This window comes from Opisthorchis viverrini (genome assembly GCF_000715545.1).
Source record: "Opisthorchis viverrini unplaced genomic scaffold opera_v5_93, whole genome shotgun sequence".
NCBI classification, from domain to species: Eukaryota; Metazoa; Platyhelminthes; class Trematoda; order Opisthorchiida; family Opisthorchiidae; genus Opisthorchis; species Opisthorchis viverrini.
In genome coordinates this window covers 1274788-1346876 of record NW_008751750.1, presented here as the reverse complement: position 1 = coordinate 1346876, position 72089 = coordinate 1274788, and the positions used below count along the sequence as shown (strand labels likewise).

At 42.7% G+C, this 72089-nt stretch overlaps 3 protein-coding genes across 3 annotated transcripts in view; 2 read left to right on the top strand and 1 right to left on the bottom strand.

Moving 5' to 3' along the window:
• Positions 1-17464, top strand: part of T265_05179 (hypothetical protein) — a gene marked incomplete at both ends in the record, with an annotated part of 21079 nt that extends 3615 nt beyond the window's left edge. Inside the window, 5 exons of the mRNA XM_009170111.1 lie at positions 185-281; positions 6941-7099; positions 9631-9866; positions 13401-13569; positions 17114-17464. Of these exons, the coding sequence (XP_009168375.1) occupies positions 185-281; positions 6941-7099; positions 9631-9866; positions 13401-13569; positions 17114-17323 (871 nt within the window). The remainder of the gene's footprint in view (positions 1-184; positions 282-6940; positions 7100-9630; positions 9867-13400; positions 13570-17113) is intronic.
• A 13694-nt stretch (positions 17465-31158) lies between these two features.
• T265_05178 (hypothetical protein) lies at positions 31159-59233 on the bottom strand (the record flags this gene model as incomplete). The annotated part of the gene is made up of 6 exons (XM_009170110.1): positions 31159-31245; positions 37343-37521; positions 42364-42556; positions 45976-46063; positions 50903-50977; positions 59067-59233. The coding sequence occupies 6 exons, from the start codon at positions 59231-59233 to the stop codon at positions 31159-31161; spliced, it is 789 nt and encodes a 262-aa protein (XP_009168374.1).
• Positions 59234-65448: 6215 nt separating this feature from the next.
• Positions 65449-72089, top strand: part of T265_05176 (hypothetical protein) — a gene marked incomplete at both ends in the record, with an annotated part of 17401 nt that continues 10760 nt past the window's right edge. Inside the window, one exon of the mRNA XM_009170108.1 lies at positions 65449-65463. The remainder of the gene's footprint in view (positions 65464-72089) is intronic.

Below are 72089 nucleotides of genomic sequence, written 5' to 3'. Positions count from 1 at the left end.
CTACCTACACATGCGTACCCGCGCATAGGGGTTTGATCATTGAGGTATCCTAAAAGAACGTTTTTAATCTGACAATTGTAGTTTGTGTACCTGATTGCTCTTACAATTGAAGACTCAGAACAAAGTGACAGTAACTGCATTTTATGGCCGTTACACATGTCTCACAATCTGGGTTCTGTTTCAGAACTTTCATTCTTGGAAAACCTGGACGTCGACGCCTCGGTGTAATCTTCATCGTTGTTGCGATACTATGCTTTATATATCCATTTTATTGGGTCCAAGTAAGAATCATTGGCGTTTTGTTGATAGTTCTATATAAAAACTCTAAAACTGATGCAAATTAACACTTACTTTGGTCAAGGATGATTGATGATAATTGAATTCACATCATTTCTGCCTAAGGCCTACGCACTATGTCACCCATCGAGGTTCTACCGTTGAGTAGGAGCGAGAGGAAGACAATGCTTGCTACTCACTCATCAGACGTGCAAGACAAATCGCACTTGGTGGAGTCCATAGTAGGCGTCTGTAAAATAAATGGTAAGAATACTAATAATAGTAATAATCGTCGTCATTTGTATTCTCTGTGGAGAACTCAAACCAGTTTGGTTTTTAATTTTTTCACCACTTGCAGCAAGTTTTCGCTTACCAAACAAGCTTCCTTCCTGGGAGAAGTGATGTTCAATGGGATATGAAGCTTTCAATGAAAGCCATCAGATGACTGAGATATGGTCATGGAAAAAACATTACATCGGAGTAAAAGGGGAACCTCCGTGATGTTTCATAGCACATGGTTTTTATTGCTGAGCAGATTTCCATATCTAGGCGTATATCTATGCATTCTGATGGTGTACGGATTCACATAAATAGAAGATATCCACAGTGGGTGTGCGTTTATAAGCGTTCTCCATCGGTAGCACATGGCCTGTAGAAATTGGCTTGTGAGTCATGCAGAAAACAGGAATTTTTCTTTTAATAAGACGTATTTGCCAATAGTGGTAGACTACGAAGAAATGAGGCGATTCAACTCATACCTTTTGCCTGCTATTTACACCCAGAAAACAAAAATACATTAACAATTCCTTCGTTTTACATGGTACAGAAAATGAAACTTAGGGTTAAAAAATAACCTGAGTAATAGGATAGTTAACTTATCAGAAAAATATCAGAGGCGAATGGAGAAATTCCAGAGAATATTTTTTTCTGCGCGCGCATAATTCATCAATCACTTAATATTAATGGACGGAAGGCGGGAAATGGCAATATAAAAAGAGAATCACAATTTGCTGAAGTATTTTAAAATATTCCATCATCAGAAATGCGAAGTTAAAGTCTGGCCATGATCCGCTACATGAATAAAGAATCTAAATTTGTTTATTCTGTTTGATACATACCGTGCTGGTATGATTTTAATATGAATCAAATTTATACTGTCGTTACCTTTTTCATTGATGAAACGCGGATTTTTCATTGACTTATTTCTTGAGCACAAGAATTATAAAATACATTCTGGAAATCATAAAGGATTAACTTATACACATTGAACTAAAAATATGATTCCGGTTGATCAACAATCGCCCTGTTTTCAGAACATATACATGGGAATAATTATGTTTAAGCATTTTTTATATCTTATCTCAAAGACGAACTAAATAAGCTAAAAACTCTTGTAATATCACAGGTAGTCTGTTCATGGTCTTGAAGATGAAGGGACGATAAAAGCCAAAGGTGCAAATCGCAGAGACAACGCGGATAGGAATGATGAATTTACCTTGGTTACTATTGAGCTCGAGGACTTGAGGAAATTGATCTAGGGTTATACTGTATGGACCGAGCAAATGAAAAATCACGGTTAAAATTGTGGTCGATTAAGTGTTTAAACGAGACAAGAAGTACGTATGAATGGATTCTCTTGTTATGTGAAAAGCCTGCAAGTCATAAAGTGTAAAACTAGTATCGCCATGAAAAGTCAGTTGATTTAGCTGATAAGCATGATTTACCGGTGGGTTTTCCCTTTGCTTAAACTTTCCTGGGATACTGTCGGCCCAAAGTCTACAGTTATACTTTGGTGCTAACAGTTGCTCCGGTCAGAGGGCGCTGATACTGGAATAGACATCAAACGAGTTTTGGCAGACATCATGTATTAACTTTCTCCCTGCCGGGTTGGTAGGACCAAGTTCCATAATGCCGAACTGACAATACCCTAAGAGTTCGTTAATGCCGTTATGACGGTTGCAACTGAATGCATTATTCGCTGAAACGGTCACTGAACGCTGTTGTACACACTCAAGCTAGTAGCACTTAGGGTGATTCGAAACAAAATTCAGTAAGATGTTCTGCTAAGGTCCGTCGCCAGCTGCAAACCCCCGAAGCCAACAGACCTGTATGTTTAAATTAGGATTTCTTATGCAATCGAAACTATATCCTTTCTGTGCTCTAAGTGATCTTTCCAAGCAGGGTCAATGTAGGCTTCCTTGTTATTCCATCTAAATGCACTCTGCGTTACCGATTGAGTAAACTTGACCGGGTGGCGCGATCGAATGAAACGATCAGAATGGGAAGGGGGCGCGTTCGTAGATGGCTGCGCATTGTAGACGGCAGCTGATCTAATTAATGTCTAAATGCAGGGGTGTCAGTGGATTTTTAATTGCGGAGATTGAGGAGGGGGAGTTATGCAATATCTTGGATGCACGAGCAACTGGGCCATACCTGACAATATCTCCAACCATTGATGTGTCCCGTCTCGGGGTCCCAGTCCATGAATACGGCAAAGACGAGCGTAACTGGGTTTGCTGGTAAAACGTCCCTCGTACTTTGCTTCCAAGTCATTGTTTGACCTCCCTTGGCTGGTTTCCACCCTTCGTGTGGGTGCGCAAAAATAAAGTAGAGGGTAGCGCTTTGCATGCATTTGCATACCATATTGGTTTTGACGGGACACTCACTCCAGTTTAGGACGTTCAGTTCTCTGGACTCATTTGTTCTGTTGAATGAGGACGCTGTGATATGATGCGACGCCCACGGCTTGGTTGGTACTGCGCTGTCGTGCAGCTGGGTCTAGGACCCGTGAAGATAACACTCAAACTTAGAGCATTTCGGATATCATCGGTTTGGGCTACTAAGGTGCATAATTTAACCTTGGAAAATGAACGACAGTGTCAGCTGAACTTAAGGTGATAGTCTGCTAGTGTTTTGGGTTGATGGGACAGTTTAGTCTCATTGTATTGTTTTCTCATTAACTGAATGTAAATTGTAAAATCAACTAGAAAACATATCCTCTCCGTTTCTTTGGATTTTAATCTTGTTGGGAGGGGGTGATCGCAGAAAGAAAAACTCCGCGTTTCGAAACTGTTGCCTGTATTCGTTTGGAGGGTTTCCACGGAAGAGGGCCACTGAGAAAACGAACCTCAAATTCTGAAGAAATAGCTCATTCAACAAACGCATTTCTACAAGGACAACAAAAAGTAACAGGAACTTTCGTGACTTTCCTTCTTATTTAGTTCTGACCTTGCCAGAATCCTGTGAGAACATGCCTAACCGTCAAACTTTGGTGGTAGTCTCCAGAAATACACCCAACTACGACCGACTGTGGTCAACTGGGCCGATATTTCGACAAAAAACCACTCTGTGAACGTTGTCGTTATTTGCAGACTTCAATTAACATTGGAACACCAGAGAGCAAAATAACTCTCCAATGTTCGGTTCCGTTTTCCTTAAATTGTAATATAAACTCCCACTGTGAAGGAGTGGCGAACTAGGGTAAAATCCACTCGAACCCACTGCAAAATAACATAGTAGGTGCGACTTCTTGTTTCCCAGTCGACAGCATCTCCAAAGACTATGACATTACCCCATGACCGATAAACCTCATCTCATGCACTGCCAGAACATCTTGCCTGTGCCAATTCAGTGTAGAGAAATTGCCGAAAAGCTGAGCGTCTTTTTGTCCACTATGCGTTAGTTCATGAGGCTTCACTCATCTACATGTAGCTTATCGTGATATTGCTGGTAGGGTGTGTTGTTTCCGTGTGATCACGGAGGAACGGTAAACAAAAACAGCACAGTATAAACGTAATATACTATTCACAAGGTTGCTGAAAACTCTTGGACAGCTCCCAATCGGTTTCGCCCTTCTTGGAACTTATCAGAAAGGCGCAGTGTTCGAGTTTACCAGATTGCCAACCAATTTAATTTTGCGGGAGATTTACCTGGAACTCAGTTGAGTCTCCCGTTTATGATGGGCTTGAAACTAGCTTGCGATTAAAGTGTAATCACCTTGGTGGTTACAAATATTTCGAACACTGGTGAAATTAAAATCCGTTTTTTCATTCGCAGAATTCTGTAATGGTATTCCTATTTTTGTTCGTATGTCGAGATTAGCAACGTGGGAAAACATAAACGGGATTATATTTGACTTTGAAGAATCGAGGCAGTTCATTCACCCAATAAGACATACGTAATAACTATAATTTTTGGAGCATATTTCCAACTAAGTCAACTGTACAATAGTGTTAACCTCCATATTACTGCTTCTGTATACTTTCCATTTGTGAATTTCTTCAAGTTAAACAATTTGGTGATCAACCTAGGTTGCACAGTGAGCGAGCAGTAGTCGACATCGGCACGAATGACTCTACCATGACCAATAATATCTGCTGTACTCTATTCGTCTTAAAAGCCACTTTCCGTGTATCATTCGGACTGTCATCCTGGTTTGGAAAATCAAACTCTTTGCAACAGCGTAAAGCAGTCGGAGCCACCAGCGCTAACCAACAATACGTAACCCTATACCAGACAACGTGTGAGATTTTCACATTTCCCACCATAAGTCCGAGGTACTTTGTTACACTTTCGCAGTGCAATGAGACAGGCTTATTACATAGAAGCCTGAAAATGGTCTATTTCAGTTGTTGGCACAGAATACTTCACTTGTTCCAGTCGGCCTTCGGTATATATGTAGAGTTCTTGTGGAAAAGCTGAAGATACAAGACCAAGGGCAGTCGAGAAGAATTACAGTTTTGGAGAACCGAAGTTGGACGAGCAATTTGAAGAACTGGACCACATAAGGGGCGTTCGTAAGTTTTGACAGCTAACATACGTATATTCCAGGGGATTTCGCGTTTGCCAAGCAGTCGGCACTTTTCGCCACAGACTGGAACGGTTTTACCATTTCAGTGAGTCTGGAGCGACATTGTATCACCAACATCTTTTGGGAAACTGACGGTAGTGGTTCTCATTGAAAACTAGCAGTGGCTTCACAGGTTGACGTTTATGTGCCAGTTAATGTGATTTCGTGAATTCCGACTGGACTGTCTAATAACACATCTAATATACCTACTAACATATCTACATATCTACTACTACCGACATATCTGGCAATGCAAACAATAAGAACCAGGCAGCAGAGGACCGGACCGAAAAAGCGTGAAAACGGGTTAGTTCGGATTAAGGTGAAGGAAGTCTTAAGTTTTTGGATCACCTAGTTGACCTTGTGTCGCAAAACGTAAAAGCGGGAAGATGTTTTGAATTATGTAGACTATCTGAGAGTGAGATTGGAATGACTTTGGTTTAAATTTTCATGCGTTTGTTTTTGCAACGGTCTGTCTGAGCGGAAAATCCGGGTACTGAGTCTCTGATAGCAACAAACTCCGTCCTCCGAAGAATTTCTCGACCAAAATGCCAGAATGAGTTTAGTTTCCCAGTACATAAATAAAATCAAAAAGTCCATTATGCTAATCAAGACCACAAAATCCACAAACAGCCTTAGACAATTAGAATATAAAACCTCAACGAAGCAACTTCCTGTTGAATCACCTTCTGTTGTGTTTCTTTACAATCGCGCTCCCTCATAAAAGCAGTCAATAGTGGACTTTGATTTACTTGGTGACTACGGTACACTACTTATTTTTCTGGCGGACGGTCCAAAGTATGCTACTACGTGCCGGTCCAGAGGACCCAAAAACGTAACTGAAAGACGGTCAGTGCAGTTCATTCGTACTGTGTCGGATATCGGCGTCCTTCTCCTGGAACTAGTTTCTATCGCCTCTTTGCCCTAAGCATTCTGCTGGTACCTGAATTTCAGTCACCGGCGGTCATTTTTGTAGCCCGAGAACCCATCGCTGCTCTTCACACAGGTTGAAGTCTACCCTATGCTAATCTTTCTTGAGTGTCAGTTTGCATGCTAATCTGACTCAGAGTGAGCTTACATAAAACGGTGGATTATGTTCTGGACTGTGCGCTTTTCTGTGTATTCGTGGGGGGGGGGAAGAGGGAAACGTTATCACCACGATGGCTCGACTGGTCACACCACGGACCTCAGACCTTGTGAGGGAACTTCACCTAGGAACAATTCCATCATCATCAGCTTTACCCACGAGGTATGCGAAGGACGAACGTCACTTGCGTGAAGTGTAGACCGGTTGAGCGATATCTGTCTCCCATAGCGACAAACGATAAAACTCCGGTCAAAGTTGTCCGCAACTGGTCTTGGTTGAATACATTATTGGAAAACCGGTAGGGGTCTTGCCGACAGAATTAATGATAACCTAATAAAGAGGGAAGGCAGCTTCGAAATTTGTTAGGGACACATTCAGTGGTCTTCCGGTTAAATTGAATTATCCGGAAAATGGACGATAAATGACTATTTTGTTCGATTTGATGTGTCATGACTCACAGATTGATCTTTAACGCAAAAGCACGAAAGCGAAAAAGCTGCACCCTCAGAACTTTTGCTACGAATGGAGGTAATGTCTAACCAGAAATTACAATGAATGGCTGACTGATGTAAGGAATCCTAGTCCTTTGTTTTGTTAACTACTCCACCAGATTAGGGAACTACCCCCGGAAACGCATCGGTAATTACACTGTTGATTCATTCTGTGCATCAGATTAATGCAAGCGCGCAGTGTCTGCTCCTTCAATTTCATTCTTTTGATGCCTTCAGATATGGAATGACATGGAGTCATGGGAGGAGGGACAAACTTTGAAGTTGCTCTGGATATTTTTACACATACCATCCTGGTTCTGCTATTTCAAAGCAAGCTACAATGATCCAGGTTTCATTCCGACTGAAACGAACGATTATCAGACGGTGCTCAGAATGGTGAGTGCGTCTTTTTGGAAAATCTCTCACATCCCCATGTTTTTGTGCGATTTGGAAAGTCGCTTCTACCACCGGCTGATTGAGTGATCAACTCAGTGGTTGAATACACAATTGAATGAGTAAGTGAATAAACGAATGAGTGAGTGGCTTCGGTACCAATGGGCTATTCGTTGGACTGAGCTGTTTCCTAAGTAACTGACCCTCTGGATGACTGGCCCACTCACAGAGGGCGGTTTTTCAAGTTCCGACAAGAAAACGAGCAAACTTTCACGTTCTAGCACATTCTAGCAGACACTGGATGAATCTGGGATTGGAAGAGCTGGCCGTATGTGTAAAGACCCTATAATTCAGCGGCGAAGTTTACATACATGCATCTCAAAGATCAGGTATTTTTCAGAGAATTATGAGTTTTTCTCACGGATTCCTTTCAGTCAATTGTTTTTTAGAGTTCTTGTTAGAGTTTGTTTGAGGTCATGGTTTTTAGTTTACTCTACCGTAATTCCGTTTTCAACGATTTACTACAAAAACTATCCTGGCTCCATTCCTGCAGCTCTTCAATGCTATGCATAAGCGAAGTTAAAACAACGGACAGGGTATACGCTTTCTAGATTTTGGCGGATAGAATGACAAGTGATAACGCAGTAGGCAGCAGGCATACTTAAAAATTCCAACTTAAGCTGTCAGATGACCTCTCTACATTTCAGAGCTTCACATGCTTGCCGTGCTTCTCTGAACATTGCCCCTTATTGAGACCAGAAACTCTCCCGACAGATGATATTGATATCAGTGAAGAACTTCGAGATGTAGCTATGGCGATTGCAGCAAGGTGTGTATCAAGAAATGGGAATGACAGCCTACTTAGTGTTCGGGCAACGTAGTTAAGACCAACTTTATCGTTATGGGGAGATACTGAGAAGGCAGCTGTTCTCTTCGTGGTTGTTTTTTCGTCGTGCTGCGTTACAACAAAGACATATGGTTGTTGGTCTGTTCGCCGAGCTTGGCAGTTAGATTGCCAACGTTTTATCACCAAGTAAGATGATATCGTCAGTGCAGGGTTGACGAAGTCACCTCGATAGGTGATGAAACGTTTGCAATCCAACTGCCAAGCTGGCGAACAGAGTTCGCCGAGCTTGGCAGTTAGATTGCCAACGTTTTATCACCAAGTAAGATGATATCGTCAGTGCAGGGTTGACGAAGTCACCTCGATAGGTGATGAAACGTTTGCAATCCAACTGCCAAGCTCGGCGAACAGACCAACAACCAAGCAGGGCATCCGTGCTACCTACATTCCACAACATTGCCACGAAGTACCAGCTTTATAATGGTAACTAATGTGCAGACATCTTTGAAGTCACTCGAAGGACTTTATTCTCGATTTCAAGTCACCAGTATGTACATTGGGCGTTTGATGCTCTATAGCTACGCGACTTCCTACGCAGTGTTCCTGTTTGATAAGTTTGCCATAGAAACTGCTAATATCGACCATCGTCATCATCGACCTCTTGTCAATAGGAATGTCTGTCTGAAATGCTAAAAAGTTCCAGATCAAAGAAGCGTGAAACTGGTCGAATCCTGTTGCACACAAATTCTTGATGTGCTTGGTTTTATCGATTTGTCAATCCATTCGACGTTGAGTAAAAACCACTGCGAATTTCGAGTTAGTTACAGTGCATTACAAAACCGACTCTCAATTGCCGCTCCATATGAATGGGAAGATGCACGGTAACACCTGTTCCGTAATTTTGGTTCAGTTTCACAACCGCCACTGCTTGTGCTATATCAGCATTTCGGCTACCTCGTCCAACCATCGAGTACATCGGACGTTCCCGATGCCAACCATTGTATTTTCGAGTTGTTGACTTATTCTGAGTTACACGATCGCAGACTCACACTCAACCGTATGCCAGAGTAGAGTATTCGACCATGATGGCAGATAACCCTGGTCGTGTATGAACTACCGGTGTTTCCCAGGAAAACCAAGTTAGCTGGAAATTGAATCTTGGGTTCACAGTATAGTGGAAAAAAGAAACTCAAAGGATTCAAACAACTTGAGGCTTTTTGGAGAGAGTTGAAGCGGTTTTTCACAGTGATTTAGTTCTTTTGGACGCTATCTAAAATCTACAGTTTTTTTGGAAAATCGTTCAGCTGTAACACACTTCTGGTGTCTAGCTGCCTTGCCACCTGAAGGAGATGCGAGGGCTGGGATACTGCCAGGTTATCCAAGCCTGGAGACAGAAGAAATGGAAATGCAGGAGTCGAGTTAGAACCGCGGACCTTCCAGTCAGTAAATTCTCGCTCTAACCGCTGAACCATTTATCCTTCCTACAATCTATACTAGGCTTACAAAAATAATCCTAAGTTAAGAAAGAACTTATTTGTAGAGAAAAATTTTTGCAGAACTACATGAGCTGATCGGATGTGAATAGGGCCCCTAAATGGGGGAGAATATAGCTGGTTTGTTAACTGACTGAATGTTCCGTCAGTGAAACTAATCAGAAAAATTTTAGCCGCCATAATTTTCGATGTTTTAGTCATGCTATACTCGACTCCGGGTCAGTCCACATTTAGCAGCAGGGCGAGGAGATAAAGACCGACTGCTGGACACGGAAGAACTGGCGAGGATTAAACGTTCCCTGGCTTCGCTGTGCCACACTTGTCAGTGTGTCAAGCCACTTCGATCGAAACATTGTGCGGTTTGTGACCGTTGCGTGAAGCTGTTTGATCATCATTGTCCTTTAACTGACCATTGTGTGGGTGCAAAAAACCAGTGAGTTTTCCAATTGGTCTCTCATTCCTTTGAACTGGATATCCATTCCACATAATCGTAACCACCACTTTCAGGAAAAGTAAGCTGGTGATCATTGAAAGCGAGATTTTATGTCTTATGTGTACTAATGGATGTTGTAACTTTACGGCCGCACAAATTCATCAGTCATTGAAAATACAGGAAGGATTTTACCCCGCTTCTACTTCCACGGTTTCAACTTCAAAGGATTTCCTTCAGCCTCGCACAGTACTTGAATTAGGGGAGTTGACGCAGTTACGCCTACACAAACGGCTTAATAGGGAGTTGTTATGGCTTTGTTATTTGCCACTGCTGAGGAGCAGGTGATCGAATCTACTGTATCTGTAGGAGGAAAACTCTCTGAGAGCTCCAACTGCCATAGTAATAGAGTGTAGGAGAGCTTATCGCAATGCATTGTAAACAATGTCTGGTATTATGAACTTGTTGTACTCTTCGTGGAGAGATCAAAATGGATTGGCTACACCTCAGCTGGAATCCTTTGGAGTATATTTAATGGCTTCTCAAGCCTGGTAAGGTTATCAGCTCTCACACCATCCATCCAACAGTCGCATCAAGTTTGCCACTTCCAAGTTCTCAGTAAGATAAGTTTCTATGAGGCTAAAGGCAAGCGACCCAAATTCATTGCCAGTTCATCTGCTGAGAGCGAATGAAAGCTGCTAGATGACATGCGTTACCGCCCCAGTGTATCAGTTGTAATTCAGCCATTTACACCGTCAACACGACTGCCAAAGGAGATTTTCATGCTGATGTTGTGACCACGTGATCAATCAACCGAATTACCTCGGCTCATTCGGACTACATGCGACTTTCAGCAGACGTCCAATACCTGGATACGCATTGCATAGTTGAAAGTAATTTACACTGATGCCATCCGAAAGGATTATTAGGAAAGTAAACTACGCAAAAGGGAGTGGTCAAACCAAATTATTGTTAAAAGCAAGGAAAATGTGGTGATGCACCCGATTTCACAGTTTTTTGCTGGATAGTTACACTTGAGTAGGCTACCACGACAAGATGAATGGGCTGGTAGAACATCACCCCGTCCCAACATTCTGCCGTTAGTTTTGCATTTAATATGACCCAGTTGTTCATCAGTAGTCATTCTCGATCAAAATATTTTAAAATTGACGTGATAGTGCCAATACAAAGAAAGTTTTTAAGCATCAAGTCGATGGAGGGTTCGTAAATGATGTTCTCATTGCTGGATGGGAATTTCGGGTCATGAAAGCATGAAGCAGTACTAAAGATTACCGGTACATCCTGGGGTCCTAGTGGTCGAAAATGGTAGCCGCAGTGCATGGAACCGCTGTAATCTTTGGACTTCACATTCGCGCTGACCAAAAGCAGCAAAAACGAAGTTGTTTCTAACGTTGACCTCAGCTGTATGCTATTATACAATATCTGTCCACTTACGCGAACCAGTACTCCATGGTTGACTTTACCACTAATTTATGCTCTGATAAATGATGCATTGTGTGGCAAATTTAACAGTCTATGGATAGTCGACTTGTTACAATCAGTTGCATTTGGCTGCATTACCTTTGCCGCACCGGAAGAACACCTGATAGAACGCCGACCAGGCTCGATCATATCATATTTATCAGTACATAATACCCAATTGGGAATGTTCACTTGTATACTGTGTGGCTGTGATATGCATTCGGAAGGATGAGGCAACAGTTTTCTATTCACAGTCTCTATTCTATTTCGCTGCTCAAGTTCCAGAGAGTGCTCTCACACACTAGGAGACTTGCAAGTTTTAGACGATAGTGCTCAAGGTATCATCATCATCGACCGCACAAAAGCAGCGTTCAACACAATCGAGGTTCGAAGCCGTTCAACCGTAATGTATTTAAGAGCACAACACAATGGAAGTTTCGGTGGTGGACAGATTGTTAGACTGAAGTCCCTGTTGCATAAGCGAACACTCGTTTCTTGGTTGTCTCGTTTTGAATTCATTAGTATGGGACTGCACAACCTATGGTTCTGAGGCAACGGTTGTCAAAGGCCTGAAGACGTCTCATTTCGAAGGGGCAACATTTATAGGTACAAGGCTTCTCTTTTGCACTCCGTTAACGCCTTCGCTATGAGACGTCATGCGGGGGGAAAGTCTGGAATTTCCCCTATGAGTAAAAAAACAGTTTTGTCATCTTTCCTACTCTGTAACCAAGCTTTCGACTCCAGCTCGGTTAACGATGGGGCATATTATTTTAAGCAATGCTTCAAAATATTTGCATCATATCCTACTCAGGTGTTACGTATAGGAACTGGACTGTTACTCCTTATTGAATACTGTGTCCAGCATCAGAAGCTGCGTTGGTCGGGACATGTGTTGCATATGTCAAACCATCGTTTGACGAAGAGAGTGCTGCTTCCCATGCCCAATTCAGAGTGGCGTAAACAGATAGGTGGCCAACCCTTGGCTTGGCAAAGGAGTATGAAGGAGATCACGAAACGCTTGGGTGCTGTCTGTGCTACTCGCCTTCCAGGATGGGGACCGCGTGACCCTCAGTGTGCCTGGTTGGAGGTACTACAACTTAAGGCTGTCAACCGATGTCAGGGGCGTTCTTGTTGTCAGTTTCTATCCAGATTGCCTGAGTGGATGTCTGGAGGTATAGGCACCTCGGAATGATTGCTGAAAGCTAGTACTGAGTCCCTTCTCCGTTCACCTTTACTCTTTTCTTTACAGTAAGGCTTCCAAATAAATTATGATTGTACGGCAGTGAAGCATCGGTGTTGAAGATGTCATGCCGTCGATGATGACGATGATGATTCTCCAGTTCTTCGCTGATTCGTGCGCTAGCTGGCATTCAGCGGTATTGTATTGTCTAAGTTGCCGATAAAAGTCACTACACAACGAACTTGTATGAGCTAAAATTAAACCTAATAGAGATCCAAAGGTTTTCTCTAGAAATCACATTGGGAAAATGTCTGGGTTAGAAGTATAACCAACCGGGCGAATGTCACACTACTCTTCTTATGGGGTAGGCTCGACTGCAGCGTCAGTGTTTCTGTCATGTGGACTCATTTGTTGACTGATTTTGTGAATGTAAGTTTTAGATATGGATTCTCCCTATAACTGAATTTAGCTTATTTGGAGAGCTGATTCTTCATGCTAGGCCGGTATCAGAGCAGACCTTGTTTCATCCTGCTGACCGCGTAATTCCTTCAGGCTAATTGAGCATCGGTTCCAACAGAGGTTGAATTTGCTTGCCGTAAAGTAGTGCCTTAGTAAGCTGCGGGATAATAGCCACTACCACGCAGATGATCTGACTTTGCCTAGCCACCAAGTACAAGGAATTGGATTGCCTTGATGGTAAATCCTTCCTTACATGAAGAGGTTAGGTGCTCGCATGCACTGTTTTCAGCTGTATTCTTCTAGAGTATCAAAGATGTTATATGCTTTCGGATTTATGGGAACCCCAAATGGCCAAATTTTTGCATACACCAACCAGACCTTTCAGTGCTTAACCAAAATCCATTAAAACATTACAGCATCTGGTTCTTCGGTTTGTGCGCATTCACGTCATCGCTCTCCACCATATTCGTCTACTTGCTTTGGACACAAAGCACATCCCCCGAAATTTCCTGGGGATGGTCTGCAGTCTGCAAAATTGTTTTGTTTGCAGTCTGGCTGTGTTCCACTGGAACCTTCATCAATGTGGTGAGTAAACTTGATTGTGATGTCTTACTGTACCTGGCTTTTGTTTAATCAGGTAATTCAGATGCTTCGTGCTTTTTGTCCGAAAAGATCCTCTTCATCTGTGGGTTTTAGTGTCCAAAATATGTCTTCTTCAGATACCAAATTAGATTTTATAATTAGCTTTTATTATTACACATTGATAAATCTCAAGCAAACTGCCTTGCTAACAGCCAACATTTCATAACATCATTTGCTCGGCACTGGTAAGCGAACATAGAAAGGTTCGCAGGCATCACTCTTTAACTGTTCACATGATGGAATCTTTTGACATCGGTAGCGTCATTGGATATGTTTGAAACACCACGGTTTGGTGTGTTTTGTCGGTTCTTTTGATCAATCTAACATCAGAGAATTGGGGATCAGCAAAACCACAGCACGGATCCCAGTACTTTCTAAAGTAGGATTCATGTTTGTGAAGCACGATATCTGAACATTCAAAAGTTACTACTTCCAAGTCACCAGTAGCACGGGATGTGGTTGATTCCCAGATGGCTTAATAAAAAGATTATCTTCAACCCATATTGTGGCTAAGCATGTGGACAAGAATGGATTGGTCATGTGATCATTTGATGTCGGCCTTCTTTGCGAGCCTGGTAATCATCAAATTTTGCACCTAAAATTAGACTCCATGAAATTCAAGAATGGTCGGAGGACCACGAGTGGTATTTCTTCACAGTTTTTAATCCTAGTAATCGATCTGGATGATGTACCTGTTAATCAGATTTGAATATGTCAGTTCAAAAGGGAACGTTAGCAGTTTTGGTTGTATAGATGGTTGTTGTGCTGTTTGCTGAGCTGAGCAAGTTACAAACGTTTCTCCACCAAAGGAATTAACGTCAGTGCGTAGTGGGATAGTGGTGTGTCTAAGTGCATCGGGGTGTAGGTGCCAAACAGAGCTATGCTTGCGTTTACAGGAGCTTTGTTGATTCTGAGGAGTTGGCGTACGAGTATGGCTGGTCGTTTGGATTCTCAGCCCATTTGTTTGAAACCGACTGACTGAACCAATGGACTAATCAAGTGACAGCAATAACAAGCGTGTAACCACTACCTCGAAAGTCACCAGGACTGACTCAAACTCAAAGGTCATCCGGACACTGACCAATCAGGGCGCAAGTCAGCCATAGTTCAGTACTCTTTAGGGACACTGCAAGTATCAGGTGACCTACTCTATTCGGATCCTCTAAATACAACACATCTCACCTCGACAAATTATGGTCCTGCAATCCGATAGCCTTCGAATCTTTTGTCAGGATCACTAGTTTTTTTACGGTGACAAAATGACTACTCATGGACAATAAAGTTGCAGGCTACTCTGTCGAATTTAGTTTCAAGATTTTCAAGGTTTCAGGTTTCAAGATTTTCTAATTACTTTAAAGTGTGATTTGCTTTATTCTTTATCGTAATTGTTACTCAGTGATGTGCTTGTATTATGTTAGTCTGTCACATCTTGTCTTCAACGGGTTCCAGGCAGACTTGGTGCGCTGGGGCGTCACTTACTCGGTAAATAGAAGGAAGGCATGGCCATCCTAAAGCTCATGAACAAAGAAGTCATTCTGTTACATTCAAACCAGGATTATAATGCACAACAATGAGTAACAGTGGCACCATATCGGGGCAACTCTACAACACCCTCGACCTGACTTAGACTAGCTACAGTGCAATTAAAGCAAACCACGAGACAGTACTCAGGTGGTCAGTGTTGATCGAGTTGACATGTGCCACTGACAGACAACTGCTTTGTGATACATACTAAATTAATACCATATTACCATGTTGGATGACTTAGTCCACACGTTCTAAATTGAAATATTTCTGTTGTGAGACGTTTGGAAGTATTTTTGTTGATCTAACTCCTCCTATTTCCTCCTGTTCCAACAAAATCGATAGAATCTGCATCTGAAGCATATATCCGACTGGGATCTACAACACCGGGCTTTGAAATAGGTTATCTGATATCAGAGGACATTTTTTGGTAAAACAACCGACATGAAGTTCGGAAGTGCTTTGAAGGAAATTTATTTGAATAACCATCATTTGCTTTCTCCAAGCGAACTGTGTGAAAGGCAAGTTAACATGGTCCAGAACCATGAATACTGCCCAAAAGGCGAAACAGTATCAAGTCTTTTGGACGGAATCAAATATATTTTAATGAAAAGGAAACATAGTCCTCTTAGGGGGGATGAAATTTATATCGTAATGAAGTTTACCGCAGAGAGACACTGAAAAGGTCACTTGGTAGTGTGAAGAGATTTGGGATTTGCCATAAAGATTTCATCTCGAAAGTGAAGGAAATTTTGCTAAAAACGGAGAATCACAGTACAGTGTTTCATCCTCACTAAGAATCGTCAGCAGTGCGTATCTCACGAAACTTCAGAGGCGTCGATTTTGCTAAAAACGGAGAATCACAGTACAGTGTTTCATCCTCACTAAGAATCGTCAGCAGTGCGTATCTCACGAAACTTCAGGAGGTGTCGAACCTATGACCTTCCGGCTAGAAGTTTGAACAGCTCAGCGTTCGACCAGGTATGGTTAAAATGCTAACATCCCTTATCAAGACGAACTTAGCGTCTAGCGCTTCATGACATACCCGGGCACCCTACTGTGTCCAACCTACTTTTCCTAAAAGTGAACCGTCGAGCGTCTGTCTCGGTGTGACAATATTTGCCCTCTCTCCTCGCCTTGTGGACTGGGCTCAGGTTGTTTTCTAAAAAACCTGACACGCTTTTCTATGATGAGCCATCTATTGGTATGTACACTTTTCTTTATGGCACTGTTTTTCCATTCTAAGCGCGCATTATAAAAGCACTTTAAACTTCACAAGGCAAATCACGGTAAGCAATAGTGTTCATTATATCTTGCTCGAAGGAAGAAATCTTTGGAAGCCCACATATATTTTTCCAAAGTCTACAAAACCCAAACTTATCAAAAGTTGACGAAAGTCTTTAAGCATTCTGAAAAGTAAGTCACCCTCACTTTTAGGAAACTGTACGTAGGCGCTAAACAAGACATGGTTGGAAATGGTTGGACATGGCTGGAAACATCAAAATCAAGAGATTTAGCTGGGTTTCAGGTTAGTCTCGAAAAACTAAATTGGTTTGCAAATGAGTGTATTTGGCTAATTTTGTGCACTTAGGTTTCAAGTAGAACGTAAGGTTGACGGAAACTCGGGGACGGCGCCTACCTGATGAGCCCCAAGAAGGGCAAAACCGGCCGTGGGCTGTCGACGGATTTTCAGCAACCTTATGAGTAGTGCATTACATAAATGGTTGGTAGTTCTTGGGCGAAAAAGCATTGCTATAGAACTTAAATCGCATTTTCTGAAGCGCGTATTCTGCGAACGTGTGGAGTACTTCGCTAACTTCATCCTGTTCCAAGTTATCACAGAAATCTTTGAATATCGCTCGGCTTCCTTAGCTTGTGTTACTGGCCACTTCCTATTATGCAGACACAAGTGCACGTGTACGTGGACATACCCACAGAGAAAGTGTGTTGATTTTTGTTTCAGATACACGCTGCCACAAGGAATTTGACAACAAACGAAACTATAAACTATGAGAGATATTCCTATCTTCACCGAAAGGCTAACGGGAGTTTCCGAAACCCATTTGATCGCGGCCCAATTATGAATGTATTGGAATATTTTGGGTTTCGACCACCAGTGGATCCGAACTGCCTGGATTTGGCTCCTTCCAGCCCTCAAAGCATGGAAGTCTGAAAAGTAAAGAGCGTGAACCGTCTCTTCAGGATAACCAGAAGGTGCGAGTGTTTTCCAACTGGATAACAGCACAGTCAAATGGAGATCACACGTAAAAAACGAAAACGTCGGAAACTCTCGTACCATGTTGTTAGCTCTAAACATACCGTTTAAATGCAACGATGCCTCTTCCTTCTCCAATGTGACATGGTAAAGGGCACAAGTTCGAATCGTGTGGCGCTTGCAAAGGATGCAATTTCCACATGCTGATGTGATATGATACACGGTTGATAGGCACCTGGAGAGAAGTTAGAATTACCTGTTTCTCTATTTAAAATGAGGACACATGGAAATAGTGATTCTCACCTAGGGGACAGCAACTGATCTTGGGTACAAAGACTGCTTACATGTAGTAGTCTATGTCTTTATCTTGAGGTTCTCCTTCTAAGAAGAGGGTGTCCAAATTCTGTCGACGGAAAAAGACATGGGAAACTCAAGAACAGTCCTGATAGAAGTATGTACATCGTTAAACTACCCTTATAAGACGAATGACTGTATACGTAAATATTTTGTGGTGAGGATGATAAAAGAGCACCTGGAAAAAATAGGATTTTTTATATTCATATTCGAATTTTAATTTGATTAATCTTACAGTGACTGATTTTCAAGTCAAACTTTTATTGCGTAGTTTATCAGAGGGTGTTTCAAGTATTTTAAACGAAAGATGTGTTTAGGCTTCTGTAAAGGACACGTACAGTTGTCCTGTTGGAAGGTCCTACAGAAGTCGCCTTATCCCGTGATGGGATCTATTAGGTTCAAAATAGGGATTTGTCCCAACAAACTAAATAAAAGTGACCGCTAGAGGGCGCAAGTCTAGCTCGATGGTCGCCTTCCTAGGAGACTTATCAATTCAACCGAAAAATCGTATAAGTTACAGCCTTAGTCTAACTTCTCTAGTTTTCGGTGCCAGTCACAAAACATCTCAGACTTCCGTCCACAAAGCATTTCCCATGGCAACAGCGGACAAGAAATCTGACAGCAATCCACTTTTTCAATGTAAACCTATAGGTAAAGAAGTGGCGTTGCTGTTAGCAATAATGCAACGGCACGCAACACCATGATGCACAATAGGCAGGCAAAACTATGTATAGTAGGCAGGTTGTTTCCGAAATTTTAGTCCATTGTCTAGCACGCCATTCACAATACTGGAGGCAGTCTCCTAACATATCCCTGTTTTGACGAGTTCTGTGCTCTACTGATAGTGGTAGCCGTTGAAAAATAACGGAATGGTGGTTTCAACAAGTACTCGGAAGAGACCCGTATTTAGTGTGTATTTTCCCGGGACCAGACGCAAAATTTAAGTTGCAACTTATTTCCAGAAAAACTAAGATAGTTTCGATGCACAAGAATGAGTCCTATTTCAGAACTGTAGACAAATTTTCCGTGAATGATGATTTTCACTCGCATAAGGTTGGATCAAACACAACCAATGAACCTCCATCAGCCAGGTGACGGGAACGTAAACTGCTTGAAATTTCAGCAGCATTTTCCAGAGGAACTGGTGTTCTTTCGAAATTATGTGTGGAACATTGTACGTGCTCTTTGATTACATATATTTGCTCAACGACTACAAATCGCTTAGGCTTTTCGGATCTCATATGCATCCCGTTCGCTTTCATGATTGTATAAAATTTTGCATTGGCGAGATTTGAAAGTCGTGCAGTCTTCTTCAGGGAACAGCATTGCAATTCCTTCTACACAGGCCGTGATACGGCATTCCAAAAAGTGACAGTGGGTCTAGCTCTTGAGGGGACCAATTTCGTAATCTCAGTTCAATCGACAAATTCCCAATGATGGTGATGGTGGTGTGAAGAGATGTGGTAATTTTCAATAGACATTTCATCTTGTCAGTGAAGCTAGTTTATGCTGGACGTCCAAAGAACAATGTACATCTGTTAAATCCTTGTTTGGAATTATCAGCAGTGTGCATCTAACAAAACGCGGGCAGTTTCGAATCCGTGATCTCTCGGCTAATGGTTGAACACTTAACTCTTTGGTGACGAGCGGCCTATTCAGCAGTGTGATTAGCTCTCGTCTTTCTATTGATTACTCCCCCAGCCTGGAGAGGTCGTTCGAGTAGACTGAGGGAAACAGTTTATAGTAAGAGAGGTTTCTTCCAGCGTTTGCCACTGGAGTGTGCTTAAAACAGCATTAAAGGTGACCTCTTCTGAGTTCGACTTGTTAACGGAGCCAATGTCTTTGTCAACTCACCTTGGTCTATCACTGATATTAGCCTGCAAACCAAGACTAAGAATACCCATACGGAACATACCATACTTGACAGATAAAACGCTTCTGTTTGTTTTCTCTGACACATTATCTGTTGTTTTGTCTGTAACAGCGGTAAATTCGTTCGAAGTGAACGGGATTGGGGGCACCTAACCTTTTGATTGTTGAATCCGTCGAAGGTCGCTAGTCGATTAAACAGTTTAGTTATTCCGTAGACAGTCCATCATCACATCAGAACATGGGTGTTCACTTTTGTACGAATAGTAGAATCTTTTTCCGCCTTTGACGACTTTGGCCTTGTCCAGCAATGATAGGGGTGGATGGAATCAATGTGCTCATAGGAAAGCCCTCCTTAAAATTGTGAACATGAACATCACTGAAAATTCGAATGTACGAGAAACCAAAATTCGATATAACGAATATTTCTGGAATCACTCTGTTTGCGGCAAAGCACTCAATCGTGTGCGCCGCTGGGACTTCGTTCGCGCTGAGTCCTCCCGGCATATACAGAAGATGGATTTACAACGAAACGTGCACCCGGCAGTTACAACAGAATCGTGGAGCGGTGTAGAGAAATATATGAACAAACGAACTGGACTGTCATGGAATGATACATAGAACAGATGAAAGTTGGCATTCCGTCCAGTTAGAGAAGCAGATGAATTTATTATAGAAGAGTGATTCATGATTGATGCACAAAGTGTATCGCAGGTCTACTAAGATCACCACCTGATTGTGCAAGACACCTTGATCATGAGGGTAATGCAAGAGCCGTAGAATTTATGCATGGACGATTTTACCATTTCTTGCCTCGATCTCAGACAATGATGTTTCGGGTTCCTTCGATATATCTTGTTTTATTCTGTGGTCTTCAGTTATCACCTGTGATTAGGAACAACCGGTTATTGATCTGAATGCCTTACCCATCGCAGTGGACCTGCATGTTGCTGGAATGAACCAAAAGCAATAAGCAGTCTGTGTGTTCAGATGGTCTTGGGAAAGAGGCATGAAGCAGTGTATGACAACTCGCGAAGCACTGCCTACTCGCTCTTCTAGAAGTCTTGCCAGCATACGTTTGGCAAAATAAAGAGTTGAACTGAAGTCATAAAAGGAATATGGCACCAGCCTTAGCCTTTAAAAACTACGAATTTAGTGAGAACAATGGGAAAGCGATGTCTAGTCGGTCAGGCGTTAATATGTCCCACATGTCACATGATCTAGACAATGGTCCTCGTAGAAAACTACACACAAGGGACTTAGTGTATTGGTCTCGAGAAAAAAATTTTGTAGCACTTGTCCAACTATCAATCTTCCTGCCATATACACAGTGCCTGAAAAAGCAAGAGGATATTGGTTGTGCTGAACATTCAGGCGAGAGTTCTCTTTGTATAAGCTACCGATAGTACTACAAATCATCCTCATCATCATCATTGTCAGCTGTAATAACCGCGTACTCGTCGTACTGTGGTTGTAGCTGCCGCAGTTTCGTTCACCGATGTTTTGGGGGGAGGGGTAGGTAGCTGCGCGTTGCAGGCGGGAGCTGACAAATTGGTGCATAAATCTAGCACTGTCAGTGGGCTGTCAAGTGGTGAGGGGGTTGAAAAAGGAGCTTTGCATTAAAGGCAATAGCTTGGTTGCACGAGCGCCATTGAGGGCGAGACTGGGCCATATCTGACAATGTCTCTAGCCATTGATGTGGCCCGTCTGGGGTCCCCATCCAGGAAGACGGCAGTGACCAGCGCAGCTAAGTTTACAAATCAATATTTATATGCTCAATACACTATCGTACAAGCCGCACTCGTGCGTCTGATCGACATCAAACACCCCGAACTGATTACCAGTGGCAATGTGAGCACCAATAGAAGAATACGGACGAGGCAGTGACGATCAGTAATTTTTCAACACTAAAAAATCAACATTTTCTGAAAAGGAAAAGCCTTTCAGAATATTTATCAGCAAAAGTTCCCGAGAAATTTGCAGAAACGATGCTGTAGATACTGCGCTGTGGACAAATGAGTGAACAGCCATTAACAAAAGGCGCGTAAAATAATGCAAGAGATGCACAACGCGTAAGAAAATCTACGCACTCAATGAAGAAAAACCCAGGACAAGAAAAACGCCCGTTTACTCTTTGGGAGTGGTTTCCTTCTAAGGAAAAACTATATCCCACTTCAATTGTGGTTCTGGACCCGATTTACTGGCATTTGTCCGAAAAGCTACTTTGTATCAACAGTTTGGCACTGGAACCAGCCATCTGGTTTTGAACTGAGCAATGCCATGGCCATAAGATGAAAACCAGATGAAATGGCCACATGATTTTTTAGTTCACCCCAGAATGTTCATCGCTGCAGCATAAACTTACCGATAGTTCTGTCTCGTCAATTCACCGGACGAAAAACCAAGGCATAAATGTATTTTGCAAGTCAGCTGTCTTCTTCTCTGTGAATTTAGTTACTCAACTCTAAAAACCATAGGGTTTGCTCTTGAGCTTAGTTGAACCCTGCAGTTCTGCTTCACCTGTATACTGACCTGTGTGCGAGTGGTCATACCAGATATTAGGTGAAAATGTATAAACCGCACGCGTTAATGTATTCTTGTATGCTCATCGAAGTGAGGTGATGCGGTACAAGCAATTGCTAGACATGAATGCTAGGAGGAAAGGCGCCCGAAACGAAGTTACCTGCATAATTAGGCTAGCCAACAGCTGATTGGTATGCGAGACATTTTTTGTGACTGCGTGGGGTACTAGGGAGAATTATCAACAGTCACGTGTTCATGAACTAACCAAGGTCTCTTTCATCCGGATTTAAAAAGCCTGCAGTCCATTCACCAACTGCGATATGTTTTCGCTATCATCCACAGATTCGATGAGAGTAACGTCAATGCGTTACTGTAACACACAAACGCAACATCTGTGCTTGCTGGACGTACCTCCTGACAATTATGTTAAGGCGCCTGATTGTGTACTTGACTGTGAACAGTCGACTCGATTTCCAGCTAATTGTGCAGAGTGCCATAGCAAATTTCACAACTCGTCGAAGTTGTTCATTAGGATTTACCATGGTTTTTAATGAAGCGGAAGATACTGGTGCCATGCTAGGCTCCCTTAATCGCGAACCATAAGGTTTAACTGCCAAAAGGCCAAGAAAGCCTCCGTAAACACAGACCATGACCGAACGTCGTTATTAACAGTTCATAGTGAATCCATTTGAAATAAGGAAGGTGGCGAACAAAGGTTGCTTCCTATAACTAGTCGTTTCAGCCAATAGATAGGAGATTCATATGGTGCTCGGCAAAAGTCGCGTGTGCAGCAAGAAAGATTCGCGTGGACATGTGTAAAAAAGAAGAGGGAACAACACTGGTACCTTTGAGCACATCCAATCAACCGGTACAAGAGTACCTCCGAAAATATAACTTCCAAAAGGCCTATCTCTCAGGTTCATCCCTAACGTATAAAATTCTGACCAAATGGCTCACTAGGTTATTAGAAACAACAATGAGAGTAGTATAAACTTAGTTTGAAAGATACGTCACGGTTTGATTATTAAAAGGTTGGTGAGGGTCGCATGTTTCTCTTAAAGTTGTTTTTTTTAATGTTTCGCACGCTGAAACTATAGACTGTTTGTGGCAAAGTTTTGGAGATACCCACACCGAACCTCATGCATCAATTGACGCTTTGTTTATAAAATGCTCATCGTAACTTCCGTAGTGAAATCTATCGACACAAATAGGGCGATTTGTCGTATTTTCTTTTGGATACACTGTTGACATTTTCGTTATTGGTTACGCCTGAAACTCTACAGCAAAGTGCACTTATCACGCAAATTTTTATCGTATTGTCGTTACGTGGACGATATATTTGTACTCACCGCAGGTGATATCAGCTTAGTTTACATATCGAAGTTTCAGTTCAACGCACCTGGAACCTGAGTTCAAAGGACAGCCCGATTTTCTTTACGTTGGCATGGTCAAGGAAACACATGCCATTGCGCAGCAACGTGCCACAAAAAATGAAGTTGAACAGACCACAATATGTTATTTATGGAAGCTAATCTCCATTGTAAAAACAACGAAATTTGATTGGGTGTTTGAATGGGGAAGCAATAAGAATATATCTCCGACAATGTGGCTATAAATGAGACTAAATGTTTAGAACGAGTTTCTATGTGGAACAGATAGCCAGAATGATTCCTATTAAAACCATGCACTGTTCAAAGCTGAGGAATGAACTACGCTGATTTCGAAAAAAACGTCCCCAATAAACTTTGATTCGAGGGAGATAACGCTGATGGACTTGTCACCAGTAAGCTAAACATTCTGTTGATCGAATGTATATGACGCTAATCTGTGCTTGAGTTTCAGTTCCAGTCTCAATATCAAGTTCCATTTAAAAGACAAACCTTCACGCACCATCAAGGGCTTCCGCGTGCATTCATTCGCATGCTCATACCGGGAACCGTATGTTGGTCACACAACAGTATTTTTGTCAGAGGGAATACAAGAACACAATTCGATGTCCCTTAATTGTGGTTGGAAGAAGCCTAGCCCACGTGCAGTTGCATCACATCTGGCCGAGGGCAATCACGTGATAGACATAAAGCAAGTAAGTGTGAACGGACTAAAACTGGTACGATTCAGGCCGTTGTTCACCACACTGGTCATCGGAATTTGGCCACCGTATATTCTCAAATTCTTGTACGACATTTCAACTTGAGTAGGTCTACGAACATCTTTCTCCAATAAACTTATTTGACAATGGATTAATCCAATCGACGCCATCACCAACTGACCCTTGTTTATTTTTTCTCACATAAGTGCACCTGAGTACGTCCATTTGTACACTTGATTTCGTTCGAGTAGCATATGAATTTGTGATGCGGCAGCCAGACGGACCAGTCGCAGAAATCAAGCCTTCTTTGCAATCTACATTCTTATCGAGAATTCCACAGCTCTCTTCAGCTGTCTGTTTGATGCTGAGTTACCCTGACATTATTCACGAGATGTCTCATTAAAATTCACAAAATGTCCTAATGGAAATCCAGAAATGACTCTTGAGGGGACGTTTAACCCCTGAGGTATGATTTGAAGAGCTGCACTTTCAACTCACTGTCAGACGATCCTTAGATTTCTAACGAGACAGTTCTGGATTCCTGTCAAAAAATAGGCAAAATCACCGAGGAGACTCAACAAGAGAAAAGGTTGAAGTATAGAAATTAGTGAGCGGCCGTTCTATATCTATTTGTCTTATCGGGTAAATTGTGGATGAGTGATAAACAAACAAATAAACCACTGCAGAGAAACTGCAGTTTACTGGTTGACATTATGATCTGCCGAATAAAAACTACATTCGAAACCTTAGGCCACCGACGTGGCTGGTTTGATCCCAAAAGTAACATTTTAAATTTTGTTTCTGAGCAGTTGCACATGTCTGAAGTACCACCCATCAATCAGGTTTATCATTATACACATCATTCCAGTCGCGTGTTCACACAGTTTCTTCCATATAAATGATTCTCTTCCAAAAATTACACTTGCTACAAACGAATAGTTTTTACATACAACCCCGTGAACTGCTTATTTATCTCTGCTGCTCATAAGTTGAACTTTTGTCACGGTGTACTTCTTTCACCAGGCTTTCTGGAGATGGTTCAGCTGAACGAAAGTCAGCTCTCTAGGGACAACACCTATAGACCCTTTACGCTTCTTGCGGTATGTGCGCAACTAACGGTGTCTTCGTTTGTTTCAAGATGGGGGAATTAGTAAAGATTTATCGATCCACTTTTAAGGTCGATAATGTCATATCTAAAACAAAAGAATCATGAGTTGCTACTGTTGATCACGCGTACCGAAGCGATACATGGGATGACAATGAAGCCTTCATTGTGTTTACGTGCATGTACTGTACACATTGATTGGTCTTCCAGCTGACTTGTGAGATTTTTGGGAAACAATAGGATATCAATTATACGCTATGACATATTGTTATCCACCATTCTCCGAAAGCTTTTGTTGAAGCAAAGTGGATTTTCTCTTTTGTTCGCTACGCAAAATCTTAAGGCTAATCAAGAGATATTATTCAACACTCTGGTAGGCTAAAAGCTTCGCCAGATTCCTTTCGGGAAATTTCATTGTTTTGTACTTGAAATTTGCTCTGGATACGCGTGGTCACATGACACATTCGGAAAATGACGGAACAATGATCTATGAAAAAGTCTAAAGTGGGCTGTACACAGCTTTTGACTATGGTGTCTTAGCTACTGATCGAACAGTGCAGTACGTGGATTAACTTATCAGGGTAGATAATTTAGGTACTTCTGAGGACCTGAAGAAATTGGGGGTTTGACGTAGTTTTCAGGGTAACCAAAGCAGTGAGTAGCATGCGTTCAAAGATCATCCGGCCTGAGGCACACAACCCTTCAAAAGCCCTAAATGATAGAGCATAAAATGCAGCACAGCCAGTATCGAAAACGTCTTAGGCAGGTCGGTCGGTATATCCCAAGAAAGATAAAAAGTGGGCACTTCTTTGGGGCCCCGCGTTACAGTCCTAAGGCAACAGGAGATTACCGGTTAGAACATATGAGCATGTACTGTCCCATCAGCAAATGGCGTGTCTTATTAATGGAAGCGGCAACACTGAGAAGTCTTGCAAATAACTCGATGTTATTTGATATTCCGACTGCTAGTTGGTGAGAGGATGGGATAGTGACATGACGGCGAAAGCTACTCATATTACTTTTGCCACGAACTCAGTTAAGTTGAATAATGTGCATGGAAGCTGCCGAAATCTGGGCCCTTTAGGAAGACATAAAAAGCCCAAATGACTTCATCATCTATCATGACAGCAAACAAACAGACGGCTAGCCACGCGCTTGGTCAGACTCAGCCGTAGTGTGGGTAGGTCGTATCATCATAAATGCCTTGTAAAGTATTTTCATAGAAGGTGTGCATTTTCCTGATATTCTGGGACCTGAACTTGAGTTCCCTAGGATTTTCTACGTATAGTGATGTATTCTGACCGGTCAACCACAATGTATATATGTACAAATTTGAGAATCCAACAAGACATTTTACTCCCTCAAAATTTCCAAACAGAACAACCAGCCCTTGTGCATATATATATCAAGAGTGCGATGCATCCGACTATTGTGCTGTTATCACTACCGTGTGGCACAGAAAACTGGACGTTATACAAGCAACCGAATCCAATTTAAGTGTCTGTGCAGACCCCTTCGGGCCAAATGAACAAACCGACCCAAGAAAAGCAAATACATTTGAATTTGAATGCAATGTGATGCGAAACCGCCTTCTGTGGTTGGGTCATTTGAAACGAATAGATGAAGCCCTTATCCTAAAACAATCGGTCTACAGCCAGCTAGAGAATGATGTTGGAAACCGGTGACTCAGTATTCCACTTGTAAGGCACCCTTTGAGCGAGGTTTTAAAATCTAACGTCCGTAGCAGGTAGCGGGGAAGAACCGCCTGAAGGACGGCTGCTATCTCATCAGGCGCAGGAGCTCTGAGGGGTGACACATCTTTACATTGCTCAACAAAGCTAACTATTTAAAGTTACCTCAGCCTCTTCCCCCCTTTGAACATGTGAAGTTGCACAACGTGCGCGGGCCCTGGGAATATCAACACTCTGAATTGCCTGGATACCCACTAGTCCACCTTACAAAAGTAATCACCTGCAGCCGATTTAATTGTTGTAGAAAACGCCTGCTCGGCAGTTTTATTTGACAATTACGTCACCGTCGTATGAAAGGTCCTCCACGTAATCGGACGCAATGGTTCTGGTGGGTCCACAAGAACGGACTGAAATACTGGACTCGAGTCCCGCTCTTATTAGAGTTCATCAGCAGTGAACTTGCTAGAACAGTTGGTACAGGGCAGGAGGAAAACTGTTCAAACGACTGACGTGAATGTGAAATCCATAAATCCCGCAACCACATACGGCGGTCACTTTGATCGTTCATCGAATGGAATATCGCCAAGCTATCCAAGGGCACCTTGAGGGTGTACTAGTGCGTGGCATACGGTAACGCTCGCGTTGTGCTTTACCGGTAAGATTATGCTAGAAATGAAAGATATCTTCTTGATAGCCAAATAACTGGTGCTGCTGTCCATTACCAGGTCACTGTGTTTAGGCTGCCTGATCGCCTGCAATAAGGTCATGCGCTATTACCCATCGATCGTATTCCCTGTGAGCTACATTGCAGCCAACAGCTTGCATGCTAGTCCATTGGATCATTTTGCGTTCCATATGAAATAAAGATTATGACGGCAGTGTATTAGGAATCGCGATTTGGTGGTAAAGACTCACTGACTCAGTAATCGTGACACCTCAGACCAACTCTTAGTTGGTCCATTCCTGTAGTCCTCTTCCCAGTAGACAGCAGTCGCCATTGCGAGTAAGTTTACCCTAAACGTAACACTTCCCTCCTAATTAGCTTGTATGCGTCTCGCCATACGAAGCGGCGTTTGAAAGTTTGAGTTTTCTGGTGTACAAAATGTACAGCCTACCTAGTACAAACTGATCCGTCTCCATTGAGGACTGCAAAACGTCATACGCCCCACAGCTGTTTACCCCACGCACTGTAGTCTGGCATAGTGCTTCGTTACCTTCAATCACAGCTAAGGTATTTTAATGCGTGACTAATGCCAAAAACAGTCATTTCCGGGATTACTCACGATTGTTCGCTCTTTTTTTTCAGGGGAAGGAAGGATACGGTATTGCGGACGCATTCTCTCAGCTCTCAAATGAGAAAAATTTACCGTGCCTTGATCTTCGTTAGCTCATTTTAGCTCACCTTCTCCTGGTATCATAATCGACTGAACCGGGTTAGCAGAAACGTACGTTTGGCTAGTATTAAATACTATACGTGAGCTGCGGTAGTGATGCGGGTCCAATTAACATGATAAACAACCGATTACCGGCATATTTTGAATAGTTTCTGTAGCTGCCATTGTTACCCAAGTGCTTGTGTACAGCTGAGCCTTGAGCCGTTGCTTGAAGTGTACGCTTTAGCAAATCACTTTGTTTTGAAAAATGCACTTCAGATGGGACAAAGATAAAAAGAAGTATTGTAGTAGAAACAACTTACTTTTATGAAGTTCAGGGATGTTATCTGTTTGAGCAGGCTTTGAGCACCGTCCAGATTCAACTAGCCTGTTTAGTTTCAGAATATTAATCGGTAAAAATTTCACCTGACTGAGAACAAAAGTAAATCTATCCTGATAAAATGAAGTCACTCAACAAAGATCACCTCTTTCCTGTGTGCAACGCTGTTTTTTATCGCGAGCATGAAGAGGAAAGCCCGTTTCTGGTTTACACAAATGGCACCTTCTGTGACTCCCTCACGAGGATCCGATCCTCAACAGAGGGTCATTTATCGTCCAGTGGCAGATAGTTATCTTCCTCTGGCAGCCACACTGTGAAACCGCCTCCGAAACGAGGGAAGGACTGATACATTTACTGGCATGCAATAGTAGATTTACTTTTGTCACTGGTAATTGCGCATCAAGTCGCTTGATATCCCTCGCTACATTATTCTCACGCAATACAACCCACACTAAAGCGATGATTACGCTTACAAATTTCATAACGGGAGTCAACCTTTGCGTTCGATTAGCTCCAGAAATAACAGATGTGTATATGACAAAAGACCAAACTCCTGTGCTGAACTACTGACCCATGCATAGCTTCAGTTCTTTTGCTGAATTCTTTGTGAAAGATGTTTACTCCATACCTGATGTTGGATTTGTTTTCCCGAAGGAAGGTTACTGGAATCCTTCAGTTTTATCCCCCTACGGCTCATCAGGCAGGCAAATTCCCGACTCTCCGCCAGGAGACTATACTGCGATATATCCAGTGTCGTACCAACCAGAAATGATGCGGCTTTTATGCAGCGCATAAGGTTGAAGAATATCATAACCGAGTTATCCGAATGGAATTTATTTGAGTCCCCTGTTAGGACCAAACCAGCAAACGAGCTTACGTTGTAAATTGCTTTGTTTCCTTCACAATCGGCCAAAACCAGTCTTCCCTTTCAATGAAATGGATCGCGAGAGCAAGCCGGAAACCTTTGAATAGACATTTAGTTGAATAGAACTGTTATGAGACGGAAGACTGGGGTGTTATTTACAGTGGGACGCCTGAAAGTATTTATTATTATCATCATCGTCATCATTGTCATCATTCACAGTAAACCATCTTGGTTAGGTTTGCGACCAGTTGATGTGTCAGGTCAGACATTTCTTTCTTAAGTCTTCACGAAATAGGAATGAAAAGCTCATCTCGACAAATACCTTCATCTGCAAGTCAATTTGGTACTATTAGCACACTGTTGGAGAAGATATCCAAACAGATGCGTCACTGACGTTGGGTCAAGCGATTAAGTTAGCTGCAGTTATTTGCTTGCTCACACTGAATATTGACATAGCTTCATACAAAGAACGAATCTTTCCTCGAGGCAAACTACGTGATTCAAATAAGAAAACGAAATTGGGGCTTTACTGGACAAGGAGAACGTCCTTGGACTTGCCGACTGACCCCAGTAACCTGTGGACACCACTAGAATCATCAAAACCTAAGAGCTGACGGATACTCAACAAATAATAGGAAGCAGATGCTGAGCCTTAGGTCAACACTTGTAAGAGTACCGCATATGGCTGTGGTTTCCGCAAAGTATGGAATGTGCTGGACAAGCTTAAACTACTCGCGGCTTGTTTGTCAGTACACAACAAACAATTAATCATTTGGTCGCACCACCAGGCAATCGGGAAGATAAAAATGCACATCGTGTTACAAGAAACTTAGCACTTAGCGTGATGGGGTTGGCCACCAATATTGAACTAATAGTCATTTATCACACTCGGCTTCCCGACAAGTTCCGACAGGGAATTTTATCACTGGATGTATGTCCAAATGAACTACAGGTGAAGCTGCTGATTGAGACCTCATCCCACAGGGTTTATTAGGTCTTCGGCATGATATATACCGTATTGGGATAGAAGAGAGAGAGAGACGAACATACCTGCGTTAGTTCAAACTCACTGAACATATTGCCGTATTGATTTGGGCTGCACAATAAATTGGATTATTCCAGGGCACTCCCGCTACAGCCCGCAAAACTCTACGCAGAACTGTCACTCTGGGACATTTTGGTCATTTCATCTGACCGTACCCCATACAACGCTCAATCTTTTTAATGTTACTCGCATCAAATTGGGTGCAGATACTTCGGACGTTTCATTAGAATCTTCGCTTGGCCTTCGAACCAGCTTGCTGTGTTGCGTCGAATGACTTACAGTGGCTCCACCGGGTGAGGTTATATCAAGCGGAAAATGGTAGGAAGAAATAGGAATATGTCAAATGCGGAATATAGTATATCACATTTTACAAAATACATGTCAGATAATGAGGATTTCCTCTGTTCAGATATGGTATGGATAGTAATACCACGGCGTGTACTTGTTGATGGTGAAAAGACAGTTGAATTACTCTGGGGTTAAATGGGTTTGTCCTCGGACAGTTGTTTCAAAGCCTCTTGAATCACCTGCAGTACTTTCTACAACAAGTCGCGAATTATTTCGAATAAATTTAGACTCACTCGGTTCCCGAAGGATTCTGCCAGTTCTACTGCGTTGTGGTTAGTCTGTCGGTGAAAAACAAATGGCAACAAACTGACTAATTTCATGAACTTATCCATCCATTCGCCATATTGTATGGAGGCAATTCTAATTTCTGTGGCTACAAAAACGTCACCCATATCTGAAATCACACACAATTATGCAACATCAAAAGCAGCGCAACTAAACTAGCTCATTTGTAGCTTGCCTGGTTTTTTTTAATTCTACCTGGAATAACACCTACTGTGAATAAGACGAATGTGTTATCCATTGCTGTCAAAACTGCCCAGCGTACCCTGAGAACATCGGTGGTTTGTCCGCTATTTGTGAACTGGTAGTAATCATCTCGATTGTTTGTGATGGATTAGAATAACCCCCACTTTCCATTTCCACCTTTCATTTTGCTTCATTACATATTGTATGTCCATAAGGCGTGAGTTTGAGTCGTCTTTCCATCGTCGACGAACTAATGGTAACTCCGTTTGATTGGTCATCAAGTGGGTGGAATATAGAAAGGTGGTTTCTGAAGACACTGAGAAGGAAGGTCAGCCGATCTGGTGTGAATACACAAAGCAGAAATCTCACCAGTGCTCTTCTAAATTCTAGATCAGCTCACAACAGCTATTTCACGTGACTGATCAGCCATCATCCACGTGAGAAAAATCAGCAAGGGTAAAAGACGCCGGGAGGGGGCCGGATGTATTGACCCCAATTAACTTTTGGTGAAAATATGGGCTTAAAATTATCAAGTCTTCTGTTTGCACTCACGAAGTGTGAAATAATGATGAAAATAATAATTTGTAAACCAATGGTGTTGAGTCACTAGCTAAAAATCTGCTAAAAATACTGATCACCACAGGTTCTCCACATAGATTGAAGAATACACCTTCCAAACAATACATTCCAGACCATAATTACTTGGTTGCACTTTAGAAGAACCAGGACGATGACACAGAGCAGACAGCTACCATTTCAGTGTCCCTTTTTTACTTAATTTTTTTGCTCCGATTCTGCTTAGTACATGAGAATCTTGAGTAGGCAAAGGCCCAATAAGTAATTTTGGAAACCAGCGACTAATTTTGAGCTAGTATAAAAGTATTCTATGTTATCATAGACACCTCTTGTTCCACATTTAACCGATTTCTAGCTAAATTCAACCGCAATGTCAACGGATTCATCCAGTTTCTCGAAGGAAATTTCATTTCTGCATACCATTACTTTGATCTGTTCTGCCTGTTTGGAGACATCGATAGTGCTACCATGGAGCGTCTTTTTGTCATAGACATGGATATAGGTGTACTTTAGTAACATGTGCGGCATCGCTTGACCAAAATGCTGAATACCGTGAACGAACTGAAGATAAAAATCGTGAATATGTGTAGGTACTGGAGGGCAGAGCTCCTACAGAATTTGTTATATATTATCTATTTATCAACAATGGACGTTTAGTGCTGCGAAATATGCCCGATTTCACATTTTGTATGGAATGAGCTAAATATCTGCTGGCATAATCTCATTGAACCACAACGTATCTTGGGAGTTCGTTCAAAATCCCGTTACCGTTACTCCAGTATATGAGACAGACCGAAGACTTGGATATCTTAAATTTGATGGTAACTGAAAAAGGCTAGCTGACCGGTGGTCCTAATGCCTTTTTACTTACTGAAGCAAAACCATATAAACTGTTCCTGGTGAGGGCAAAAGAACAATGTGTTCAAGATAACCAACCGAAGAACGAAGAAGTTAAGTTGCGCACCTAAATCCGTTAGCTGTAGTAGCCGTTTTAAGTTATAAGTTCTGGCGTTTAGTTTGGTAAAGCCTACATAGTCTTTTGAAGTACATGGATAAGGTTGATATAAGTCACCCTTGCTTCACTCATTTACTTTGTTTAGGTGCAGACGAGGACATCCATGGTGGACTGTAGCCGATGGGAGGATCTCCCTGGTTGGCGATGTTATTACTAAGCTGTGCCCCAAACCGTTATCCTCATTATCAGAAACAGCGAAACATCACCGTTCAAAACCGATGTGAATGAAATAATGAAACAAAGACTTATGGCCTACTACAATCGTTCAGATTTGCCTACAACTCCGGACACACATTCGGATAATTTATCAATAGAAACTGCTACCGCCAGATCATACAGTCCCTTATGGTTAGCAGTTCAGCTCACCCACGATTTGAACGTTTAAACAGTGATTCAGTCCGTGTTCTGAAAGAACCCGATGGGCCGACTTAATCAGAATTTTTGTTTGTTTGAAAACAAACAGAATAGAAGTATCACTCATTTCGGCTCATACGCTCTGTTGCGGAGAATCCTGAAGCAAAGCTGTCTGCTGGTACTCGTGCTGCAATCTACGAGTGAAAAACGGAAGTGAGATACTTCCTCGAAGGAAATAGCGCTTCCGTCGCTATGAAACCAACGATACTAATCCCCACCCAAGTATTGCAGCTGCAGCTTATTCTTTTATCTATTTTATTCTGTTATACACGTTTTGAGGGGTTGGAGAGCACGTGGAATGAGTTCAGTTCATACTTACGTTGTTTTCATCAAACAAACAGTCAAACACAATGTTTGACTTCCTGCTTTGGAGACTCACGCGCTAATGCAAGAGGAGGTGTCGATCGTTTGCGTTGTGGATGACGCAACGTGATTATGTAAACTTTTCGCATTGCGTTCTAGGGAAAACTGTCCCAACGGTAATCGTCCAGGGAAATTGTTGATTTCTCCCAACAGAAATCTGAGGATTGCAACAGAACGCCCTCAAATTGAGGCTGAAGGGGTCATGCGTACTCGCAGGAACAAAACGAAGACACTAGCCAGCCTTCTTAGATATTCCATTCGCTATTGACGTAAGCAAATTTCCTGACTAGTGTCGAGGCGTTGGTGGTCGTATACACAAACCACACTAATATAAGCTCCGGTGGTTTAGAGAAATTTTGAAACGCTGTGTCCCCGCACCAAAGCAGTCACGCCATTCTAGTTCGACTCAAACTTACACCCATTCGCGCTGCTATGGAGGCGTGCTCCAAAATATTTTTAATAACTCACAGAATTTAAAAAAGTCAGCTGACTTTACTAACCTTTCGCTTTCCTTACCTATATGTGCAAGGGCAATGGAACACGTCAACATCCCACAAAGTCTCAAAGGAAATGCGAATACCTTGATTACCATGTCGATAAAGAATGAGTCGCAGGTTTATTTTTACGCGAACTGGGTTTGGTACTCTAAGTCAGTCGAATGTCATGCTCCGCAGTCGTATCGCTTGCTAACGTTTCGTGCACGTGTTTGTGACCATGAGTGAAACCCCACAGTCACTTAGCTAAACGAATTCCAGTGCCTCTTGAACCTCTGAAGACGGTCCACATAAAACTATGTCCATATAGTACTTATAAGGTTATCGACGGTCAACACCCGACAATATCCTTATTTAGCAGAATTCACTCCTCAAATCCGTAGCTTTTGCGCTATTTCTTAGGGACCTATCTGAACGAACTCTGTGCTCTAAAACAGTTTACTAAATTAATGTTTCCGGTAGCTATAGTTATGTCCACAAAGGATAGAAAAAAATAAGGGAATGAGAGCTCAGAATTGAAGATGATGACTGGTCACTCGAATGGTTCTGTTTATCCGGTATGGCAAGGAGCTCATTCAAATGCCGTCAAAGTACTGGGACCCGTTACTGTAGAGTTGGAGTCGAGTTTTTACGGACCGGCTCTGACAGACATCTTTGCTGCTAAATTAGGAAAAAGTTTAGACAGCGACATTGAAGCTGTTGATCTTTACGAAATGCATTTCGCAGATAAGAGGAATAAATACTTACCCTACGGCTTGTTATAAGTTCCTTCGAAACAACATTGCAAGTTCTGAGTTACGACAGAACAAGCAACCCATTTTGCAACTTTCGCCCTAAACATTTAGGAGGCAAATGTTGTGTGCAGCTAGAACGTACATTGACCGAACGGTATCCTGACACTTTCTGCCTACTGGAGTCCACAAACTCACTCGTGCACCCCATAGTCTGCACAGCTAGACTGATTTGAATATCACTTGTACCAGATGAGCAGATCTGGCTGCTCAAAAGTCGATTGCGGTCAAATGATTGCGCGGAGATGTTAATTCAGTTGACGAGAGGGCTCCACGGATAAGCACTCACACTAAACCAGTTTTATTTGACTTTCCGGTAATGAACTACTACATTCTTTGAAAAAATCTTTTGGCGTGGCTCCATGATAAATTATAGGATATCAAAACGCCAACGTTCGTTGTATCTATTGTAGCTAAAACTCCATCTGTAATTGTCGTAAAACCTCTGTTGATAACCTAACACGAGGGCCACGGAAATTTGTGCCAGACGCCTTGTGAGGTGCAGCAGATTACCAGCCAATACGTAGTTCAGTTCATGGATCACAGAGCAAGTGAGCAAAAACAAGATACAGTGATGAAATACATCTATTATTTGCGTTCAGCATGAGAGCACAAAGACCGAAATTCGTCGATACGAGATATTCTTATTGACCAGAGTCAGTGATTTGCGCTATTCCCGTGACACTGGCCCAATAAAAACAGTGAGGAAAGAGGCTTTGAACAAAGTTGCTCGTTGATTTCCCAAAGTTTTTTTCGTGACCATTAGTAATTCGTTCAGTGTAACCAAAGGATTATAAACCTCGTTGAAAAATCCATGGCTGTGAAGGTAGTTATTATGCACATAAGGATTACTGGTAACATTTTGCCCCAGTAATTCATAGTTTTGTCTCTCCCGGTCATAACACTGACATCTTTGGTTCGAAAAGAGCCAGGTTTCTGGGGCAATTGCTGCGGGTAGTATTGCTAAAGAGAACGTTATAATGTACTGTCTGAAACCAGAAACTCTCAAGTAGCGGGTTATCATATTAGATCTAGCATCCTTCTGTCGATCTAAACTGTTGAATCAAAAGTCCAAATCTGAATGAGACGAAACTCTTTTCCTTCGATGAAGTAGCCGCGAAACAGTTTATAACACTTGATCCGGCGCTGATGATTTCTTTAGAAATGCACGCAGCACTGTAGCTTGAGTTCAACGTTAGAGCGATAAATGTAAATGTCTAACCGCAAGCCAATGGTATCGAGGAAACCGGTAGTCTTTGTGGTATTTAGCGACTTTATTCTGCCTGGAGTGCAACAAAAATCCACTGCCAAGGAATGGACTTATAAATATATACACTTTGACACAAGAACATAAACACAACTCCGCTGCGGCGTTCGACAATGACACAAGCCAGACCAAATGATCATTCTTGCTGGGTGCGAGCCATTTTTCTACATCACAAAGAACCACTCAACTGCAGGCGGGTCGATCAAACACATTGGGATCGATCTCGGTAATTTTCTCGAGAGTTTATCTCCATTTTAAACCGTGCATTAGTTCAATCACTTCATGGTCATGACCGCGTAAATACCTGGTTTTATTTGACCTTTGACTGCACAACGGCTCGAAAAAAACACGTTTGTCAAGAAAAGATGTTGAAAGCAGCAAGGCGGAGAACTCTCAAGGACGAAAAAGACGAGTTTGCACTTATCACTGGCATTTGAACAATGCTGTTCCCGTCCTAAACCATTTTCGGACAGTCCACCGCGGAGGACTGCTGAACTCGAGTTTGCCTCTCTTTGCGGCCGGAATGTGAACGCATGGTAGCTGACATGCGAAATGAGCTTGTTGGTATAACTCCAAAAGTTCACAACTTCGCACCTGAGCTGTCACGATAAAAAATTCATTTTATGGTATCAGGAAGTTCCACCAAGTTGTTGTAACATCATTTTAATGACCTCTCAGGAGTTCACTATGCACAGGAAGTAAGCCAACATTAAGTTTGCGCCCGGAATTCATCTCCCACAAAACGGGATTGCGCTCAGGTTTATTAGAACACATAAAATCAATTACTGAATCCTTTCAGTAACAAGCGATAAAGCTGCTGCTGAGGCACTCCAAAACTGGCTCCCACACACGTTCAAATTACCAGAATGTTTTAAAAAGAATCCTAAGGCTTGTCATGCTGTCTGTAGAAATGTTCCAGAAATATCTTAAATAGAATATCACAAAATTAGCCTTCTAGCATTGCTTACGTTACACATGATCACTTACGCGCGTCGTCAACTCCAGGCTCGCCCCATGTTTGATCAGAAAGTCACAGAGATCATGATGACCGTTCAAGATCGCATTATGTAGAGCCGTTTTGCCATCTTCGTCAGCAGCGTCGATTTCGGCCCCAAGTCGCACAAGCTCATGTGCCACTTCAACATTCCCATTGTTCTTCAGTCCCGCTAAAATTGGAAGTGGAACAAGAAAAGTACTGCCACTGAAACTTTTTCGTTATTCCTTTCACCACACACGTTTAAATGTTTTCATTCCACTTGTCCCTTTCCTTAATCTTGAACACAAGTTTCCCGAGACAAGCGAAAGGCCCCCCATGAGATTGGAGCTTGAGGTTGATTCGTCTATGTATCTGTACTGATTCCGTTCAGTTAGTTTCATTTTTGAACGTTAACTGACTATTTTGTGGTGCAGAAACGAAGTGTCACTACTCAACGAAGTGTGTTATCTCATTTTCGAATTCGGCCTATCAGATAAGAGAACGGATGCTCTCTCTCAGTCGGTATGTTATTCTTCATGGTGCGGGGAGCGAATAATCAACTGCATCTTTTATCGAATGAAATGGATTCTACGGGGATAGTTTTACTAGCTAGTGCCTAATTCAACCGATGGTTACATGTTGTGGAGGTAGCCCATATAGCAAAAGCTTCAGCTATAGGATGTACACAGTAACATGGATTTCGATGTCTTGGTATTATGCTTGACCTGCACTTCATCAGTTACCAAGACAGGTGGGTGTATTTTCGGTACTGTTCCAAGTCAGTATGTGTTCAGCTTACGGCTGGCAGAGGTGCGTGAATAAGTTAAGTATGTGCAAATTATATTGGCACTAACTTGACACTCATCATAGTAATTCTTCCGGCATAAATGGGCGGGGTGAAAATTCACTGAAATCTTGGATGGCGTACCCGCCTTCGGAGTCCTTAACAGGGCCTGTCCATAGATTAGGCTCTATGAGGTCTCATCAGTCTTCCCACACAAATAACCGTGGAAAACCCAGGGTTTTGTTGATGCGACCCAGAATCGGAATGACCTAAGGTCTTTCTCAACACCATCCACCATAAACTAACGATGAACAGTCGGGTAGTTGGGTCGGAAGATGGCAGCATTCTTGCTAATTGGATCTGTTATATATCGTATCATGGGGGCTTCCAGTTATGCCGGTCGGATTCCAGAGCCGTGGCTATAACTGCTTTGAATAGACGTCGCCGTGTCTACCTTTTCCGAGTAGAAGAACTACCATCTTTCGTTATCGAAGACATTTACTCTGGCGCATACTCTATTACATCTACTTGATAAATCTAACGCACCATCCTAGCGATTCTGATTCGTTACCGGTACTGCTTTATTCATCACTTCGTGTTGGAATCTCAGCATCCAGCCACTTTCTGCCGCGTTAAGTTGGCACTAGTGGTTGAATATTCTAGAAATCACTGGGACAATTATTCGTTGAAATCAATGTGGGTTTTTGGTACGCCTTATTGCTACCACTGTACTACAGAAATCTTTTTGGGGCAAAAAAGCCGGATGGGCAATTAAATATCGTGTTGCAAAATTGGTTGTGTGAACTATATGTGACGAGGCTGAACGTCCGCTGGGAGGATATTTAAGCGTCATTCCGGTTTAGAGCTGTGGAGATGTAGGCACTCCGTAATGATTGTGGTAGGCCAGCATCCGTTTCTCCCCCCGTCCAACTCTATGATTTTGTTCACAATAAGGTTTTTATATGTTTTTTATGGCGTCAAAACATTAGTCTTGAACATTGATGTGCTGTTGAGGATGTTAGTGACGATGATGAGAGCTGTGGGTTTTTTTCACGCACCGATATCAGTTTTAGACAATGCTTTACTAAAACAACATTGAATATCAGTAGGTATTTGAATAAGAGTAGTTTAAAGAAGAAAAACGTGTCACAGACAACAGACGCTACGAAGTTGACTAGATAATTGGAGCAGATAATTTTAAACTTAATACGATTTTTACGTTTAAAACTTCTTCTGATAAACTTGTTGAATTAGTGTCAAGTGAAAAAGTCTGTTCAAGAACGTCGAGCATTCCAATGAAAATAATTAGGAAGCCTCAAATTCCCTGAAAAAGCTTTGGCTTTGTTTGGCACCATGATGGTGAGGTCCGCATACTGCGCAGGCTTTATCCTTCACCTGGGTTGACTAAGATTATCTCGTTGCTTAAAGGTACTGAATTCTTTCCAGTGCAAATAGTTTTTAGGTCGAAAACGTTTGCCACCTCTCAGAAACCATGCACTCTCCGTTATTGACCAGCACAACAATCTCAGCCACTAGGACTGTGCTTTTTGAGGCGACGAATAATTTCAGACAATTTATTATACTACTTTTATCTGATATATCTGATTTACAAAGTCTTTTCCAATAAAGCAGGATATTTAGAATTCTCGTAAAGTGCGGCAATAAACAACCACACCAGCTTCGGTGAGTGTCGAATGGAAGATCAAAACATCTAATTACAAATCGGAGTTCATTGCTGCCAGGCTACAACACATGGCTACCAACCGATGTCAAAGGCGCTCTTGTTGTCAATTTCTATCCATATCGCCTGAGTGAATGTCTGGAGGTGTAGGCACCTCGGAATGATTGCGGTACGCTAGCTTCACCGTCCACCTTTACTCTTTTCTTTACAATAAGGCTTTCAAATAAATCATGGTTGTACGGCAGTGAAGCATCAGTTTTGAACACTGATGTCATGCTGTCGATGATGATGATGATGAAATCAGAACAGGAAATGGATCTGAAATCGTTACGCATTACATCAAACTCTATGATTCCTTTAGTAATTCAGCGAACGAAATGGGAAGTCTCACACAGCGGCTCCAAGTCATTAACTACTGCCTCATAAAAGGGACACTGAAACAACCAAACGAGGATGACTCGGATCATCCAGACCTACTTGCATCAGCTGCTTGAGGTGCACGTCGGACTGTTACACGTGAAGCTTGAGTGGAATTCCGGCCGTCAAACAATCACAAGCACACACCACTCATGCTTTGCACTTTTAACTATCCAAGGCTGAATGGAACTGGTGGAACAAAACACTCAATCCTTTCGCCTGCGTTTCACGTTGCAGTAGATAAACTCATTGAAAAAATTTTCCTAGTTGTTAATTCAGACTGGTTTTAACATTTTTCCTTTCTGAAAGAGTGCGTGAAGACAAAATAAAAGCTTTGGAACCGGTAATATGCCTTTCAATTGTGATGGTACATCGGATACTAAGGAACTGCTCCCTCCATCATGGGTGATTACGAAATTTATCTCAATTCGGGAGCCTTCTTTTCGCATGAGAAGATTAATATGAATAGGTTCCCTTATTTTTGCACGAGGCCAACGAACATCACCTGTGGGTATTTGCAACAGCTTTTCACGCATGCTTGCTGCATTTTTCACATAAATCGCAACAGAAGCTTAAGTTGCCATAGACAAGTGCAGTGTGCTGTCAGAGCATATGCCCATGCTTTGGGATGAGTATTCTAATTGGCTGATTGAATTTGAGGTTATTCTTGTGCTACCTGGGGTGATCACAAGATACTATCAGTTTGTTAAGCAGATTACTGCTATCATCAGAGAAAACATTGCAAATGTTAGGACCTCACCAGACATACGAAAATCGTGTATGTTTTTGCTCTAATTTGGATTCATTTCAACCTGGATCCAGGGTGCATGAGACACTCGAACATATTGCTTTGTATGTGAGCTAAACTAAAATGTCAATGAAACCGAGCCCAAGTAACTCAAGAAATACGTAAAGCGGTATCTGCTACCTAGAGGGACAGTCCGCCATTAAATTTTGGTCAGTGGAATAGACTCTCTCTCTACTAGGTAAAACAGAACCAGAATGCTTTTATTTCCTACTTGCTTCTCGAGAGATCAAGTATTGGGCACCATTATGGACAACACTATAGGCGGTTCAAGAAGAACATCGATTTGATGGAAACTCGAGGAATGCGTCTACCTGATGAGCCTAAAGGATGGTGGAACAGATTTGTACCGTCATAGGCGGTTCAAGAAGAACATCGATTTGATGGAAACTCGAGGAATGCGTCTACCTGATGAGCCTAAAGGATGGTGGAACAGATTGTGTACCGTCAAAAGGTTTTCAGCAACATCTTGAGTAATCTCTCTTATGAAAACATATGAATGCTTGTGCCATTATCATGTTACGGTTATTAAAACTGCAGTTGTTACATGAAAGTTATCTGCTTTAAATTGGTGAAAAATACCCTGATATTTTTGTGGCCGAATTTCAGTGGCCTCACATCAAGGTAGCGAAATTGTCCTCCTTAAGGAGAATTTCCTCATGTAGGTCGGTTAAATATTCCACGACCTTTCCACGAAAAGGGTTTACGCATTTTAAAGAAGGCGCCATACAATTTAGTTTGGCCTTCAAGGTCGCCAAACGTACTGATGCTTACTGGTATTTGACTTTTCCATTTTTTTTTGCGAGTTGGGATACGTTCATGAGGCCCAGACTATGAAAAAAGAGACAGTTAGGGCCAGCAACTGAAGCCTTTGTCTCAGTATCGGTGGCTAGTTTGAGAGACTAAATCAGTCCTTAAGAAACCAATCGCCATGCATGTTGGAGCTTTAAACCTGGAGAATACAGGAGAGTGTTAGTCCAATCCCCATTTGTTAACTAACCTGATACGCGAAGTCCTGGGAAATTCAAGCGGAAAAAACTCAGTAGAGTTTAATGGAACCTAAAAACGCACAAAACTACAAAGTTTACTCTTTTGTTCCTACTCTAAAAGTGGTTAAATTATTTTGTTTTAATGAATTTCACAAGACGGGAATCTTCCCAGAGAAATAAATCACGTTCTTGCCCCTTCCGAAGTTACCTGATATTTTAGTTATAATTCACCGGCGTAAAGTGTTTTTCACCCTTCGGGAAACGTTAACAAAGCTAAGAATGACCTACGTACTACCAACACTTGCGTTATAAATATACCAGAACTGTTTTCTATGCTCAGTACTCTTGAAACTTACCGCAACGAAGTAGTGGGGTCCATTTCATGCCAACCTCTTTGGCCTCCAGCTTAGCTCCTGACTTCACCAGTAGTCTGATAGCTCTGGGTTGCTCTCCGTCTACTGCCATATGAAGCGCGGTCAGGCCATTTTGATCAGTGATGTTTACATCTGATCCGCAATCAAGCAACGTCTCCATACATTCAATATTCCCCTTGAAGCAAAAGTGGAGGAAAGATATTTGATGGACAGCAGTGGCCTAGGGTACTACTATTGAATGTAAAGTAGTGATTGGCGCTGCAAACTGAAGATAAACTTTGAAAAATTTGCAGCGGGTTTGTCAGTAGGGTCTCAGGATCCTTTAGAAAGTCATTAAACAACCAAATACAGCGAAATTCATTCATCAGCACACAAGTCCGGTTCTAGCAGGAAGCTCAACTGAAATTCAGCTAAATCATTCGTTTATGGTATTCTTTGGTAACAGCTTATGAATTCCGATCGGGGATATGGAAGTGTTCCCAGTAACCTTATGAGTAGTTTTCTGCAAGAAATAACATTGCAGTTTCTCGAATATATTCCCGAATGAAACATGAAACGGTTTTCGTACAGGACAGCCGGTTGAAGAATAGCATTAAATGCAGATTAAACTGGCGTGGAGTTAAGTCACCGGTTAAAAACAAACTGGTGTGCAAAAAAGTTACTTGAAAGATCCCGTGCAATATGAGTTCAATTAGAACATGAGGGTGACGAGAACCCGGGGACTGTGCCTATCGAATGGGCCGAACCGATCTGGGTTGTCAAAGAGTTTTCACTGGCCGTGTGAGTGGTTTCCTTCAATAAACACAACTCATCTGTCATGTTACCTTGAAGGAGCATAGTTTATGCAGAGGTGTGGCATACCGATGATTCATTATGTTTAGCTGAGTTATGGTGTTTCCTCTGTGTATGATGATTTATCAGGTATGATTCACTCTTTGTCAGTGGATATAAAGCACATCTATGGTACGTCAATTTTAAGTAATCACTCATCCATCTTGGCAAGTTTTCTGAAAGGGCCACAAACAACATACCAAATTTTCAGTCTAGGCTTCATCCATAAGCTGGGGTCATCGTACGGTGTAAAACCGTTTCTGGTTGTAATCGCCCACCACTGAGAGGTCGGGGCGATAACTTTTGGGCGCTGCAGTACGACGATAACTGACCGGCCACCAGTATAGTTCACTCACTATTCATCTTGCAGTCACGCTGTCTAGGTTAGGTGATCCGGTGTTGATCGATGCTTCAAGTGGCTACCTCTTAAGGAAGACTGTGTTATGTTTCTGCTTCGTGGGACAGACTACAGTTAAAGGCCCAAGGTGAAATCCCTCAGCCAATCATCATTCTTTGGCTTGGGCGGCTGTATAGTACCATTCACCAGGGTATTCGTTCATTTGACTATTTCCCGTAACTTCTTTAACCTAGAATTTCTAATTCCTGCTGCCTCCTGTTTAAATCCATTCAGAAAAATGAACAGAATAGGCGAACACAGTCACATAGACCCGTTACACTTTGAAGCTTGAATAGTTCATATTCTATGTCAAGGTAGACAAAAGATATTTCATGCTCAGCATTTTTTCCGCTTTCTATCAATATATGTTTAGTTCCGTAAATGCGCATGGAAAATGCACATAGAAGATTCCAAACAACCCACGTTTTGCTCTCCGGATGTCTGATGATCCTGGTGCAGTTGATCGTTGTGAAATTGGCCCCAGTCTTGGAGCTTGAAAAAACTAGCTGAGATGGGTTGCAGTGACTAGTCATCTTTGTGATATTCGTTTAGCTATACTAATTAGGAAGTAATGCAGTGCGAAACGGTAAAAGCATTCGATTTTCCTTGACAGACGGCAAATTAGGGGATCGGAAAAATGGCCTATATATATCTGTTATATAATGGTGATTAGCAATAAGCCCAGATGCCATAATCCTTGACAGACAATAGGACTGTTAAGGGTGACTGAGGAAACTCATTCAAGCAGCTGTTTTGAGTCGACAAGAAACGTGCGGATAACGGAAACTGACATTATTAGTAATGAGCTAGATGTCACTTGTTTTTAGCCGGGTCGCCATTTCAACAGAAGCGCTGATGTAATGCTGGCACACTTCCCTCATGTATCATACACCGACAATTTAGAAGCTTAAAGCTGATATTGTTTTACCTTTCAGAGTACCTACATCAATTTCAGTCAGAACATTGCGCAGGAATAGCTGAAAATCCATCTTCCTTTCGTAAATAACCCGGCTGACTTGGGGCCACACAGTACACAATTTACAAAGTTTTGTGGCCAAAACATAACCATTTGAATTGGCGCAATCGTCTTCGGAAATCCATCGGTGCGGTAGTGATGACTGCAAAAACTGCAGAGAACTTATAATCACGCCTCTGACAGCTGTTCGTCCAAAGGACCTTTCTCCTCTCAACAGGACGCTGGATCTTCTAACGGTCGGCTAACTTCAACGACTACTAGAAAGTTTGTGCCGCCAACAAACGACCATGAGAGGATACGCACATCTCTCAAGCGTCCCAAAGTGCAGAATCAAAGGGATGGCAGAACGCACTGGGGGTTATCGAAAACCTGAGTGCTGAAGAAGATCTCCGCAATACAAAACAGTCAATCTGTTCTAACCAATCCGATCAACAGCTCGATGAGGGAGTGTTAGCGGGATGATATACAGAATGAATGGATAGGTAACTCCTTGGTAAAACTGGACGGCAGGCTGAGAAATTTGAACAGGACTTCAGCCGCTTAGCAGCTTGGACATGAACCCGGGTAGGCTGCTGGCATCAGTTTACAAACAGGAGAAAACCCAGTGCAAAAGGCCACGGTTTCGACCCAGGCAGGTCGAGTCTTGCAGTTTTCAAACAAGGCAGTGGATCCTTGCTAGGTTGTTCTACGGCTATGCGAAATGGCTCGGGGAAAGACAGTTCTGAAAAACTGGAGGCATGGATGAGGACGTCATGCAAAAAACACTTCGGCATCAGCTTAATACCAGTAGCTTTCAAGGAGCCAGTTACTCTATTATTAATTTGTTCTGGTCAATCAGTCGTTGAATGACCTTGATTTTATCTTTGCAGAGAGGGCATTTATCAAAACTTGACTTTGCACCAGGTTCTTGGACATTATTCTTTTCAGTGACCAACACTTGCGGTTTTGTAATCTCAAGGGCGGGTTAGACTGTGTTGGTTTCGAAAATTTATGGTGATATGTGAAGACTTTACTTTCTTTACATTCTGCTGTTACGAACACAGTAAATGTTTACCCAGCTAACCATATTTGGCCCTTTCTCGCTCAATTTTTTTCATGTTCATTGTCTACACGCCGCATAACTCTTCTTTATCCGCCTCTAACGGACCGTAGATAGAAATGCTTTGTAAACGTTCGCTCAATGTACAAAATGGGCTGACGGCAATAGGTCGGGGAGGTCGTGGAGAGGCACTCAGCTTGAATAGTTCCGTCGCGAATTCAGCTAAAATCTACACGTCTGCAAGGTGCAGAGGATTACTTCATAACAAAATCCTCCAGCGGTACACTTTAGAAATGGCTTGCAATCACCTAACTAGTCAGCGAATAAATCACCGCATAGATTTACACTAACCTTAAACGCGGCGAACATCAACGCGGTTTTCCCGGTGCTGTCTTGTGTGTTGGGGTCAGCGCTCCAGTCGAGCAGTACTTCCATCATGCTACATTTGGAGATGCACAATGGTTAGAATGGACGAACAAACATTCGTTAGAGTCATTCATTCCAGAACTCACCATTCATAAGACCAAAAAATGAACATTATCCACAACTTGAAAGGAAAAGTATGGTAATCTGGTAGAAAACTCATGAAGACTCATCGACAGACAATTTTTAGTCGAGGCATACTGTAGACAAAACGTTCATCAAAGTTTCGCGCAAAAACACTCTTGTAGTTTACAAATGATTGTCAAACTAATCTGCTGCTAAATATAAACACCTTCCAAAGTTAATTGTCAATTAATAAGTTATCGGACCTACCACGACCAGCTACGTGGGATACAGGGATTGCCGAATGACATTGAGGGGTGATTCGTGGTAGCCAAAACAACTACAGCAGTTTAAACCGACTAAACATTTTTAAAGTGAGTTGTTCAAGTACACGTGGCATGAATGAAAGCACAGGCTCTGTGAAGGACTGAAGCAGCCAGCACACCACTTACTGATGCTCCCGATGCCGTTTCCCCTCCGTTACGACCATTCACCTGCACTTCACTGCTGGATTGCCACACCCCATTGTGTGAAAATAACAGCTGATATCCATTACTGTTGTAAGTGAACTTATTTCTGGACGGATATGGAGTGTCTTCCTTAGCTTAGTCATTAGGAACCGCTTTTGAAAAGCCTGAGGGTGGCTGCCGGATTCCGTTCTCAAGTGTATCATTTCGTACACGTTATATGTGCTTGAAATGCTCATCTCGGCATTTATTAAATTCTCTCGTACTTTCTAATAATGTTTAATGCTAGTTTAACCGTTCCTTTTTCCAAGGAGGGGTCAGCAACAAGGATTTCAGCACCGAAACCTAGGCCGTCATGCTGAGCCAAATGGGTTTCTGGATGAAATCACAATTGCCTCCTTCCTGGACACGTTTTACGGCTTTCGTTTTCAGATTAACTGCACGTATGGCATACGCTAGTTTGTCAAGAGTGGTGACAAGTTGTGGATTTTACACCGTCCTCAAATCAACTTGGACCAAACTTGCCTATAGTACCAATCAAAGAAAAGCAAGCGAGCTTGCTTTTTATTCTACAGCACACCGAGGCCAGGGCGGAAAGGCTTGGCGAAAAAAGATAGTCTGTTTTCTTTGTGGAAGGAAAATAAGTGCACATCAGATGTATCGAATGACACACTAAAGTAGTAGGGCACTCGACCATCCATTTATTCCACCGTGATGTTTTGCACTCCACTGTTGTGAATTCCTGTGCGTATTGAAGAGGTCACCTAAATTCCCGGTTTCAGATGGGAACTTTTCATGATGAGTAAGTGCTACCGTGTATTCGACGCGTACTTATGTGCCCCAACACTTCTTCAACTTTTGCACCGAAACAACCGGAAACACATATTCAAGTGCACTGATTCATACGCTCATTTCACTATCCCGGTTAGCTAGCTCTGCAGTTTAAAAATAGATTATTTGAAAGACCGACCAGGGGTCGGTCTTAAAAGTTAACCAACTGAGGATAACTGAACAGATTCTAAATTCGCAGCAGCCAGGCTGTGCTGACTGCATTCTGTTCACTCTCTACTTCACTTCACCCTCATTATTTTGGCGCATCCTGATTGACAGAGCTAGGTTACTCCGAACACTTTCTGCTTCTTCTGGAAATAAATCCCGTTTGTCCGACTGCACCCGTCTTTGAGGTTGCTTCTGCTTCAGCTCTCTCCCGGTTAAGGTCACCATAGGTACTTAAAACGTTGTGTTCTACCGCAAGTACTGCACCAATCTATTCGAAATCCGCTGCATGAAAGCAATTTGGACAAGGTCCCTGCAAAATCTGGGTAACACCAACTTTTGACTATAAAAAAGAGGAGAAATCAATAAATTTAAACTCAGAATTACTATTGATTGGTGCACTTACTAAGTAGTGCGTGCTTTAAAGGTTGCACTGCTGAACGCCTGTTAATTTATGGGAATATCTTCTCACAAACTCTCTGCCTAAACTCACTACGATAAAATGGTATAAACCAGATAGGGAAATAATAATAAATCACGTTTCTTCGAACATAAGGAGCACGGAGTGGACCAAGAGGAGGTAGGAGGTGCGCAGAACGTTACGCTGAAGGTGTTGGGCAGGAAGGTTCGTTTACGAGTCTTATTTCGGGCAGATAGTCGAAACAGTGACATTGCTTTCTACAGTTGACATCAGGTCATAATGTGGATTATTATCCACTGAACATAGAACTGCATGATTAAGCACTGTTTATGTTGCACCACGGTGCTGTGCGGTCAGTTTACAGGGACTGAGTGCCCGACATAGAATCACAACTTTGAAAGTCCCGTGAGTTTATTCATACTAGTACCGTAGTAAACAGGAGGGGGCAAAATCCAGTGTGCGTGGACGAATACGCAGTAAAATAATGATGAACGGAAGGAGCACTTCCTTTAGAACTGCACTCAAGTGCATGGTGAGTCTATACCAGTGGGTTTTGCGTCTTTGGTAGCTTCGGACAAAGGACATCCGTCGCTACCACAACCTATTTATAATCAAGTGAATTTTCATTGCTTTGTCTAATTTAGGCAAAAACAAGTTAGTCAAGCCATACTTAAATATACGGGCTGCCAAGTAATCTCATTTTGCAGTTGGGGCTGAAGAAAATAAAATGCACACATTAAAGGTGTACAAAATTTACGTCACCAGAGAACTGGTGAGGTAGTTGGCGGTCAGTCGTAAAAGCTTATTCCTAAGAGTTTCAATGAGCTGGAGAATTGTACCGTTTCGTTATGCAACATCAAGACCTTTGGTCGTAATCGGCCACGTTTTTTCTGCGATAAGGGATCACTACAGTCAAACTATAGATTAAAACAGAATAGAAAAAATCCAAGAATGTCACACTAACTATCACTTCATGCTCAGTATATGTTGTACCGATGATGTGAGGACTACAATTTTTAATTAGCTTTTGATTAGCCTAGTCCGAACTGGTCTATCTATTAAAAACACTTCATCAGCTTTATTTCAGTGGCATTTTTTAGGCACAGTTGGCCCCACACATACCCCCAGTTTCACTAACGCTAAGAAGATGTCACGGCGAATTTTCAATGTTCACATCCTCTTCAGTTCTCGAAAATCTTAGGTGTTTGCAGGAATACCGTATAAGCCGTTCAAGCCGGTGGTTACACCAAGAAACATCTTCCTATTTTTCATGATGCTGTCTGAGCATAAGTTCATCATCTTGTTTTAAACGCAGCCAGTGTATGAGAAGAAGCAGCTTCCGAGGAATCACTTCCTCATCTCATCTTTCAGCAAGAAAAAAACATTATGATTTGAGAAACCTTCGAATATGGTACTTTGAATGTAACCTTGAAGGTAAGGCTTTCGTTTGCACACGTCTTTAGATGCATCTGTTTCACGTATATGCCTGAGTTCGCATGCTCTAGGGACTTAGCTGGAGGTTCCAACTCTAAGTGGATCATATTCTTGTTGTCAGTTTCTATCCACAGAGAATGAATGTTTCCGGCGGGCCAAAAATTGGCCCTTTTGTTTTATCTCCCTTTCGTTATGTGGTATTGTTTAATAAAAGTGATATGATTTACCTAAATGAAACGTTGATGTTTTGTACCGTTTTTTCACCACTGGTGAATAGGGTTCTTGGAGTCAAAAAGCCCAAAGCATTTTGGCCATGGTCAAATGGAGGTTACTTTAGCATTTTTTTCCCAGGACATTGACTGCGTTTTTACACTTGGAACATTGTGTATTTCTGCGGACTGGTTAGAGCACGGGCAAGATGGCTCAATGGTTGGAGCGCGAGTTTACTGACCGCAAGATCCGTGGTTCGAATCCAGTCTTTGCATCTTGACTTCTCTTTAGGTTTGGGCAAACTGGCGGTATCTTGCTTACTTCGGGTGGCATAGCAGCTAGGCACCCAAAGTGTGTTAAAGCTGAACGATTATTACTATTTATACTAGTGAATTTCTAAATTTCCAACGCTGCTTTCTTTAGCACCGTCACTTGAGTAAGTTTCCATTCCGGCGTGACTGCTCAGTGAGAGTTTCTCTCATTTATCAGTCTTCACTTACCTAGGAACATAATTGTTAAAATAATAAAACAAAACAAATTCCAGTAGGCCTATATATTTGGGGCTTCATTTTCTATCGATTTACCTGTGTACGAAGCTCCTACAGGACAGGTATTTTCTCCAATATTTCACCATTTTCATGAGAATCAGCAACTAGTGCTCTTTATTCAATTTGAGTAGGCACATTTGCGATTTTGTTTCCTCGCCCGTATGATTGATGATTTAAATCTAATGAAAGCCCACTGTCACTTCGATGGGTATTCAACCTCTGGTATGAATCATAATCTCTAAAACCTCTGAACTCTGCATCCACAAAGTTTGATGGAGAAAGTGTGGATCACATCAAGAATTTTATTGGAACATTTTTTAACAATTGTCAGACCACTGAAATGTTTGCCGTACTTGACGGTTTGGTTGCCAACGTTTCATCACCTATTGAGGTGACATCGCCCGTGCCTCGTTTGTCAGCCTAGTGTACGTGGTTATACACACTCAATGTGTTGCGCGTTTTCCCCTAGAATGGTATTCGTTAATATACTGGTTTTATTTCGACTGGTCTGTGAAAATTCGACCAATGTACCAGTTTTCCTCACCAGACTTCGAGGTCTTAAGTTGTGGTTGATTGAAGCTGGAAAGCCTAGACACAGTTAAATTTGTGGGATTTTTATCAAAACACCAACGGCGTTGTTCATCGTAATGATGGTACAACGTGGACAGCACCTACTCAGTATCACAAATGCAGGAACAGAAGGAGAGCCAACTCACTCCTGCAAATTTCTTTGGGCACAGTACATGAGTGGAGTGAATCCCAAGTTATCCGGTGCTTCCAAGTATGCTTCCCTGTAGGAGGGAATTGATGAAAGTTTATCGCAACAAGTAATTCTCTCAAACTGTGTTCTGAACAATAGGGAAAAACTAAAGAAGGCCAATCACCCAACTAAAAGGTAATGAAACATAATGAACGTAAAACAGCGCAAACTTACTAAGCCAAGTTGGTTTACGACACAGCATTATCACATCTTTGTGGCTTCAGAATTCTATTTGTAACAATAAATTTATACACTAATCAGAGGGTGTTTCTAGAGGCATATTGTTATCGTACCTGTTGAGTCCTAATGTGATACGTCTTCTAACAAAACTTGGTTTGCATATATATATATATATTATAGGAGTAACTGTGTCATATATCAGAAAGGAAATGCGTTTGGGTAGACCATTAAACTTACGTTGTGATGAGCAAACGGAGACACCCTGCCTTTTACCAGGTATGAATGTAAAGGATGAATAAAAAGAATCCAACCTGTGAGGTCTTTATTAAGTTGCCATTGTCTGCTTCTCCATGTGGCTATCTGCGTATGATGATATCCGTCACTAGATATAATTTCACCAAAAGAGTAAGCAATGTGTTGGTTGTGTGAAGACATCGTCCTGCAAGTGAAACCAATCTACGCTGAAAAGCCGAGAAGCACTGTACAGCTGTTTCATCCTTATCGGGACTCATCAGCAGTGAGCATCTCACGAAACTCCGGAGAGTCTCGAACCCATGACCTCCCGGCTAGTAGTCTGAACACTCAATCGTTTGACCACGAGCGGCTGATCAGCAGTGTGATTGACTCGCACTTAGACAGGATATAGCGCCGCTCATCCTTCAATCACGGGATTCGCATCACGCGGTCACACGTGTTGATTGGCTCCTCAAGCAACGAGCATTTGCAGATTGCTCTCAGTATGGTAGTTTATTGTCTCTAACGATCAGTGCAAAAAGAACTTGTTTGTTGAGGTGGAAGACAGTTTCTGCGTGTTCTGCGGTGTGTTGTTGAACATTACCCAGTTTGGTAGTACAACTTCAAAAGGTGGAGTGAATAAATGAATGTTTCTGCCACACCCTATCTCGCTATTCAGCCGCCCAGTTTTATCCCTCATAATAAAACTTTTATCAACATGTGTGTTGTTCAACATAGTAAGCTGCCACACGCCAGAATTTGTCTTGGTACTTAAAAAACTAGTTTTTTGAACAGTTGTGTTACGGTGGTCACTCTATTAACTTCTTGGGTTCAATGGTACTTTCCTGTTTGGGAATAAGAGAGATCTAAAGCACTGGTGATATTAAATGGGCGTGATAAAATAAGGGATTTAAGGTACTTGGCTGCGCAGTACGTCTAGGCCAAATATTATTAAGAGCAGATGAATACTTAATTGAGGAAGGATTTCGTTGACCTGGTGGATGGATTGGAGGGTAGAAAAACAGTAATTCGTGGGGCGAGGTGTATGGCGCCTCAGAAAAGCGTCAAAGTTACAAATTTGACCAGGACAGATAAACCAAGGTGAATAAAATAGCCTTGTATTATCTGTAGTGACTAAATTCTTTAATCTGCACTTTCCGAAAACTTACTAGCCTAACAACAAGTGGGAATCAATATTTCTGATCAAGTCAACCAAACACGATTGAATGGAGCTCGTGGAAAGTGAGTAGTTCCAAAAAATAAACTATTATTTTGGTTCTCTTGGTGTTTTTACTTCTGTAAACTCATGGTGGAAAACATTTTGAAATTTTCTGCTGCAATCCTTTGGACTTTATAGTGCGTAGCATTATATTGCATTTGGGATATGAGTCCCCCACCAAATGCGCAGCGATGGTTGTAACCTGTTGATGTACTATCAACTATGACCGATGAAGAATGGGAAATGGGTCCTCCTTATGCCAAAACCTACTTTATACCCCTGCTCAAACAAACGCGCACAAATGTAATGAATAGTCTTGACAAAGTCATTCAAACTTCTTGAAAATAATCTGTAGATTTAGAGACAATGTTTAGAAATGAAAGATTCTAAAAGTCTCAGCACTCTTTAGCGATCTTCCTCACATGCGTTTGAAATCAAATGCTTTCAGAATGTGAAAAAAATATAAATACTTGGGAAAAGGGTTCCGCTTATGATGAGAAGTTGAATTTACTTCCAGATTCGTCCACCTGAGCTAGAATGGTTTCTATGTCATGGAAATCTCCTGTTGTTCCAAAATGATTCACCGCCGAATTCTGATTGAGGGACCGTGATTCTCATTCAGTAGTATCAGGGAGAATCATATCATAGTGGTTACACTAGGACCAATAGGTGAACGGCAACTCCTTTGTTTCACTTTATTACAAATAGCAACAAAGCAATCAGACAGATGCTGGTTGTTGGTTGTATCTTGTCTATGAAGCAGAGGGACGACAGAGGAGTGAAAACGAATTTTTCAACAAAGAGATATGTGCTGTCAGGTTCTTTGCTATTCTGATATGCAAATCAGCTATCATCGGATTTCAGAGAGGAGAAGCCTTTTCCCATATAGCTTTGAGGAAAATTGGACGAAAAGTGCATGAACTCACTGGTCGTTGCCAGGCCTTTCACCAGATTAGCCTCAGAATTGTTTGCCTAGAGTTTTCGGGCTCCAAAGTGATCACTGTCAACGTGTGATTTGAACCATAACTTTACTTCCGTTTTTCCACGCTTTTTTGTTTGATATTCTTCGTAGTATTGAAGATTCTTTTTTAAAGAAGAGTTCTGTATAATAGATTCTCAGGTACACCATTGCGAGCTTGCGGTAAAATTGCGTTTCTTGGGGGAAAACGCTTCCAAGGCAGCGATGAATCTGACTGAACTCTGTTTTCTTAAAGATAACAACCTCCCATTTATTCACTCTAAATCATTAAATTTATATTGAAATGTTCTACCATGTTTTATTGCTTTATGTGAATTTATCAGCACTGATGAGTTAGGAAAGCTACTTTGGGCACTGTTGGCGTAATACACTACTCATACGGTTGCTGAAATTTATTAGCGGACGATCGATTTTGTCCTTCTTGGGGCTTATCAGGTAGGCGCAGTCCGCTAGTTTCTGTCAACCCATCTTAAATTGCACGAAATTAGAGGAATGCACTTATTCGCATGCCAATTTGGTCCTGATGAGAGGCTTACCTGGGGCCCAGCTGGGTTTCTCATTTACTTGTTCTTGGGCGACCGGTCGTGAGCTGCCGAAGAGTTTCCAGCAACCTTGTGAATGGTGCATTATGTCTATACAATGCATCGCGGTACAGAGTAAATGCAGAGACCGTATATAAAAAACTCAATTATAGCCAAACTAAGGTGGGAACCAGAGAATGACGCTAAGTTCTGGTAGCCAAATCAGAACAACTAGTTTTGATGGGAGAGTTGTTGTGACAAAGGAATTTTATCAGTTGTAAAAGAAGAGTTCATAAAATGGGAAATTCATTTTTCGGAGGGTGCCAGTAAACATGATATGTAAACCGGGTAGGCCGTTGTGTGGTGCCTATGTGGCCAGTCTGTATATGTCACTTTTTGACTTTTTATTAGACGTTTCTACAGGTCACTGATTCTGCACCTGCAATTAGTTCCTTTGCTATATTGTTTGTTCTACTGAACTGCAAGTATCCATTAGCTTATTGTGCACTGAGTCAGCATCGTCTTATCCGGGCCTTCCTTCTTAGGCTGACTGGGAAACAGCTTTACAACAGTTAGAGCAGGTTTGTGATGATCGTACACACAGCTATGGAAAGGTTACCGATCGGATACAGCAGGAACAACATTAATGACGACAACAGTTGACCAGTCGCAACTTGGCCATGCCGCAACAGAACAGTTATCAAAACAGACAGTTTCAAGTAACTGATCATCAGCATAAATGTCAAGCAAGATGGCACACTCAGTCAACGACCTGGAGCATGCACCCGGTGGAAGTGTGACCTCTGAAGCTCGGTATAGGTGGCATGTAAATTTACTCAAATTCAACCAAGCCACACTGGACATTCCTTCTCCGTTTGGTATTGCACGAACTCGGTCTACGTAGATATGAAAAGTACTGCAACTATATTTTTCCAGAAAACTCTGACAAAATCACACTCAAGCAAACAGTCGAATCGCTGGTGTGGGTGTTTGGGGATCGGCCCGATACAGAATTTCTCAAACGTACCATCCTAACACCTGGAATTCCAACCTGTGTTTTCAATGAAGCCGACACTAAGCACGCTAGTTAACCTAAACCGAAACTTTCCCTTCCCCACTAAGTCCTGTCTTGCTCCAGATTCCACATTTCTTGTGATTTCAGGTCATACTTTAATAAGCAAACCTGTTGGCAACAATAGTTTTAAAACATACAAGAAAATAACCTTTTAAAATGTTATATATACGTCCACACTTCACTGGCCCAATCGTATCCGAGCTTTTCCCCTTAGACTGGCTAGTAAAAAGTTCCGTACAGCTTACGGTAGTCATACAAGTTTTGAACTGAATCTATCATCTGGCAGCGAAACTCAGTAGCTGAACACAGTGAAGCATGAAAGGCCCCGAAGTGGTCTTTTTCAGACAGTAGCACGAATGTCAACCACCTGGACAAACCAACAAGATGGATTAGTTTCCATTTTCAGCCGTAGTCGGTGAGAATTGTGGCGGTCAGCTACTCCATGGTTCAAAATGGGTGGCCGTTTCCTTGTCGTTTCTTGTATCTTCAATAAACAAAGCCATTGTAGCATCTGGTGTTTGGCCGGAAGTATTATTAAGCTGTGTCCGCTGACGTATACCGATGTTGAATTAGGTACAACGTTCCAGTAAAGCAAACAAGGGCTTTTTGTTGTGAATCTCAAGCCATTTGTTATTGCAGATCTCTAAAAATGACGCTGGAAATCCCGACAAGTTATGACAGTACGTTGAATTTTGGGAGGAACATTATGAAGCGTAAACAAAAATAAAGATAAAACATGAGCAACAAGGCTTGGAATAACCAGAAAGATACCTTTCGTAGTACAGTTACTGTGAATTGCAAAAACAAATTATGGTACTCCCTGCCTAGTCTGTCCTCACCGCCTTCTTTTCAAAATAAACAAATTGCTTTTTTATTTGACAACAGTATCGTTGTTAAAGATCGATGCTCTACTATCTGTCTTAGTACATGGAAGTCCTACTTCTAAATGAGTTGGAAAAAAACGAATGAGAGCCCCATTTTGCTGCTCAAAGACAGGTATTCTTCTAGACACTCAGTCAAACAATCTGGATGAAAACATAGAGAAAGTACGTTTACTGAGGTTTTTCAACAAGTAAATTTTGTAGTCAAGCACTAGGATGACATCCAACATCACATCCTGAAAAACCAGACACACTAAGAGAACTCTGGTTCACTGATATCAGTGGACAGTAAAATTATCTTAGCAAACGTATCATCAGAGTGAGGAATAGTCTGATGCGACAGAGTGCGTATATCGACTGCGGGCAAATTAAATTCAGTATGCATCAGCATGAAATTTCACCCGGTGTTAATTTTTCAACAGTTGTTTGTCCTAACAAGCGCATTATGCAATGCACAGAAATAAACTTGAGGCGTTACGGATAGTTCTTTGGGTTTCCATCAACGGTCACATATCAGCCATGGTGGATCGTACAGTAAGCTCAGTCAAGTAAAATTGAACATAACACCCTCTGAACTTTAAAATGAGTATCACCATTTGATGGTATCAGGATGAATAATGGATAATTAATAAGCCAGTATAAGGCTCCCTGGTAATCTGTTGTATTAGTAATATTGGTGCTACTTTGAGTATACTGTTAATGACCTGTATGATTGTTAGCTTTTTGACCACTCAGCTTGGGAGCACTAGATCCCCACAAAGGTGAGTTTATTTTTTTAAAAATGTCGCGGTGTTGCATCAGAAACCTCTTCGACATATCCAGTTGGCAGAGAATGGTGTGAGCGGAAGCACTGAGCGGAGGGATCCAATTGTGAACAACTTAGACCCAAGTCGTTTAGTGCAACGTTTACTAAAATTGAAAAATAAGTTCGTTTTTCAGAGTTTGGGGATGTTCAATCTTCCTTAAAACTTAAATTTTGGCCTTCTTTTCTCTAGGAGCAGTGTGCTTTTACCTTACGAAAGAAGCCTCAGTTGATAATACAGTTAAACTTTGATGAGATTTCGCAAAATGTTGACGTTTTCCAAAGAAATATCGAGCTCCGTAAACAGACCAACGACCACCTGATCAACAACTAGTGAACTTAATTGACCAGAAAAGTTTTTATATCACCCAGTTGAGGGGTATTATCTCTTATTTGGAAGCGTGAACTATTGGTTAATGTTTTATAGATAGCTACACTGTATTGATCTTTTAGTCAGGTTTTCCTTCCTTTTGCGTTTAACGCATTTTAAACTTTCAAATTGCAGCCACTTAGGTGACTTTTTTCAGGTTGGTTAGAATGCCTCCCCGTTTCTGTCATCTTTAAGAAAGATTTGTTGTAGAACCTTCGCAGGAATTTGGGCTATTTTCCTTTGCCATATTGTTTCGCAGGTGATGAAAAATGGCATATCACACCAGAAGTGAGTGTATCCTCAGCTGCTATTAACTTTTATTATCGCTTAACTCAATTAAAGAAAGCACTGTGATATCAGTGGATACATTTCCATCGATAGTGTTCTGAGCATAAGGCGGGTGTAATTAAGCAAGCGGTGTCTTTATCTATTTATATGTGTAATGTTGTAGGCATTAAGTGGATGTTGAAACCAGAAACATTTTGCGACACTTGCTTTATTTGGATCTGTCTTGGATAGCCCGTTAGGTGCGTTCAGGATTTTCAGCAGCAGAAATTTACTTCATATATTATTAGTTGTAGAGATAAATGGACGGCCTGTCGTGGAAATGGTTGGCAAAATGTCTTTTATTGTTCATTTTGGGATCGTTTACTTGAAAAAATCTTTTTATGGTTTAGTTGTTTTATGGATGTGGCATATTGATTGCAATTACCCTAATACGTGCAACTGCATTGGAAATAAACTTGTATACCCTAATCTTCGGTAACATTGTATGCGCTATGCGACTAGGTGATTGCAGAAACAAGCGGTGATGAGGGGAAGCTTATTTCACACACGTTAAATACATGTATAGTATGTTAGAGAGGTTTAGATTAACACATGATGATACAGATCAATGTGCCAGTTTTGAATAAGTTTCTATCAGCCTATCTCTGGTTACTTTTCGGTACCGGTAGTGTGCACGCCAATATTCTGTAGGGTATCTTGCATTAGAACCTAAACTGAAGTGGGATCCTCTTCAGTTATACAAACAGAACAATGGAGCAAAGCAGACATCTGGTTGTTGGCTTGTTCGCTGAGCTGGGCAATTTGATTGCAAACGTTTCATCACCAATCAAGATGACATCATCAGTGCGTAGTTGTGCGTAGCGTACGAAACGTACGAAACGTTAAGGAATTCACACACATCCGTTGGCGACGTATCGAAGGCTCATTAAGAGTAACTGATATCTAGACACCGACAGCAGGAATCTGATACTGAGAAACTCACTAAGCTATTACTAAACGACTAAAACTGGCTGACTACCCAAGTAAGATGGATTTCATTAGCCGCCACCCGCCTTTATCTTTTCATTATCATTTCGCTCCTTCTTACATTTTTTGTCGCTAAAATAAGATGGCAAAGTTATGGAGACAGATAAAATGGAACGCAAAGGGAAAAGAGGATAGTTGTTACGCTTCAAATGCACTATTCGATCTACTAGATCAAACTGCTCAATTATAAACTACCAGTGCCACATGGTATCCCTTAATCACAATCCGTTGAAATCAAGATATCTAATTGACCAATATCCTCCATACATGGGTATGCCAAAAGGCTCAAATTAATGAAGCCAAGGGATAATAATAAAGATAGATAGATAATGATGGCGTTCCCGCTTGGCCACCTTGGACACAATGAACGAACGAACGACACCCACATAACCAGAACTGAACAAAAACGATACAACTAAAATTAATAACGGGTATTAATTACTGATAATATTATCATTACCAAATACTAACGATGAGAGCCATACCAACTGTGGAAGATAACATCTTTGTGTGTTGTGGGATAGTATGAACGGAAAATCACTCACTCTTTTCCTAAGATCTCACGCAAAAGCGATGGGTTTCCTTGTTTAAGAGCACGGTGAATATCGAACCCAGTCATCGGCGTTTCTTTTTGGGAGACGGAGGGTGAGCATGAATAAACGTTTACTAGCCGTTCTTCCAACAGCTTCTTTACTCCAAGGACCTTGTCCATCCATATTTTCCAAGCGTAAGCGGAAATAATATATCGTATCTGGTTGCAGGTCCTTTTTCAAGAAATGCACGTCATATCCACTGAGAGGTTCAGTTATTAAAAACCTCCACACCTGTATATGCTGGTCCAATCCATTGTACCCTCCTTCCTCATGCTAAGTTCACTCAATACATTTCTCCCCACCGTCCGTTCTCGAGAGCGTAGGTACTTTTCCAATTCATCTTGCCAAGAAATATCTGCGCTCATGTGGGTGAGCTTCACAATCTCCGGAACGAATGGAATTTCGAGCGCTAATCTATGACCAACTGAATACGCAACCGACTAACCTTCATTCATAGCTCTCGCCGATAAATGATAACACAATTTAAAATGGGGGTTGCACCTTGGTCCAGGTCAGTTAAGCATTAAGACCCGAAACAGGCCTGGGCTAACAGACCAGTACGTGGGTCTCACAGATTTTTATCAGACATGTTCACCCTACTGCGGCTTGATGCTTTATGTCTGTCTGCACTTTGGTGAGCGTCCTCAAGAGCTTATTCGCGGATACACGGGTTGATACATATGAACAAGTCTGTTGTCCAAGCATCCCGGGTTGTGTTGCATCTTTACCGTTCATGAGCTTCCGTACACCCGAAATGCACTAGCAAAAATTTGTAGCATTGCTGGTTTATTTCTCGCTGTTGGGTGTCAAACTCGTCAGCCTGAGGAGACACGTAAGAAAGCATCCAGAATCTATTTGATTAGGGCCCTGAAGGTTGCATGGACAGCTAGCGGATGAAGCTTATTCCATGTATCTATTATCAGGGATTAGGAAGCTGTTATCTGATAAAATTAAGCGCTGTTATCTTGGAAATAACGTTATCATGCCCCAACAGTGTATTAGTGAGGTCGACGCCGAAAGAACTTCGGGCCAAAACTGCTCCCGACAGTGTGCTGGATCCCCTCGTAAGCAACGATGACCTAAGGGAAAGAGCACAAGGATCTTCAGGTAATTTTTGATAGCAACTAAGTTGGGGCCAAAAACAATCCTCGCAGCTGCCCGCTGGGCACGCTGAATGAGGTTAACGTCCGCCATGTGTCCTGAGTGGTGTGGCGTTTTGTACCTTTGTTTTGCTTCCATTATAACACTACGTATTTCATCAATTGCATAATCGTTTTTTGTTTAAATACGAAAAACTACAAAATCGCGCACTTGTACAATTTCACAGAATACAAGCGTGGTCACGTGCTTCGACTCTCTCTCTTCTGATTTCGCTCGCGCTTGCAGCGGTCATTCGCGAGTCTCATGTACTAACTCTGGTACCAAAACATTTCAGACATCTTCGGAATCTATTATATGTAGGAACTGTTCAGAAGAAGACCTCTGGACCAACATAATTGGATTATTGTTTATTCGCTGACCTGGGCCAACGACGAACTATTTTAAAGAGAACAATTGTTAGTGAGTCTGTTCCGTCTGACCTCTTTAGTTTTGTATACCCAACCTAGCGTAATCATTTTTATTTCCTTGCCACACACTCCTGGTAAACTAACTTATTGGGTAACCAGACCACTACAGTAGACTGTTTGGTTGGCACACTCAAGATGTTGCTCCACAGGTTATCCTCACTTCTATGACGACAATGTGGTGAAGGGTGCACTGAATCATCCGAAAACAGGCGAGCGCTGTTCCACCTGAGTTTCGTGATAAATTGAGAAAACATGCCTGAAGAAATCCAAATAATACCTGATTTTGTCGTCTGTTTTCTTCATGAATGTAGTCTATTCTAACCATGCGTGGCAAAGACGTTGTCTAGGTATGGAAGATCTTTTAGTCATTAAAGGGAAATTCCAAACTAAGGGATCCCAGCTTCCCTGTCCGGGCATATGTCTGAGGTGCGCTTTCGTCGTTCCAATATTTCGATAATTGTAGACGTGAATTTGAAAGCTTTCCGAAGGTCATCAACTTCGATCAGAATAGAGAGCACTGCTAAGCGGAAGCCTTCAGAGATTCCGTTTAAGAACTGGTAAGATAGGAGCGAATGATGTGACTTTCTCTGAGGAGGTCCCATTGAAGGGAAAGCTCCAGCCGGTGTGAGAATCCACCTCGTATCCCATCGGCCTGTAGCTCGTGCAGCAATGAACGTTGTGGAGCTGGCTTGTGCCTTTGAGAAATTGAAAAATGTTTTTTTCCTATATGGGTCTTTCGCCCTAAGCTTACGTTGAGCAATTCACGAGCTTTGCCACGTAAGTAGTCCTAATTTTCCGCCCAAACATGCATTCTGCAGGCGATTTTCCACCGGGAATGTTTGGGTCTGGGGAATTTCTGTACATCGTCAAAGATGCTTGGGTCGTTTTGCCCGAAGTCTACCTTCCTCCCACTTGAAGTAGAGCCCGTTTACAGGTATGCACGAATCCTTCAGCCTGCCCGTTGGATTGCGGGTGGCAAGGCGGTGAAGACTTCTGCTCGATACCATTTTCTTTGCAAAACTGTCTGAAGTGTGTTAAAGTGAATTGTGTTCCATTGTAGGTCACAATTTGCTCTGGATTACCAAACTATCGAAACACTCTAACCAGTTCATCGACAGTAGACAGTGCCGTCGTATTGTGCAAAAGGAACACTTCTGGCAATTCAGTGAATGAATCCACCAAAATGAGATACGACTGACCATTGATTGGACATGCATAATCCAATTGAATTCTTTCCCATGGTTTCTTGCTTTTCGGCCATGGTTGTTCTAGACATTTTGGAGGTGACTTTGCCGCCATTTGACAAGGTTCATCCACATTCTTCAAGTTGATTGGCCTTTCAACGCGAATCCATTCACGGTCTTGTGTTTCCGCTTGCGCAGCCAAAGGTTTATTTGTGTTCATATGAGTAGTATTCCTCGTATTCATCTACATCATTGTCAGTCAGCACGGCTTCCGCGGTCTTGCTTGCTTTGTCTTGACTGCCACTGGAATCATTTTGACCATCGTTTTGAATGCCGTTGCCTTGATTGCCAGGGTCTTGATTGATATGCCGCGTCAGTCTCAGGTGAAGGAGCATTGTCTGGTGCTGCTGATATTTTGATTGCCTACTTTGAAAAAAATTGCGACAATGTCCCAATCAACTTTGCTTGATATTTTTCAAATAGCGCTTACGACTTTTCAAACTGCGCCCATTACCGTTGCAGTAGAGCTTGCACTTTTCGAAGCTGACTGTCATGGTTGAGTTTCGAAGTGAAGATAACCCGTCGCTACTGTTGTATCTCCTCACCTGCCCTGACGCTACTGGGTTATAGTCACAAGCGAAGAAAGCGACCAGAAGGAACTGTGCACTAACGCAATTACAAACTTCTATATGTATGATTCACTTGTGACTGTACTTAATGGTCGATCCACTGTCAAGCAACTGGTGTGCCTGCTATATGCCCACACCGGTTCTCGGGCGGTTGTTCCTTTGTCTCGGTCGATCATGGATGGCTCTCTGTGCGCTTGTTTACGGGGTGCCTTGGACATGGAGTGGGGGTGAACTTTCTGTGTCCCTATTTGACCTTTCTCCAGCACACGATGAAATCGGACGTGATTCAGACGTTTAGGTGTAATCGAACGGCCTTGTTTGGCATGATTGTTTCGCTGCGCAGTAGGTTGATGCGCGGTCGTATTAATTCCTCAAATCAGTTGGTGTCGTAAACACCACCGACGACTGCTCGCAGTCCTAATGTGAAGTTCAAAATTATTTTGTCCTCCGGACATCAGGTTGGCGGTGTTGTTAGAGAAAGGTTAACACGCCTTTTCCTTAGGAACCCTCGCAGAAGCACCACGACGTAATGCACTTCTTTCAAGTTAGAAATGACACGAAGTTAGTGATCATACCTTTCCCGGGGACAGGAGCAGTGTGTAACCGAACATTTACAAAATTTACCGACGTTGTTTGAACTGCGATGTTTTGAGAACCTCGCTGCAGCCTTCGCCAAGCCGCTGTGGAAAGCTATTTCATATCTGAAATAATTCAGATGTGCAGTCGCATTCTAGCAAGATATAAAGCAATTCACCCAACTCTGTCAAAAGCACGTTTCGGGTTTCTGCTGGTAATGCAATCACAACTGTGACGATTCTACCACATGCCTCTGCGACTACAGTGTCGAGCAGAATCTCTTAAGATACCGCTTTACCGCTCGTAGTTAGGCACTGAGGAGCGTAACCCGCTAAAATTGGCAAAAGTTTTGCCCACTGATTGGTCCAGCATCAGGGCGAGCCCTAACTGGTCCACCGATTGGACCCAACAACTATTAAAGTTTCAGAATTTGCCGAATATTATTGCTATTGGCGCGTACAGAAGGCGCCATAGATGGGAAAACGTTGTCGACGGGGCATACTTTACATACGACGCGCCGTAGAGCTGCCCCTGACCTTGGTTTTGGGCGGTAATATAGGTTGTGCGGTGGGTAGTTATTTTCAGGAACGCCGACTTTGAGGTTCAGACCGGGAGCTAGGCTGAAGAAAATGCCGTTATTGCACACGGAGTCAGAGACTCGGAAGCAACATTAGCGTTCTCAAGCTGACGAAATTTCGTTATCTCCAGCACGAAAAAAGCCTAATTTTAGGGATTGTTTAGAAACCTGAACGCTGTAACCTGGGTGCGGCGCACAAAGTTTGCATTTGTCGCGGGAGCAACGGGTAGGTGGACGAAATCTTAGCGCATGGGAATGGTCTTTGCGCGAAGCACTACTTATCGAACCACCTGAATTTTCGAAAAGTCTGTTTTACGGATTACATTTTACTTGGTACACAAACATTGAACACATTTTGTTTTTATGGAATTTGATAGGATTTTGTTTACTGACCAGCGCATCTGGCTCATGTATATTAAGGTGATCAATGACAGGAACTTTGAGTAACTTGACAACTTCTTGCCCCCTTCGGCTGTCAGCAGCCGTTGATGGATGTGTGCACTGACGAATGGCTGGTACCTTGGAGGGCGAGATAGCAAGCCAAGGACCGTTTAATAATAACACTTATAAGCGTCAGAAAAGTTAGAGGTCTCTTCGAAAGCTGACCCATTAGCAAAGCCGTTACTATCTCGCCTTTTTCACACCCTCTTCTGAAATGCCGGGGACCTCATACCTTAGCGTCAAAATATGCTCGTTGCTGCCAGGGGAACTGCACCCAGTGGGTGTTCAGTATTCGCACAATGGAATCGAACTTTCGAAACCTGTGACATGTCTCCGACAGACCAAAGCAATTGGTAAATTGAGTTCAGAGTACCAGTTCAAACTTTTAAGTCCCATTTGGCATCTCGGGGTCTCAGGGATGCTGAGAAATTATTCACTCAGATTTTCCGCCAGAGGTGCGATTGCTCCCTATTGCTCAGATGGACATCCAGATACTCTATGGGGCCTACGTCAGACCACTCCTGGAATACGCCAACCAAGTTGTCTACTCAGGAAGCACGAAAGACGTCACCATCATTGAGCATGTCCAGCGAGCCGCCACGAGAATGGTTGCGGGCCTCAAATCCGTGGACTACGAAACGCGTCTCGCGATGCTTGATCTCTTTCCCCTGGAGAACCGTCGCCTCCGAGGGGATTTAATTCTCACTTATGCCCTGTTTTAACAAAGCTTGACAAACAGTTTTTTTGCCGTTGAACCAGCAAACACACGGCGGGGACATAGTAAGAAAATTCTCAGAGCACACACATTCATTAGACAAAATTTTTCTCATTTCGGGTAGTGGATGCGTGGAATGACCTTCCTCCGACGTTTGTTCACGCCCCTTCTAGAACCCAACTTATAGCACTATTAGACATTTATTTATGCGAATCCTCGCCCTGGCAAGCATACTGCCCCGCGCTGAGAACATAAAGAGCAGTGCTACCCCCTTTTTTCACTTGTGCCTTTCAAGTGAACGACAGCCACTGACCGACAAGAACAAAACCGACCCGGGAAACTTGGGCAAAAGCCTCGATCCTGTGTATCAATCCGTGAATCCGTGAATGCTCCGGTGGACAATGAAATTTGGTGTGCTGCAAAAAATGAATCTAGATTAGGATGGTTTTTGATTCGAGTGCATACACAACAAAATGCAACACTTAGGTGTAAAAGTTTTCTCTTCAGTTGCAAGGGTTTTGCAGCTAAGTGCATTGTGCGGCTAATGGCACCGACCAACTGCTCCGGGGCGTGGTTGGTCAATAGTTTATTTGAGCGGTTGAGCCAATCAGTTCCGTGGGCTTGGCATGTGGGTGGAACGAACCTCAGCACATTGCAAGGTACGTAAACTGTGTGGTGGTGTGCGTGGCATGCAGTGCCTGTCATTTTGGTTCATTTATACGTAAGCATTGTTGACGTGCAATCCTGCTTGCTGGGCTTCGGATCGTGGGCTTTCTCTCTGTTTTCCGTCCACATAAATTGTCGTGAACCTGTTCATGTAATTAATGTAAGGGCCCTCATATCAGGATAATTACTGCCACTCGGTGCTTCCGCATCGTGCATGCTACATGTACCCAGAAAAAACGTACAGCGCAGCACTGCGTGGTTCACGAGGACATCAGTAAGTAAGTGGTCAGGAGGGGTGGGCACTGTTTTTCTCTGGCTGTCTTAGCGGTTAACATGCGAAACAACTGACTAGACCCACGGTCTGACCCAAGCGCTGGCTTTTGATTGTTCCTGTCAAGGCTTGGATAACGCGGTGGGATCCAATCCCGCAAGCCAAGATCAGAAACAGGTCACCCGCCTGCTGACCAACAGTCAACAAAATCGCAGGAGTTAGCAAATTTAGATAATGCGGTAGATAACCGACTAAAACCACACATGTGGGACAGCGTGGAGCTTACATAAGATAAGCGATCAATCATAGACGGTGTGATGTTGGCGTTTACCAGGTTGATGTCGTCATTTCGGGTAGTAGCTGCGTGGAATGACCTTCCTCCGACGGTTGTACACGCTCCTTCTCGAACCCAATTTAAAGCACTATTAGACATTTATTTATGCGAATCCTCGCGCTGGCGAGCATACTGCCCCGCGCTGAGAACATAAAGAGCAGTGCTACACCCTTTTTTCACTTGTGCCTTTCAAGTGAACGACAGCCACTGACCGACAAGAACAAAACCGACCCGGGAAACTTGGGCAAAAGCCTCGATCCTGTGTATCAATCCGTGAATCCGTGAATGCTCCGGTGGACAATGAAATTTGGTGTGCTGCAAAAAATGAATCTAGATTAGGATGGTTTTTGATTCGAGTGCATACACAACAAAATGCAACACTTAGGTGTAAAAGTTTTCTCTTCAGTTGCAAGGGTTTTGCAGCTAAGTGCATTGTGCGGCTAATGGCACCGACCAACTGCTCCGGGGCGTGGTTGGTCAATAGTTTATTTGAGCGGTTGAGCCAATCAGTTCCGTGGGCTTGGCATGTGGGTGGAACGAACCTCAGCACATTGCAAGGTACGTAAATTGTGTGGTGGTGTGCGTGGCATGCAGTGCCTGTCATTTTGGTTCATTTATACGTAAGCATTGTTGACGTGCAATCCTGCTTGCTGGGCTTCGGATCGTGGGCTTTCTCTCTGTTTTCCGTCCACATAAATTGTCGTGAACCTGTTCATGTAATTAATGTAAGGGCCCTCATATCAGGATAATTACTGCCACTCGGTGCTTCCGCATCGTGCATGCTACATGTACCCAGAAAAAACGTACAGCGCAGCACTGCGTGGTTCACGAGGACATCAGTAAGTAAGTGGTCAGGAGGGGTGGGCACTGTTTTTCTCTGGCTGTCTTAGCGGTTAACATGCGAAACAACTGACTAGACCCACGGTCTGACCCAAGCGCTGGCTTTTGATTGTTCCTGTCAAGGCTTGGATAACGCGGTGGGATCCAATCCCGCAAGCCAAGATCAGAAACAGGTCACCCGCCTGCTGACCAACAGTCAACAAAATCGCAGGAGTTAGCAAATTTAGATAATGCGGTAGATAACCGACTAAAACCACACATGTGGGACAGCGTGGAGCTTACATAAGATAAGCGATCAATCATAGACGGTGTGATGTTGGCGTTTACCAGGTTGATGTCGGTGTCACTGAAAGGAAATTATCAGGTCGGGCAATACCGTGGCGAACAATAAAAAATCAACTGAAGGTGACAAACTAGGTAGGGTACGGATATCTGACAGTGTAGCCGTGAGCGAATACGTCCGCTTAATATGACAAAGCTAACGGGCAGTTCTGACAAGTAGCGAGAAAATCTAGTGACTCACGACGGCCGTGGCCATGGCGCTGTGGTCGGTCCTGTTCAAGACATTATGAGACGCATTTGATAGAGAATCTGGCACCATATCCTCCCTGCCAGAAATGCACGTCTGTGGAGACTTGGGACCAATGTCTTTCAGTTTTTTTTGAGGAGTGGCGTTCCAAGTGGTCCAGCGAAGAAAATATGTTGTGGGTCTTGCAGGTTCGACCCAAAGCCGTTAACTGTTGGTGGTCAGGCCTCAGTGCCACAAATATCCCACAGGCTACATTGTTTGGAACTTAGTCATCCAAGGTTCAGTCCTGTTAGGAGGGGCACCCCACTATACAAAGGCGAGTAATAGTGGCAGTAATACGGATCAGTGTATTCCCATTTAGACTAAGAAAAAGGGCGACTAATAGGCAGGTCTTTTCACATCATATAGCCGCAGAAGCTAAAACAACAGTATTTGGCACCGTTTAAAGATCACGACGTGCATGAAACAGTGAGCCGAGTGAGAGACAGCATAGTCTACTCGTTAAGGAACAATTAGCACAGGCAGTGGTGCGGTTGTGCTCAGCACGGGATGTATGTGTGGAGAGGTGAGTTGGATCATGGCAAGTCCGACACGAACAAAGCGCTGTTGTCTACAAAGGATCGTGTCGTGGTATCGTATAGCTGTAGCTTCAGCCACTGCGATTGTGTGGTGCTGTCGCCTTGTATTCAAAACCCATTAAGGTTAATCGAAATAAGCCCCCATCAAATTCAAAATGTTTTCCACGTCCATGTTGTGTCAACTTGGCTAACTGTCATCTGCTTCTGGGATTTTACTGACGCTTTCGATCAGTGTATTGTGTTTTCAAAACATGCTTATTAGGCCGCAAGTTTTTTCATTCACTTCGTGCTCCCCCAAGGCTAATCCAGGTTCCTCGCGCTTTCTCGGATGTCTGGTTATCCTTCCGCAACCGCGCATGGCAGCTTTGGAGCTGACTCTAGTCTCAGTTCTAGTGATCAGTCTTCTTTGCGGTCGTTCTTTTGATCGACTGAATTAGGATAAAAAGATTATCTATGGTATCTGTGCGCACCCTAATAAATGGCAGCTCTGGGGCCGGGAAAGACAACAGCTATCGAGATTTGTCGCTTCTACTTCGGTCACCATGAAGTATGCATACCGTAGTCCCATCAGGTAACGTGAATGTCCAAGTTGGCCGAGTAAGTAAGGAGGAAGCCCATCCTGGCGCTTGATTCGGGAATGATACCCGCCTACAGAAGCTAGAGGGTGACTTCAGTTATTTGCTGAACACAGTTTCTAGCCATTGCACAGTTTCAGCACAGGCGCTCATATTGTGTTGCCTAAATATCACCAGGACAACCGTAGCTTTTACGGTGCTCTCCGGTTATCCTACATGGACTGACCCATCACCTGGAGAGTCAGATTTCACCCTGACCGAGGTTGAACTGATTGTACCTTCACTTCACAACAATCAGTCAGAATGCAGTATTCCCTCTGATGATCAACATTTTTCAATTAATACCCCTTTTTATTACGTCGATCTCCAGAAACTATGATAGAGACCAGCGTTTCTTCCAAATTACCGTCTCCTATAGAGGCTATGTATACCTGTACCCATGAATGCGTGCAGACCTATGGTAAAGTCTCACCTCCAATGGTATCAGGCAATCAGTTCAACCATTTTATCAGGTATAAATCATGTACAATAGGCTCAATTGTCCCAGCTGCTACAGTTTCGATCACTGGGAAATGGCAGAGTGTGGGACACAGCCATGCCTTGGAGCCGATGGCATGTTTGGTTAGTTCGGGAACTGGGTAGCTACGCATTGAAGGCGATAGCTTTGATGCGCAAGCGCTACTGGGCGATTGGGCCGTTTCTGCCAGTATCATGCCAGTTGGGTTCCGGAGTCCACATCCAAGGAGGCGACAGCTGCCGACCCGTCTCACTTGACTGGCTGGTGTTTTCATACTTCCTTGCCATGTCACTTGATACAGGTGAAAAGAGTTCTGCGAGGCAGTCGGTCTTCTGGAACACAGAATACATGTCCTACCCAGCGTAACCTATGAAGCGTGACTAATTCGCCTATCGCTGAAGAGTTCCTTCTTTGAAGGACCATTTGGCGTGCCGCAACATTACTAGTCCGATGTCCCCACCAAACCCGACCAATGCTCCGGGGACACCAATGATCAAACACTCATATCTATATCCTCTGCGCGTAGAGGCCACGTTTGTGACCAATAAAGCAGCACGGATGACACTGCCGCAATGTAAACTCTGCCCTTGACAGACAAACTGACCTCACGTCGGCGTCATAGGTGTCAGGTTGACAAGAGCTGTCCTAGCTTCCCCGATCCGAGAAGTAACCTCGTCTCGAGTCAGTCCACTGGAACTTATACGACTGCTAAAGTAAACAAATCTACCACGTCGATTGGCTCGTCTGAGAGCATGAGGTTTGGGCTTGGCCTCACCCAGTCTTGTAGCAGCGCTTTGTAGGTCTGAAGCGCGTACCGAATCATGCTGCAGAGTTATTAAGTTTATTCAAAATGGTTTGCATTTTTGAAGGAACAGCACCAAGGACAGCAATGTCATCCGCATTCTCAATGTTTTTGAGAGAACGTCCCGAGAGCAGTTCGACTCCCGAGGTTTCAGAGGCAGGCAGAGATACTTCAAGCAGCATACCAATAACAAAGCTGAAAAGGAAATGCGAGAGGAAGCAGTTATGTTTTACAGCACTGGACGTGGTAAACTCAGGCGACAGCTTCCCGTATACTCTTGCGCGCCATCATAAGGGGTGTAAATTTGGAAGAGACACCTTTGATGGCCGGATACCGCCAAAGTTTTTGACGATCGGCAGAATAAAAAACACTTTTCAAATCAAGAAAAGCGACCAACGCGGGACGTCCAAAGGAGTTGCGCTGCTCAAGAATTTGTCTTAAGGTAAAGGTGCGGTCGATGTATTCTTGACCAGGACGAAATCCAGCTCGATTCTCACGAGTCTTTCCCAATAATCCATCAACCTTCACAAAATAATTCCAGAGAGCACCTCAGATGCGACGGATATCGGGCAGATACCACAATGGTTTCCACATGACGTTCTTGTGCCCTTTATGAAAACTGAAATGACGGTCGAGGGCTCCATTCGGTTGGTTTTCTATTTTTGTTCCAAATCTGCATTATAGATGTCAGACTGTTCACCAGGACCTCGCCATCTTTGAAGAGTGCGGGGGTACACACCATTCGCGCTAGGTGCCTTGTCCGCTGGAGGATTAACTTCTCACGCTGGATTGCTGTTGTTGATGACGTGCTGGTGCGATATTCCGTACAGGTGTGCTGGACTATTCCAGCGGTTGTGTTGGAGGAGACCAGAGGAACTGTCCTTTGAAGTGTTCATCTCACTGCTCAGGATAACGATTTTGTGAGTGAATTGCCGTCCAGTCTTTCTCGCATATAGTTTCACTTAGGCCTGCCCTCTTTTGACCGGTTGGTCGAATCACTTGAAACATGGCGCATCTGTTGCTTGTAGCAAAAGCCTTCTCCATTTCCTGGGCCTTCAAAATCCACCAGCATTCTCTGTCATTCTTCAAGCTCCTGATTACCCAGTGTTTGCGTACGCCATCATGGTCGCTAGTTGCTGGTACGGACTTGCTGGCAGCAATAAGGTCTGCTGAGCTCGTCGATGTCCATTGTCCATTTAGTCGAGTCAGATGACCTAGACAAACAGTTCTGAAAGCTGAAAGCATTGCATCTTTAACTCGCCTCCGTTCAACCTCCAAGGAATCTTCGTCGTTCACATGACTGCGTTTCCAGTAGCTTTCTAGCCAGATCAGCTCGATACTCTTCAGCTACCGAAACTTGTCAAATTTGACAGAAGAACCTGCTCTCTTCTGGCACGCTTAATACTGGCGGAGAGCGATGACGTGATCAGAATCGAGTTGCGTACCACAGAAGGAGCGACAACCCCTAACTGAGGCTCTCCATCGATAACTGATAGCCACATGGTCCAGTTGAGTCCACGACTGTCTTGTGGTAGGTGTCCTCCAAGTAATTCGATGTGAGCTTTTGTGTTGGAAGTTTGTACTGGATAGTAACTGGCGGTGATCTGCACAAAACTGAAGAAGCTACTCCCCATTATCGGCACGATCGGCATCGAATCCATATTTACCACCTAATTGTGCTTCTTACGGACCTAGTCGTCCAGATTTGGGATTCATATCACTCACCAGGCCTACTGTATCCGTCCTTATTTTCGACCGAAGCAGTTGTGACGGACCTTGATGAAACTCATCCTCATTTCCAGAACTACAATCTGTTGGGAAGTATGCTGATACGACAAACAAACGCCATTTACCACATCGACCTGCATTGGTCTTAATTGAGCCAGATAACCGCACAGCGCAAAGTTGATTGTTTACTGGGATCCAGTCCGGTGATGAGCTTCCAGCCTTGTAGCTGAGTTCAACCCACATCATGGATGCCACGGGCCATTGTGTGGGGATCACTAGATACCCGAAGAGGGAAAGTTGGAACATCTGAGTTCGTCCTACACGGCTTGAAATGCACGTTTGAAGTGGGGGTCTTGTATGTGTGTTTCGGAGACACAACATGCATCGCCAGATATGGAAACCAAGGTTTCAGCAATTCGACAGAGTACGGACAATAAAAGCTGCA